Consider the following 66,902-nt stretch of genomic DNA (forward strand, 5'->3'; position numbering starts at 1 on the left):
TTTTTTTATATATAATAAATTGACTCCTCAGCATGCATAAATGACGGTGAAGTGCTCCAATGCATCAAAATAGTGCTCCTCTTCGTGTTCACACTCAGATTAGTAAGCAGTGGCCCCTTACCTTAAGGTAATGGAGTAATAGCATATGACCAGTAAGGGGGATACCATCCTTTGGATTTTCTCCTCTATCAACGCGGTCCTAGTCCTGGAGGCTGATTCCCTTAGAGGGTACAGGGGCACGTGGATAGAAAAAAATGGAAGGACCCAATAGTGTAGTATTTAAGGCTAAAACTGGCTTTTATTAAAAAACACATAGGTACTCACAATATAGCAGTAAAAACGGGGCTGATATCCGACGAACGGCGAGCTCGTATGCCTCAGTCAGTAAGGTGCCTGTCCCGTCCCTACGCGTGACGTCACATCACGTGACTTCATCAGGGGATAAGTGAAGGCACACTCAATGTCTTTAAATAGCGAGCCTAGCTGGACTTTTCATGGCACAGTGGGAGGAAGAAAAAGTTTTTAATAATCGACCAGAAGGACTAGTGATATATAAAAGATACATCGACTACATTTTTATATTATGGGAAGGTGACGATAACGAGCTGATGCATTTTCTTGAAGAATTGAATAGAAATGATAGGAATATTAAACTTTCCTGGGACATCAGTAAAAATAAAGTAATATTCCTGGATCTGGAGATTATACAGGAAAAATCCAGATTTAGTAAAAAAGACGCACTTTAAAAATGTCGACAGGAATAGCTATCTTCCAATAGAAAGTTGTCACCATAAAAACTGTCTTTTTAATGTCCCGAAAGGCCAACTGATGCCCCTTAAGAGAAATTGTACCAATATAGAGATGTTTCTAGAACAGGCTGAGAAGATTGGAAAGAGATTCACTTCTAAAGGTTATGATCGCCGATTTATTAATACTAAGATATTGGAAGTATCAGAAATGAATTGGAAAGAACTAATAGAAGAAAAAATGACACAAAAATGTTCAATGGAAGGGGTACCGCTAATCCTAGACTTTAGTGTACAACATAAGAAAATTGAGAGGATTATTAGACACCACTGGTATATCCTGATGACAGACAAACAGCTATAGGATACTTTACCTGAGAATCATAGATTTATATATAAAAGGGCACCTACGATCCGGGATATTGTCGTGAAAAGTGCCATAGACCCACCAAAGAAGACCTTATCTTTTTTCACTAGAAATGTTTTTTTTCCGTGTAAAAGATGTTTTGCATGCCTGAGAACTAAACGCCCAAATGAAAAAGTATTTAAATTCTCATCCACAAGTACGGGAGATACCTATGAGGTAAAAAAATGTATTTGCTGCAATACTGAAGGGGCAGTATATGCCCTGGAGTGCAGCTGCGGCCTCCAATATATTGGCTGCACTAAGACCCCTCAAGGTGCAAATCAAAGAGCATGTCCAAAATATCTTGAAGGGCTATGATAAGCATAGCGTATCTAAACACTTTCTGCTATGTCACAATAAAGACCCCACTGATCTGAAATTTTGGGGCATCGAACCATATATTAGACACTGGTGGGGGGACGACACAAGCTTAGAACCCTGAGCCAGATGGAATCCAGATGGATTTTTACTTTGGATACATTCTCGCCCCAGGGCTTAAATATTGAATTTGACCTGAATTGTTATCTTAGTGACTTTTAAGTGTCTGTATTAGCTTTTCAATCTGTTTTCCTCATCTAGCCATCAGATATCCTGATCTATATCCTACCTGTCCAATTAAATTTTAGGATTATGTCTTAATATTTAATAATTTTTTAACTTTTTAAATATTCGATACCCATGCCCTAACTGACATATGTCTCTAGGTCTGTAATAGTCAGTAACAAGTAATAAGTTTTTTTTTACGTATGCCAGTGTACATATCTTTTTCATAGATTTCCCTCTGTGTAAACTCTGACTTTTATCTCTATGTATAATATGCCCATATATTTTATATTCCGTTCCTGTCTGTTTTTATGATAGCCAGTTTGGCGCAGAGGTGCTGTTTCACCTCTGTTGTGTTTACCTTGCCGATGTCAGCATGGTGTTTCTCTCTTCCAATTGTTTTTTTTTTTTTAACTTTTCCCTGGAGTATCCCCCCCCCCCCCCCCCCTTTTTTGATAGCCTCTACTTTTAGCTGGATTTTAATATATTTTTCTTTTTATTATTATTATTATTATTAAAATTTGATGTATACCCTGATGGGTATTCTTATTTTGTTTTAACCATTACCTAATTTTAATATTGCCAACTGATGTCCGTGGATACCGGTATACTTGTAATGAGGCAGAGGATGATATTCAATATACTTATCCTTTTGTCCTCCTCTGCTGATAGCTCGGAGTAGCGGACACGTTCCGCTATGCTCATTGGCTCCAAGCGTCAGCCGAGATTACGATACCCCGCCCAGTTTCTCTAATGTTCGCAGAGTAACGTATCTGATAACCTTTACAATGGCCGCTCCCATAGACCCTCGGGAAGATGGCCGCTATAGGTATTCCCTATGGGACTACTAGAAAATGGCCGCGCATTATTGTGTAGATGATCGCTATTTAAAGACATTGAGTGTGCCTTCACTTATCCCCTGATGAAGTCACGTGATGTGACCTCACGCGTAGGGACGGGACAGGCACCTTACTGACTGAGGCATACGAGCTTGCCGCTCGTCGGATATCAGCCCCGTTTTTACTGCTATATTGTGAGTACCTATGTGCTTTTTAATAAAAGCCAGTTTTAGCCTTAAATACTACACTATTGGGTCCTTCCATTTTTTTCTATCCACGTGCCCTTGTACCCTCTGGGGGAATCAGCCTCCAGGACTAGGACCGCGTTGATAGAGGAGAAAATCCAAAGGATGGTATCCCCCTTACTGGTCATATGTTGTTACCCCATTACCTTAAGGTAAGGGGCCACTGCTTACTAATCTGAGTGTGAACACGAAGAGGAGCACTATTTTGATGTATTGGAGCACTTCACCGTCATTTATGCATGCTGAGGAGTCAGTTTATTATATATAAAAAAAAGTTCTGGAGGAGGACGGCTCTCTTTGCCTTAGCACCTTGTTTGAATTCAAGCCTTTGTAGTCACGTGGACTTTTATTGCACAAGTCATCTTATGTTTACTGCATGTATATCACATAGTGGAATATATTGTTGCATTGATTTATTTGCACTATTTATGGGAGGATTGACTCCTATAATTGGTTGTTGCACAATTTTTTAAACCTTATAGTTACAATATGGTTACGAATATTCACTGAAAGTTATTATTTCAGATCACGTTGGCACATTGCACTTTTACCTATCTTTTGTGATTTGTTCCCACAGAGGAGTGATCATATATTATTTATAATTGCTTAATATTTATATGATATTCAGTTCACTAGGAGATTTGTTTATTTTTGTTTTTGGGTTTTTGCCAGGATTAGCGCAGCACCATTTTTTTTATTGAAAACATTAAATTAAACTTCAGCAGCAGGAGGTGAGGGGGGCTGGCACTGACACAGGAACAGACAGGCAGGGATGGAGGGGGAAGGTGGAGGACAGGAGAGCTGCGGATGATGGAGGTATGTAAACTGACCACGGTGTCAGGGCTCAGCAGCCATGATACACTGTGGTCAGTTTACAAAGGGGAGGACATAGCCAGGCAGGATCAGCCAGGTTTTTTAGGTGATACAAAGTGGCCAAATTACACAGCACTGTGCTGTATAACATACTTTAAAGGGAACAGGATCAATTGTTTTTTTTAAGTTAACAAGCGCTTTAAACTTTACAAGTAGTCCCTCTGCATTGTACTCTAATGCTCTGGAATGCCGGGTCAGCAAGCCCAGACCGTGATCTACCAGTCACCTGTCCGTGATCTACTGGTAGATTATGATCTACAGGTTGCTGACCCCTGCCATAAACACACTTCTAAACATTGTGGACAGCATTCTCAGAAGAGTTGAAGCTGTTATAGCTGCAAAGGGTGGGCCAACTCAATATTGAACCCTATGGACTAAGACTGGGATGACATTAACCGCTTAAAGACCGCCCCACATACATATACTGCTGCAGGGCGGCCCTTATGCACAAAATCACTTACCTGTACTTTCTTTGGCTCTGGGGCGCACGCGCCGGGGCCCGCCGATCATTCTGAGGACAGGCAGAACGGCGGTCTGCCTATGTAAACAGAAACACGGATCTCTGTTTTCCCTTAGTGCAGGCACATCCCCCAGGGTTAGCAGGCACCCCCTAGGGACACACTTAACCCTTTGATCGCCCCTATTAACCCCTTCCCTGTGTCATTAACAGTGCATATTTTTAGCACTTATCATAATGTCACGGGTCCCCAAAAAGCGTCAAAAGTGTCAGTTGGGTGTCAAATCTTTCCGCCGCAATGTTGAAGTGCCGCTAAAAATTGCTGATCGCCGCCATTACTAGTAAAAAAATTTTAAAAAATAAAAATGCCATAAAAATATCCCCTAGTTTGTAGGCATGATAACTTTTGCGCAAACCAATCAATATACGCTTATTGGGATTTTTTTTACCAAAGAATATGTAACAGAATACACATTAACCTAAACTGATGAAGAAATTTTATATTTTTTTATTGGATATGTTTTATAGCAGAAAGTAAAAAAAAAATATATTTTTTTTCAAAATTGTCGGTCTCTTTTTGTTTATAGCGCAACAAATAAAAACCGCAGAGGTGGTCAAATACCATCAAATGAAAGCTCTATTTGTGGGGAAAAAAAAAGACATCACTTGTATTTGGGAACAGCGTTGCACGTCTGTGAAATTGTTGGTTAAAGCAATGCAGTGCTATATCGCAAAAAATGGCGTGGTCATGAAGGGGGGGGGGGGGGGTAAACCTTCCGGAGCTGAAGTGGTTAAAGTTGATGTGCGTGTACTGTAGAGGCAGGCGTCCCAATACTTTTGGTAACATATGGGGTTTATTTACTGAAGGCAAATCCACTGTACACTACAAGTGCCCTTGGAAGTGCAGTCGAAGTAGATCTAAAATGACGGGAAGCTCTGCTGAATTTTATCATCCAATCATGTACAAGCAAAAATCCTGTTTTTAATTTTCCTTGCATGTCCCCCCAGATTTACAGCGACTGCAATTCCAAGAGTACTTGTAGTGCACAGTGGACAGTGTGTGTAGTGGGCGTGTACATGGCGCTCACATGGCTCTGTTCTGCTGATCACACAAGCTCCCACTACAGTCACATGACGAAGCACATCTCCCAGTAGCAGAGCAGTGCTCAGTGACAGATCCCGCCCCCTGTGTCCCGGGCCCGCCCCCTGTGTGTAGACGTGCTGCAGGTCACAGTCGGTGTCCCGGTCACGTGTACATATACCGGGTTCGGTGCGGGCGGTGCTCCCAGTGATGTCCGTACAGATGGCGGCGAGGTTGGGCCGGGCGCTCCGGGGGAAGTGGCCGCTTCCCTCTCTAGGTGTCCGGGCTCTCCACACACCGGCGATCCGCTCCCGGGGCAGAGCCGGCTCCTCGGTCCTGCTGGGAGCGGCGGTGGTGGCCGGACTGGCGGCGGGTTTCTCCCGGTTACAGCGGGCTGAGATGGCGGCCTTGGTGTCGGAGGAGGAAGAGGTGGCCCGGCGGTGTCAGACGTTCATGGCGGCCCCGGTGACTCCAATACAGGAGCTGAAGGAGAAGAGCCGGGAGACCAGGACCAGCATGGAGCTCCTCATCATGGAGACTCAGGCCGAGGTGTGCCGGGCCCTGGAGAGGGCGGACGGGGGCGCCACCTTCACTGTGGACCGCTGGGAGAGGAACGAAGGTGAGAACCGGGGGGGTCCACTCACCCCTCTATTATCATGATCAGTGTCCGGTGATCACTGTCATCTGACTGTCTTCTACTGTCAGTGGGGTGTAGATCAATTACCTCTGCTTATACTGTCATCAGATCATTATCCTGTGCCTGCAATGTAATGATTACTGACTGCAAGTGCTGATCGCTGACTGTCCCCCGCTTGTCCCGCCTGTGGGGCGCTGACCTCCCCCCGCTTGTCCCGCCTGTGGGGCGCTGACCTCCCCCCGCTTGTCCCGCCTGTGGGGCGCTGACCTCCCCCCGCTTGTCCCGCCTGTGGGGCGCTGACCTCCCCCCGCTTGTCCCGCCTGTGGGGCGCTGACCTCCCCCCGCTTGTCCCGCCTGTGGGGCGCTGACCTCCCCCCGCTTGTCCCGCCTGTGGGGCGCTGACCTCCCCCCGCTTGTCCCGCCTGTGGGGCGCTGACCTCCCCCCGCTTGTCCCGCCTGTGGGGCGCTGACCTCCCCCCGCTTGTCCCGCCTGTGGGGCGCTGACCTCCCCCCGCTTGTCCCGCCTGTGGGGCGCTGACCTCCCCCCGCTTGTCCCGCCTGTGGGGCGCTGACCTCCCCCCGCTTGTCCCGCCTGTGGGGCGCTGACCTCCCCCCGCCTGTGGGGCGCTGTCCTCCCCCCGCCTGTGGGGCGCTGTCCTCCCCCCGCCTGTGGGGCGCTGTCCTCCCCCCGCCTGTGGGGCGCTGTCCTCCCCCCGCCTGTGGGGCGCTGACCTCCCCCCGCTTGTCCCGCCTGTGGGGCGCTGATCGCGACCTCCCCCCGCTCGTCCCGCCTGAGTCTTGCAAGCTTTATACAAGTGTTCCTGCATGTGCTTCAGGGGATAGTTTTCTAGTTCTGGGGGGGGGGGAGGGATTGAGGGGTTCTATGGGAAAGAAGTTCTATGGAGGGGTTTTAGGGGGCAGAGGCTTTAGAGTGGGGTGGGGGAAGAGTAGTTGTTCAGGTGAAAAATGCATATAAACACATGTATGGTAAGTTTATGGATGCACCTATTGGAGAAAATCGGGCCAAAAACACCTAAAACTGATAAAAACCCACCTCATACATGTTGGGTCACCCTACACTCAAAGTCCAAGTATGAAGAGGGAGAAAGAGAAGTAATGGGACTCTACACTCTGGGTGTAGTCGGGTGTGAATGGGGGCTGGTCCTCCATCAGTGAACCCCCCCCCCCCCCAGTGTGTTTTTATTAATGATGTAGAAGGCCCCCCATCACATTTATTAATGGGGCCATTTGCAATTATCTGTGAATGATTGGCCCCTGGATATGGAGCTGTGGCCGTGTCCTAATGGTTTTTAGTGGGGCTTTCATCCCTTGCTGATCGCAGGGACCCCCCCACTGGGCCTTCCACATTCACATTTATTTCTAAATGGGGCCCCATTCTAAAAATCAGGTACTTAGTACTTACCAGTCCTTGGAGTCCAGCACTGTCCTCTCACAGACAGTTCTTCTCCGCTCCTGGAATCCTGGCACTACCTTTCATAGGTGAGGTTTGAAGAGGCGGGTATAGATGATAAAATGGTACTCTATTCCCCCCTCCCAGGAAAAAAAAAAAAAAATCCTGCATCAGACTGGTTTAGAGTAGTACCTCTTATTCAGTGAAATTCCACTATAAAGCGGTATTTATACCCACAAGCAAACATTTATAATATTGCAGCTTACAAATGTGTAGATGTGATCTACACATCTAATTATTGGTAAGCTGCAATTAGTTTTTATTTTTTTAGGCTTTCTTCCATTTTTCATCTGGTGATCCAGCCAGCAAGTCTGTTGCTTTTTTCAAAAGCTCAAGCTCTCCAGCAGAATGTATCAGTTTACATAGATAAGGAAAACCACTTAACGCTGGCAGGGGTGATTAAAATGATCCAAGTTTATTTATTCATACAAAACCTTCATCCCAAAAAGAGAAATAAAACAGCTGTAAGTTATTATAAAATGTAAGCTGGAGTTTGGCTTTTGCATCTAAATCTGCTAATACACCCCCCCCCAACTGACATTGCTGCTGTGTGCCGTGCTTCCTGTGGTCATTCATCCAGAGTGGAGGCACTCTAATACAGGAGGTGTGTTACTATCCAGATCACCAGGTGAAAAACAGGTAAAAAGCCTACAAAAGAAAACTAATGCAGCCACCACATCTAGTTATTGGTAAGCTGCAATACATTGCGTTTTGGGTTTAATTCTGCTTTAAGTGTTTAGAGAATGTATTATTATAATACAGGATTTCTATGAGCCCTTGTAGGTGAGTGTGGATGACATATCTGGGGTGGTGAGATGTATGTAGTCCTCCTGGAGACCATAGTTCTGTCATCATTCCGCTCCCTTGTATCCTCGGGGCTTTCAATCCCATGGATCGCTGACTTGGAGAACTCAGACTTGGGGCTTTTCTGGGTCTTCGTGTTCTCTGTCAGGGACTGATTTTATGAGTTATTCATCCAAATGTAATTGGATCTGAGCTTCTTAAAGTGCTTATGAATGAAGGGAGTGCATTGTAAGAAGGGCTTGCCAAGTGGAATTTATTAAAAAAATTATTTCAACCCTCCTTTTTTTTTTTTTTTTTTTTTTTTTTTTTTCTATGTATTAATTTCAGGGATAGAACAAAAGATCTGCACTATAATTGGTACATATAAATTTAACTGATTCTTGGTACTTGGATATATCTGATTCTACCTTCAGTTATCTCCTATATAGAATACAAATCTATTGTTCTCCGTTCCTTTCCATGTCCACATTGAATATTTCTATCATTAAAGCTCCCCCCGTTCTTCTTGCAGGTGGTGGAGGTATCAGCTGTGTTCTCCAGGATGGGAAGGTGTTTGAGAAGGCGGGAGTCAATGTGTCTGTGGTCCATGGATACCTATCACAAGAAGCCATCCAGCAGATGAAGAGTAGAGGAAAGAACCTTCAAACCAAAGATGGTAGGAGGTCTTCCATGGTGTGTACCTGTGTTCTGACAATATACTGTTCTCATGGCACAGTTGGATTTCTATTCACAGAATAAGTGGAAATGACCTCCCCACCCATTATGACCTTCATCGCCTTCCTGTACACACTTTTGAGTGACAATAGCTAAGAATTGCATTGTTCACATCTTGGGCCTAGGAGGGGGTACAGCATATGATGACGTTTGTATTGGTTGGGGCTATATTTAGAGCTATTCTTTAGGCACAACTCAGGGCTTTACAAATACCCCCCCCTCCCCTCGGTGCTTGCTTCATTCTACAGCTAATCTATTCTTTTCCTTGAAGGGGGATGACACAGCAAGCCAAGGTGTTGCAACAGTGCTACGATCGCATCCATCTTCCTCCTCCAGGTTATTTAAATAGCAGAGCCTGGGGCTATGTGTTAGGTGAATGGCCGGGGACAAAGATGCGTTCATCGTGTTAAGCTGACAATACACAAATCAAAATTCAATCAGTTCATCTGGGACCAGACAAATTTCAACCAATATGTGGGCTTCCCTAACTAGACAGAAGTTAATTGTTCAACTGACTGGATGGATGGATGGAGTAATCTGACACACACACAGGTCCCAAAACATGCAGCGTTTAAATCCAAGAGGGAACAGAAGTACAGCAGGGGCTATAAATGCCACCTCGGCCCACCAATATACCCTAAAGGATATATTCACCTTTTTAGTTGCATCCATATATAGGGTGTAACATATTACTAACTGAGCAGCCCCCGATCCCCCATTGTGACAGCGGGCCAGGATACTTCTCACTAGGTACTTCATTGATCCTTCCTGTCATTCAGTAACTGCCCGAAAAAGTATGAAAAACCGCTATTGTGGGATTTTCAAGGCAATGAAAAAAATAAATTTTTGAAAAAATTCATTTATAATATAGATAGAAAAAATTGCACAAAAATCGCAAACATATTACATACGAATATTAAAACATTGTACATTGAAAGAGGAGATGAAGTGATACTTTAATCCAACATGTTTCAATGGGTAATGGTTATTAAAATCTTCATCAGGGATATTGTATCACTACCTACAGAAAATCAAAAATACAGCATTTTAGAATTGCATGTAAGAATCACATTCAATACACATAGATGTCATCCATAAGTATACAAAAATGATAACTTACTTTCCCCCCTCACCTTCCAGGACAGCTACTTGAGAGATGATCGTCTCCGCCCTCTACAGGAAACACAAATCAGATAGAATTTAAAAGGCCCCTCCCTTTCCTCTGACCCTCAGTTGTTTTGTGTTTCCAGTCCCTCCAGGAGCAACAACACGTTTTGTTCTTTTCTTATGGTCTGGTAACTGTGGTTGGTGGACCCCCCTTCTCTGGTTTCATCCAGGACTAGTTGTGGCCAAGCCCTGGATGATGGTCTGTACCAGAAGGGTTTCCTATTTCTAAGGGTTGCTTGCCTTTGTAAAATGGTGGCAACTCCCTTCCTTTCCCCAGCGCTGCTGTGTGGAACTGTGTCCTCCTAATTGCTTCATTCCGGTGTACCAAGATGGCGTCAGGAGGACTTCCGGTGATGCAGCAAGATGGCGCCGGAACCGGTAGTCACATGACGCCATTCTAGGCACAGTTTTTGCGGTACAGCTGCAGTCTTCTCTTCGACCGTTCTCCGCTTGCTTCATGAAGCCTGAGGACAGGTCTGAGGATGGAACGTCCGCTCGTATTGAACCAGCGGCAGCATCCGGGTCCCATACTGCCCCCAAGGCCAAACCGGTGAAGAAGAAATGTGGGAACTGTAGAGCCAGGCTCTCTGATAGTTATAAAAAGCTATTTTGTGTGGATTGTATCCCACCCAGAGCTAGTTCAGAGTCTTCCTCCTTTAGGGAGTTAATGACTTCGATGAAGGGGGTAGTGGATTCTTTTTCGGTTACTAGTATAGGCCCTCCCTCTTCTAGACCCATAGCTCAAGATCCTTCAACCTCTGCCAAGTCCCTTCCCTTATTAGTATCTTAGACTATTAGTTCACGCAATACCTCTGATCTGGAGGAGGGTGAGAATTCAGTCTCTTCATCTGATGAAAAGTCTGCATCAGAGGAAGATACAGGTAGCTCATCCAAGTATCTCTTTCCAGTTGAGCATATTGAAATATGAACTATTAAAAGCAATTTATACCTCAGAGCAGATTGAGATGCCACAGCATGCTCAATCTGTACAGGATAAAATGTATACGGGCCTTTAGGGACGGAAATCTAGAACTTTTCCGGTACATCAGTCTCTTAGAGACATGATTCTATCTGAATGGAAAGAACCTGAAAAAGGTTGTTCCAATCCAGAGGACACAAAAGAAGATTTCCTTTTCATCCTGACTTTGAGGAGGTTTTCTTTAAGTGTCCTAGATTAGATGCTTCTATGTCGCAGGTATCCAAAAGATCAGATCTTTCTTTTGAGGATTCTGGGGTCCTTAAGGATCAAATGGATAGGAAGGCCGACTCATTGCTGCATAGGGCCTGGAATGCTTCAGCTTTTTCTTTAGGCCCAGCGGTAGCATCTACCTGTGTGGCCAGAAATTTAGATGTATGGGTTCAGCGTCTAGAAGATCTTCTGGCATCTGACACCCCCAAGGAAGAGATTAGAGAATCCCTCCCACTCATTGCCAAGTCAGTCGCCTTCTTAGCTGATGCAGCAGCAGATTCAGTGAAATCCGTAGCTAGGGCTTCGGCTCTCATTAATTCAGCTAGGCGAGCTATCTGGTTTAAATCTTGGGAAGGTGACCTTATCTCCAAAAAATAAGCTCTGTGGCATTCCTTTAAACTGTTTGGTTCTTCCTTAGAAGAAGTCTTATCTCGTTCCTCTGAGAAAGGTAGTCGAATCCCTTCTTTCCAAAGGAATAAGCCGCAGAATAAAAGGCCTTTGCGTGGCTTCCAAAACAAGGCTAATTTTAAAGCCAACAGGCAACAGGCTAAAAAGAAATGGTCCTTTAACAAAGGCAAACTCGAGGAGGAACTCCCTTTGCTCCTTCAGCCCCTTCCGAGAATACCCAGTGACGCCAGGTTAGGGGTAGGGGGAAGATTGTGCCATTTCATCAAGGAATGGGCAGAGATTTCCACCAATCCCTTCATCCTTCAAACTCTGGTAAAGGGTTACAGATTGGAGTTCAAAAATTCAATTTAGGTAACAGCGATCACAGGTCAATTTAGTTTCAGTATAAATCACACAAATAGGAGACATGAAGGGAACACAAAGACACTGAATTTCAAAAGAGCCAACTTCCCTAAACTACAAACCTTGCTAAAAGGCATAAATTGGGATAAAATATTAGGAACAAAGAATACGGAGGAGAGATGGGTTTGCTTTAAGAGCATATTAAATAAGGGCATTAGCCAATGTATCCCATTGGGTAATAAATTTAAAAGAGCGAACAAACCTTCTGGATGGCTTAACTCCAATGTAAAAATGCATATAAAAGCAAAGGAGAAGGCCTTCAAAAAATACAGGGTTGAGGGATCATCCACAGCATTCAGAATTTATAAAGAATGCAATAAGAAATGTAAGGGTGCAATTAGGATGGCTAAGATAGAACATGAAAGACACATAGCGGAGGAGAGCAAAAAAAATCCCAAGAAATTTTTTAAGTATGTAAACAGTAAAAAAGGGAGGACAGACCATATTGGCCCCATAAAGAATGAGGAAGGACATCTGGTTACAAAGGATGGGGAGATGGCAAAGGTATTGAATTTATTCTTCTCCTCAGTCTTCACGAGTGAATCGGGCGGCTTCAGTAACCAAAACTGCAGTGTTTATCCTCATGACACAACACAGGAAGCACCTACATGGTTAACAGAGGACGGAATTAAAATTAGACTTGAGAAACTTAACATTAATAAATCACCGGGACCAGATGGCTTGCATCCGAGGGTACTTAGGGAACTCAGTCAGGTGATTGCCAGACCGTTGTTCCTAATTTTTACAGACAGTCTATTGACTGGAATGGTACCAGCTGATTGGAGAAAAGCCAATGTAGCACCAATATTTAAAAAGGGCCCAAAAAACATCCCTGGGAATTACAGACCAGTTAGCCTAACATCAATAGTATGTAAACTCTTGGAGGGGATGATAAGGGACTATATACAAGATTTTAGTAATAAGAATGATATCATTAGCAGTAATCAGCATGGATTCATGAAGAATCGTTCTTGCCAAACCAATCTATTAACCTTCTATGAGGAGGTGAGTTGCCATCTAGATAAAGGAAGGCCCGTAGACGTGGTGTATCTGGATTTTGCAAAAGCATTTGACACAGTTCCCCATAAACGTTTACTGTACAAAATAAGGTGCGTTGGCATGGACCATAGGGTGAGTACATGGATTGAAAACTGGCTACAAGGGCGTGTTCAGAGGGTGGTGATAAATGGGGAGTACTCAGAATGGTCAGGGGTGGGTAGTGGGGTTCCCCAGGGTTCTGTGCTGGGACCAATCCTATTTAATTTGTTCATAAACGACCTGGAGGATGGGATAAACAGTTCAATCTCTGTATTTGCAGACGATACTAAGCTAAGCAGGGCAATAACTTCTCCGCAGGATGTGGAAATCTTGCAAAAAGACCTGAACAAATTAATGGGGTGGGCGACTACATGGCAAATGAGGTTCAATGTAGAAAAATGTAAAATAATGCATTTGGGTGGCAAAAATATGAATGCAATCTATACACTGGGGGGAGAACCTCTGGGGGAATCTAGGATGGAAAAGGACCTGGGGGTCCTAGTGGATGATAGGCTCAGTAATGGCATGCAATGCCAAGCTGCTGCTAATAAAGCAAACAGAATATTGGCATGCATTAAAAGGGGGATCAACTGCAGAGATAAAACGATAATTCTCCCGCTCTACAAGACTCTGGTCCGCCCGCACCTGGAGTATGCTGTCCAGTTCTGGGCACCAGTCCTCAGGAGGGACGTACTGGAAATGGAGCGAGTACAAAGAAGGGCAACAAAGCTAATAAAGGGTCTGGAGGATCTTAGTTATGAGGAAAGGTTGCGAGCACTGAACTTATTCTCTCTGGAGAAGAGACGCTTGAGAGGGGATATGATTTCAATTTACAAATACTGTACTGGTGACCCCACAATAGGGATAAAACTTTTTCGCAGAAGAGAGTTTAATAAGACTCGTGGCCACTCATTACAATTAGAAGAAAAGAGGTTTAACCTTAAACTACGTAGAGGGTTCTTTACTGTAAGAGCGGCAAGGATGTGGAATTCCCTTCCACAGGCGGTGGTCTCAGCGGGGAGCATTGATAGCTTCAAGAAACTATTAGATAATCACCTGAATGACCGCAATATACAGGGATATGTAATGTAATACTGACACATAATCACACACATAGGTTGGACTTGTGTCTTTTTTTTCAACCTCACCTACTATGTAACTATATAAGGAGTCCCTTATTCAAGACCTACAGTTGGTTTTGCGGACCTTTCAAAATTAGGGTGGAAAGTCAACCAACAGAAGTCTTGCCTAGTACCCTCACAGAGCATACTTTTTCTGGGTTATCTAATAGACTCTGCTGCCCTAAAGATTTTTCTTCCCGAAGAGAAAATTGTGAAAATTCTTCTCTCTGTGCAGACCTTCAAACTGCTCCCTCAGACCTCCCTTTGGCGAATCATGCAGTTGCTGGGCCTAATGACTGCAGCCATTCCAAGGGTGCCTTGGGCTCAATTGCATTCCAGACCCCTTCAGGCTTTTCTTTTGCTCCATTGGGATCACAGGAAAAATTCTCTGGATCAGCTGGTAAAACTACCAGAAGGGAATTTTCTAGATCTCGCCTGGTGGGAGCAGCGAGAACATCTGCAGAGGGGGAAGGATTGGGCACAACATTGCCCGATCAAGATTACCACAGACGCCAGTCTGTGGGGTTGGGGTGCTCACTCACAGGGTTGGCAGGCTCAAGGAGCCTGGTTGTCAGAGGAAGCAGGTCGCTCCTCGAATTTCAGAGAACTTCTGGCTGTGAGGAAAGCACTTATGTCTCTGGGAGAGAGGGTCTATTCAAAAGACCTTTTAATATTTTCAGACAATGCCACAACAGTGGCGTACTTGAACAAGCAAGGGGGCACTCACTCGGAATCACTTCTGTCATTAACGCAGCAGATTCTGTCCTGGGCAGAGATCTGTGGCTTTTCAGTAAGGGCAGTTCACACCAAGGTGTCAGAAAATGTGCTGGCGGACTTTCTGAGCAGAGTGAGCATCAGTTCCAGCAGTTGGGAACTACATCAAGGCACGTTCCAGGAGGTGGTGCTAAGATGGGGTCTCCCCACAGTGGATCTTTTTGCCTCCAGTCTCAACAAGAAACTACCGGCGTTCTTCTCTCTGGAGAGAGAAACAGAGTCCTTGGGGACGGATGCACTGTCCTTCCCTTGGGACTTCAGCCTGGCCTATGCCTTCCCTCCTTTTCCCCTTTTGCCCCTAGTGTTTTGGAAAATTATTCAGGACAGAGCAGAAGTCGTTCTGATTGCCCCCTGGTGGCCCAGGAGGAGTTGGTTCTCCTCTCTGAAGGCCCTATCTGTGTATCCTCCCTGGCCCCTTCCAGTTCGAAAGGATCTACTCCATCAGGGACCGGTATTGCATCCAAACCCTCAGACCTTTCATTTGACGGCCTGGAGGCTGAGCGGCGCATCCTACAGTTAAATGGATGTTCAGAGAGGGTTATTCATTCTGGACAGCCGTAAATTGGTCACAAGAAGAATCTATGGGAAAGTTTGGAAAACTTTTATTTCCTGGCAAAGGAAATCTGGTTTAGATTCTTTTTCCATTCCCTGCATTTTAGATTTTCTACAGGAGGGATTGAAAAGGGGTCTCTGTCAACACCCTTAGGGTTCAGGTTGCTGCCCTATCTTTATTTTCAGAGAGAAGACTAGCGGTAGATTCCTTAGTCAGGAGGTTCCTTTTAGCCAGATCTAGGTATACTCCCAGGATCCGTAAACATGTTCCTCCCTGGGATCTGTCGTTGGTATTAAATGCACTAACAAGGGCTCCTTTTGAGCCTTTGCATGAGGCTTCCCTGGAAATGATTTCTTTGAAATTGTCCTTCCTTTTGGCTATTACGTCAGGGCGAAAGATTCCGGATCTAGAGTCTCTTTCCTGTAAAGATCCCTTCCTGAGGATTTTAGAGGACAGGGTGGTGATTAAACCCGATCCACTCTATTTACCCAAAGTTTCTTCCAACTTTCATAGGTCCCAGGAGGTAGTTCTCCCTAGTTTCTGCACCTCTCCCAAAAATGCGGAAGAGGAAAGGTTTGGTCTTTTAGACGTTAAGAGGTGTCTTCTACTTTATCTAGAAAAGACCAGTGGGTTTAGGATTTCCTCCCAACTGTTAGTTTTGTTCAGTGGCCCCAAGAAGGGGTCCAATGAATCTAAAAGTTCTATTGCTAGGTGGATTAGGGGAGCTATCTGTGAGGCATATAAAGCGTCAGGTCGCACCCCTCCTTCTAGAATTAGGGCCCATTCAACGAGATCCATGGCCACATCATGGGCAGAAAGAGCGGGAGCTTCATGGGAAGATTTCTCTAAAGCTGCCGTCTGGTCCTCCTCTCATGCATTTGTCAAGCATTATAGAGTTCAGATGCTTTCCAGCCAGGACCTTTCCTTTGGTAGGAAAGTGCTTCAGGCTGTCGTCCCTCCCTAAGGTATTAAATCTTGCTTATCATCAAGTAGCTGTCCTGGAAGGTGAGGGGGGGAAAACCCCCGTTAGACTTACCGGTAACGGTATTTCCAGGAACCTTCCAGGACAGCGTCTATATTCCCACCCTATTCTATTTTTTCACTGGTCAACCATGTTTTCCTGATGGTGGTGTGTTTTATGTTTTCTATTTTTTTTTTCCTCTGCCGAGTGCACCTTCGTTGGAGGTTACTTGATCTTCTAAACAACTGAGGGTCAGAGGAAAGGGAGGGGCCTTTTAAATTCTGATTTGTGTTTCCTGTAGAGGGCGGAGTCGATCATCTCTCAAGTAGCTGTCCTGGAAGGTTCCTGGAAATACCGTTACCGGTAAGTCTAACGGGGGTTTTTCAATACATAATTAATCAAATGGCAGGTGCCCCATGATATCAGCAAAGGAGGTCCAAAAATCACACAGTATACCCTAGTTTTCTACAGGACGGCCGGGTACAAAAATCCAAAAATTTTGGGGCACTTAAACAAAAATTTTTGATAACTTACTTTTCAATACATAATTATTTTTGTATACTTATGGATGACATCTATGTGTATTGAATGTGATTCTTGCATGCAATTCTAAAATGCTGTATTTTTGATTTTCTGTAGATGGTGATACAATATCCCTGATGAAGATTTTAATAACCATTACCTATTGAAACACGTTAGATTAAAGTATCACTTCATCTCCTCTTTCAATATATAATGTTTTAATATTCGTATGTAATATGTTTGAGATTTTTATGGAATTTTTTTTTCTATCTATAAAATGAATTTTTTCAAAAATATATTTTTTTTCATTGCCTTGAAAATCCCACAATAGAGGTTTTTCATACTTTTTCAAGTTGCAAGGGATGATGGCAATTACATGCCCAATCACATGAGTCGCTTTGAATTTTTAGATTCAGTAATTGCCCTCCCATACAAAGTACCAGAAGACAGCTATACTGACAGTCTGCAGGAGCTTGAGATTGCACCTGTGATTTGCTGATCATGGGGGAATACTTTACAGGCTCCAAATAATAAATGCACGCTTTTTTTACCTGCAAAAAGATGTGCGTTTATTTTGAAAAAGGTGAACTTATCCTTTTAAAGTCACACCGCTCAGTTACTGTTTATGCAGCATCGCTGCCATACTGTATTTGCCATATAGTTAATAATTTTACCTACCAAAGCTTGTTTGGTCGTTCTGGTGATGTACAGTTGTGCAAGTCAGAAACAGAAGCCTGCACTAGTCATGGTTTGCCCTTCATGCCCTAAGGCCTCATTCACATGGGCGTATGGATTCATACACCCGTGTCAAGGGCCTTCTTCAGCTACCCGGGATGCACAGGAGTTCCATGAAGGCAGCCTGTCCTGCATCAGTGAGAGGTGATCGGCTGTACAGATTTCCTCACCCATCCCGGAGTGCAAATCAGTATGGGTCCGGTGCACAGATCATGCTCTAGACCTGCACAGATGTACACTCCCTGTATGTGTGATCTGTACAGCCAGCTGCCTGTCATTGATTTAAACAGGCTGCCTGCATGGAATACCTGTGCATCTTGAGCTGCTGAAGGCAGCCCTTCATATGGATAAGGGTGCCTGTGTGAATGTGGCCTAATTAGGCGCACTGGATGGAGGTAATGATGCTGATTCACTATGCAATGTGCAGGTTGGAGGATAAGATGGAAGCTGATTTCCTTTTAGAGCAAAGTAGTTGATTTTTCTGATTTAGCTAATTGGGGAAATGTTTGTAAACCACAAGGTTGGCTGTACAGAATTATAAATTCTTTGAATGGTAAATGTGTATATCAATGGTAAATGGAGATTTCTTCTTTTTCTTTTTTTTTTTTTTCCCCCTTCTGTCTGTCCTTCAGGGAAGCTGCCTTTCTCTGCAATGGGAGTGAGTTCGGTTATCCACCCCAAGAATCCCCATGTCCCAACCATCCACTTCAACTACAGATACTTTGAAATTGAGGAGGCTGATGGTAAGAATTTGAAAATGTCAGCTGTGCTTGAAAAGTATGTTCTGTATTCTATTTATAACCTGTGTTGGACCTTTTAGATTTTAGTTATCTAATGTGTTAAAACTGTCGTGTACAGTAAACTGAGAACCCAGAGAATTCAAATGGAATATGTTAAGAAAATACATCATCAGCGTTTCCCCTCAATTGTATCCAGTGTTGAAGGCCACTGAAGCTATATGCACCAGTACCTTGCTGTCTCCCACCTCTGGAAGCATGCTTTTGCTTTAAAGGGACCTTTACCAAAAGCTATCTATGCAGGTAAGGGATGTCTGTAGATAAAAACAAACTGTGTAGCTTTGCCTAATAATGCCCTTGCTATTGGTGTAGGTAATTTATGTACCTCCTGGAGCCTGGCTGAAAAAAACAGAGATAGTATAATCCTGTTTTGCCTTGTTGCTAGGACCTTGCTAAGAAACACTTGGCCAATTTTTTTTTTTTTTTAATCTCTATATCTATATCTCTATCATCGATTTGCTGTGATTGTGTTTTGGCAGGATGGGATAATGCCATCTCTGGGAGTTTTTCAGCCAGGCTTTAGAAGGTATGCAAATGGCCTATAGCAAGGAAGGGCATTATTTACCTTTAGTCAAAGCTGCCCAGGTTATTTTATTTACAGGTGCAGTGCCCTTTATCTGCATAAGCAGTTTGTTTTGTGTTTTTGTACAAACCCTTTACTCACATTTTAGACCTATCTTCTAATATGAATACAGCACACCCTCACAGGACTTGCAATGCCTTTTTCAAAAGGATAGACTGTTCTTTCTATTCTCTTTAATTGTACATCACGGGACACAGAGCCATAGTAATCACTATGTGGGTTATAGGCCTCCTTCAGGTGCTGGACACTGGCACACCCTAAACAGGAAGTTGCCTCCCTATATAACCCCTCCCATACCAGGAGTACCTCCAGTTTTTTCGCTAGTGTCTAAGGTGTTGGTCACGAGTAAAGATGTTCTGTGCTGAGCTCCACCGGAGCAATCCTTGCTGGGGTCAGCTATGCAGCCGGATCCATTCAAAGTGTCTTTTAGGCCGAATTGAATGGTACCCGGGCCTCGTGTCCGAAGAAACGAGGTTTTGCTTGTAACGCTTCTCTATTTGGAGTGCTGGACCCCGGGTCCAGTACTTTGGTATTTTCAGCCATAAACTTTAACTGGCGGGTTGCTATTACAGGTCCAGGATTGTGGGTTCTCCGAGGGTCCCCAGTTCCTGAAGGTTTGTTAACAGAACCCACCGTGAAGGGTGAAGATTGGGTCTGTTGGTTTTACCACAGAAAACCCTGCGGCGGGAATGGTAAGTGGAGTTTTTCTAAGGAATTTAAATTTTCTTATGAAATGTCTCCCTTTTTAAAAAAAAAAAAAAAGTAAATGTCATGCCTAAGAGTCACCACTGGGGGCTGTCTGGAGCACGTACCTTCTCATGCTTTCCTCAGAGATCACGCTGTGTCAGGAAGCAACAGGCATTTTCCTCTGGCTAGCAGGCAGACCTCTGGTAAGGGGGGTTTTTTCTTCCACAAGACACCCCCCCCCCTTGACAAAGCTCTCCCCCCTCTGCCTGGGAAGGGAAAAGCTAAAAACGATTGGCATGCCGCTCTGCTTTCATACCGCCCCTGCACGGCAGATTGTCTAGGTCTCCTCCTCGCCATCTCTCCCTCACACACAAGCCAATACAGTCGGATCGGAGGCTCACGCGGGAAATCTCTCTTTTGAAAAAAAAAAAGGATGGGGGGGTGCGATGTAAAAGAGGGGGCGGGACTTAGCGCGGCGTTGGCGTCCTCCAACGTCTGGCGCGGGAGTGGGTTTTAAATGCTCCATTCTTGCTGCTGCAAGTTGTCAGAGGGACACAAGAGCAAAGAGGGGCATGTAAATGGTTTGGTGGCACGGGCATTCCTATTGACACATTTACTATTAGCATCAGGCTGAGCGTTAATAGCAGCGGCAGTTGCTGGACTATTTGCTCAAGCAGTTGATGCGATCCTTCTAGTAGTACCTCTGCTTTTGTGCATCGGGCTATGGTTGGAAGGGGGTAAACGCTCCAAAAGAGGGCTAAAGGGATCTCCCTCAAGCTCTGAAAGCCTAAAACTCATCTCTACAATGGCATCCTCCCCTGAGAGGGGGTGGCTGGTCAGAGTGAGCCTTCAGGGGCCATGGAATGTTTACAACACTGCAGCCCCTGCCTATATTTCTAAAAAGGTTTTTCCTCAGCCTTGATAAGATGGGGGGAAAAAGGTTAGCGGCTTTAATTGCATCCCAGATTGGGCTAAAATGTGACAGATTCCATTCCATTACCCAAGTACCCTCAAACTGAGGATATGGGGGCGGGAGAAGATGTTTTCTCCCAGGGGATCGTGAAGAGGCTGATGACTCCTCTTCTGAGCCTCCTCAAAGCTGTGCATGCCTTTCCTGTACATTTTATTGTTGGGAAAGTTTATGTATTCTGAGTGGGATCACCCAGATAAGCATTTTTTCCCTCCTAAACTTTTTCACACTTTATTCTATGGAGGTAAAAAACTTACTAAAGATGCCAGCAATTGACGCTGCTATATGTTCTGATTTTAAAGTTTGAAAAAAAAACAAAAAAAAAATATATTGTTTTCCTGACAGCTTGAGTGTCTCAGCCTGTGCTGACAGTAATTGGTATATATCAAATCCTTGAGGGATCAGTTTAAACAGGTGCTCAAGGTTATCCCTGTTCAGCAGGCCCAGGATCTGGCAAGCTCCTAGTAGCTTTATGTTGGCAATAGACGCTATGAGAGATTCTATCTTCAGGCCTCACGCCTTTCACTGGGCTGGTACATATGTATAGAATACTATGGTTGAAAATTTGGTCAGCCGAAGCATCATGGGGAAAAAAAAACAAACTCCTGGCTGGTTTTCCTTTTTGCGGTGAACGGCTGTTTGGGATATCTTGGAAAATTCATCCAAAGAGTTTCTAGTGGAAAGGTACCCCCTTTGCCATTTAAGAAAAGAAGTGAATGTATTTCATTTAAACAAGCTCCTTCTCCAGGGGCATCAGCCTTCAGGCAGCCACGACGGCTTCCGCTGTCAAGTTCAAGAGGTAATCCTCAGGGTCAAGCCCAGGGATAAAAGAAACCTACACACAAGATACTAAAGCCTCCTTATAAGGGGGTGCCCCTTCTCGCTTGGGGGGGGGGGCGGATTTCTGCAGTTCTCAAGGGTCTGGCAAAAAGAATGTCGAGACAGACGGGTGGCTTCTTCAATAGCTCTAGAGTACAATCTGGGGTTTCAAGAGTTCCCATCTCCTTGTATTCTCAGATCAAACGTTCCAGAGAAAAGAATATCTTTCTAGCATTGGACCATCCTTTGGCAAAGAGTGGTCATGCTGGTCCACATGAAAGAGCTGGGTTGAGGTTTTGTTTAACCACTTCAGCCCCGGAAGGATTTACCCCCTTCCTGACCAGAGCACTTTTTACAATTCGGCACTGCGTCGCTTTAACTGCTAATTGCGCGGTCATGCAATGCTGTACCCAAACAAAATTTGCGTCCTTTTCTTCCCACAAATAGAGCTTTCTTTTGATGGTATTTGATCACCTCTGCCGTTTTTTATTTTTTGCGCTATAAACGGAAAAAGACTGAAAATTTTGAAAAAAAATGATATTTTCTACTTTTTGTTATAAAAAAAATCCAATAAACTAAATTTTAGTCATACATTTAGGCCAAAATGTATTCGGCCACATGTCTTTGGTAAAAAAAAATGTCAATAAGCGTATATTTATTGGTTTGCGCAAAAGTTATAGCGTCTACAAACTAGGGTACATTTTCTGGAATTTACACAGCTTTTAGTTTATGACTGCCTATGTCATTTCTTGAGGTGCTAAAATGGCAGGGCAGTACAAACCCCCCCCAAATGACCCCATTTTGGAAAGTAGACACCCCAAGGAAATTGCTGAGAGGCATGTTGAGCCCATTGAATATTTATTTATTTTTTTTTTGTCCCAAGTGATTGACAAAAAAAAAAAAAAAATTTACAAAAAGTTGTCACTAAATGATATATTGCTCACACAGGCCATGGGCATATGTGGAATTGCACCCCAAAATACATTCAGCTGCTTCTCCTGAGTATGGGGATACCACATGTGTGGCACTTTTTGGGAGCCTAGCCGCGTACGGGGCCCCGAAAACCCAGCACCACCTTCAGGATTTCTAAGGGCATACATTTTTGATTTCACTCCTCACTACCTATCACAGTTTTGAAGGCCATAAAATGCCAAGATGGCACAACCCCCCCCCAAATGACCCCATTTTGGAAAGTAGACACCCCAAGCTATTTGCTGAGAGGCATGGTGAGTATTTTGCAGCTCTCATTTGTTTTTGAAAATGAAGAAAGACCAGAAAAAATATATATTTTTTTTTTTCAATTTTCAAAACTTTGTGACAAAAAGTGAGGTCTGCAAAATACTTACTATACCTCTCAGCAAATAGCTTGGGGTGTCTACTTTCCAAAATGGGGTCATTTGGGGGGGTTTTGTGCCACCTGGGCATTCCATGGCCTCCGAAACTGTGATAGGCAGTGAAGAGTGAAATCAAAAATTTACGGCCTTAGAAAGCCTGAAGGCGGTGCTTGGTTTTCGGGGTCCCGTGCGCGGCTAGGCTCCCAAAAAGTCTCACACATGTGGTATCCCCGTACTCAGGAGAAGCAACAGAATTTATTTTGGGGTGTAATTTCACAAATCCCCATGGCATGTTTGAGCAATATAACATTTAGTGACAACTTTGTGCAAAAAAAAAAAAAATTTGTCTCTTTCCCGCAACTTGTGTCACAATATAAAATACTCCATGGACTCGACATGCCTCTCAGCAAATAGCTTGGGGTGTCTACTTTCCAAAATGGGGTCATTTGGGGGGGGTTTGAACTGTCCTGGCATTTTATGCACAACATTTAGAAGCTTATGTCACACATCACCCACTCTTCTAACCACTTGAAGACAAAGCCCTTTCTGACACTTTTTGATTACATGAAAAAATTATTTTTTTTTGCAAGAAAATTACTTTGAACCCCCAAACATTATATATTATTTTAAAGCAAATGCCCTACAGATTAAAATGGTGGGTGTTTAATTTTTTTTTTCACACAGTAATTGCGCAGCGATTTTTCAAACGCATTTTTTGTGGAAAAAACACACTTTTTTAAATTTTAATGCACTAAAACACACTATATTGCCCAAATGTTTGATGAAATAAAAAAGATGATCTTAGGCCGAGTACATGGATACCAAACATGACATGCTTTAAAATTGCGCACAAACGTGCAGTGGCAACAAAATTAATACATTTTTAAAAGCCTTTACAGGTTACCACTTTAGATTTACAGAGGAGGTCTACTGCAAAAATTACTGCCCTCGATCTGACCTTCGCGGTGATACCTCACATGCATGGTGCAATTGCTGTTTACATTTGACACCAGACCGACGCTTGCGTTCGCCTTAGCGCGAGAGCAGGGGGGACAGGGGTGCTTTTTTTTTTTTTTTTTTTTTTTTTTTCTTTATTATTTTTTTGCTTTTTTATCTTATTTTTAAACTGTTCCTTTCATTTTTTTTTTTTTTTAAATCATTTTTATTGTTATCTCAGGGAATGTAAATATCCCCTATGATAGCAATAGGTAGTGACAGGTACTCTTTTTTTGAAAAAATTGGGGTCTATTAGACCCTAGATCTCTCCTCTGCCCTCAAAGCATCTGACCACACCAAGATCGGTGTGATAAAATGCTTCCCCAATTTCCCAATGGCGCTGTTTACATCCGGCGAAATTTAAGTCATAAAATGCTCGTAGCTTCCGGTTTCTTAGGCCATAGAGATGTTTGGAGCCACTCTGGTCTCTGATCAGCTCTATGGTCAGCTGGCTGAATCACCGGCTGCATTCTCAGGTTCCCTGTTGAGACAGGAGAGCCAGAGAAAAACACGGAAGACGGTGGGGGGGGGCATTCCCTCCCACTGCTTGTAAAAGCAGTCTAGAGGCTAATTAGCCGCTAGGATTGCTTTTACATGAAAGCCGACCGCTGGCTAAAAAGAATGATACCAAGATGATACCTAAACCTGCAGGCATCATTCTGGTATAACCACTCAAAGTCGTGAATGGCGTACCTGAAGACAAAAAAATGGTTAACAATAAAGCACAGTAAACGGTAAAGTATAAAAAATTGCATACCTGAAAAGCAAACATGATAAAACATAATAACAATAAAACATTGCAGAATAGAATACAGTAAAAAAGAGCAGAACAATAGAGAGAGAGAGAACAATGAAACGACAACTATTTTTTTTTATTTTTGTTTGTTTGTGTTTTTTTTTTTTTTTTACACTTTTTTTTTGTAACTGTAACTTTTATAACTGTAACCGGTTCCAGGTTCGGGTCTCTCAAAATGCGATGGCATCTTGGGAGACCCTGTGAAAGTGTGCCTAGTCTGTGCAATGCTGTACCCTACGCTAATACTCAACTAGTGAATGGTAGCGTTCAAAACATTCACCAATGCAAAAACCAGGATTGTCAGGACAGGAGGGACAATAATAGCGGGTGTCATGCCTATATCCGCGCTTGCTGCAGACACAACATCTTTTTTGGGGGGGGTTCGTTGGGTAGGGGTACTCGGGAGGACATAAAGAAAATGCCTCTCATGCAGCCGACTGCATTTGGTTGGGGATGTGAATGGGGGAAGTACGGGCGCTGCAGAAGCGGTGGGTTCCCAATTAGGATTGGCGAATGCAGCAGGAAGGGCATTATGGGCACGACGGGCCTGTGTTTGTCTTTTTGGTGGCAGCGGGACACTACTTGTGCTTTCCACCTCACCAGCTTGAACTGCACTTATGGGACTCGCCACGTCACCAAGTGTTACTGCAGTGCTGGTATGACCACGACCGGGGTGTACTAGGCCGCTGGTGCTTGCCAGTTCACCAAAACGCTACAAAAAAAAGTGACAGTGATCGATCGATACTGCACTTGGGTGGGCTGGGCTGGGCCGGGCGGAGGGGCAAAACGCAGGTGCTAGCAGGTATCTGGGCTGATCCCACTAACACTGCGTTTTTGGGAACCCTAAACTGCTGGGGACGCTAGTATAGATCTGATCTGATCGGATCAGATATTGATCCGATCAGATACTATACCACTAAGGGAGGTGTATGCTGCGTGTGTGGGTGTTAGCGGTACTGGCGCTAATCTGACGCTGCCTGGGGCTGGTGCTTGCCAGTTCACCAAAATGCTATCAAAAAAACTGTTAGCGATCGCAGGGATCAGGCCTGACTCTGCGAACGCTGCAGTTATGCGTTTAGTGTTTTGTAAGTGACAGTGACCGATCGATACTGCACTTGGGTGGGCTGGGCTGGGCCGGGCCGGGCGGAGGGGAAAAATGCAGGTGCTAGCAGGTATCTGGGCTGATCCCGCTAACACTGCGTTTTTGGGAACCCTAAACTGTTGGGAACGCTAGTATAGATCTGATCGGATCAGATATTGATCCGTTCAGATACTATACCACTAAGGGAGGCGTATGCTGCGTGCGTGGGTGTTCGCGGTACTGGCACTAATCTGACGCTGCCTGGGGCGACGCATATCACCGCCGGGCGATCAGGGGGCTAAACCTTTATTCGGTAATAAACGGCGGGTGCCCTGACACTATAAAAAATAAACGAACTAACCAGCGTCACCCGTAACAGTTATACCGTGATCAGTGGTGAAAGGGTTAACTAGGGGGCAATCAAGGGGTTAAAACATTTATTAGGTAGTATATGGGGGTCCCTGTCGCTATAAAACGCTGACAGCGAACCTAAATATTTACGTTCCTAACTAGCGTCACCAGTGGCACTAATACAGCGATCAGAAAAATGATCGCTTAGCGACACTGGCTACAGGGGTTGATCAAGGGGTTAAAACTTTATTAGGGGGGGTTAGGGGGGTACCCTAGACCTACAGGGGGATAACACTCACTGTCCTACCACTAACTGTCACAAACTGACACTATGCAGTAATCAGGAAAAAAAAAAAAAAAAAAAACCTGCTTGGTGTCAGTTTGTGACTGGGGGGGGATCGGGGGGCGATCGGGGGGGGATCGGGGGTGTTTAGTGTGCCTGGCATGTTCTACTGTGTTGTGTGTGTGAGTGTTGGTGCACTTACATGTCTTCTCTCCTCGGCGCTGGAACGGAAACTGCCGAGCCGAGGAGAGATGACATCACATCCTCTGCCTCTGTGTACTATACAGAGGCAGGGGATGTTTCTCATTGGCTGGGAGCGATCGCGAGGGGGGGGCCACGATCGGATGGTCTCCCCCTCGTCTCTCATCGCTCCCAACCAAATGCCGACCGCCGATGGCACCGGGGGGGGTCCGATCGGACCCCCCGCCCGCGGGAAGGCAATCACGTACCAGGTACGTGATTTTGCCTGCCTGTGCCGCTCTGCTCACGTATATAGGCGTGAGGCGGTCGGCAAGTGGTTAAACCCTTTTCACGGCAAAATCGAATGAGATGTCAAACCCATTCTGGATCTCAAGAATCTAAACTGATTTCTGAATATCCACTCTTTTTTTCGCATGGAGTCAATCCAATCAGTTGTCTCCATCCTACAAGGAGGAGAACTTTTGACGTCAAGGGTGCATACCTCCGTGGGCATATTTCCCCGCTCACCAGTAATATCTACTTTAAGGTAGAAAATCTTCATTTCTAAATGGATTCGACAAATGATCGTTCAAGCTTATGATTTAAAGAAGTAGTTTCTACCCTCTCAAATCAAAACTCACTCCTCTAGGGCTGTTAGTGCTCCGTGGGCAGTGCATCACTAAGCCTCCATGGCTCAAATCTGCAAGGCCGCAACTTGGTCTTCTATCCATACATTTACCAGATTCTATCAGGTGGGCACAGTGTACTGCAGGCAGCAGTATAACTCCTAGTCTCATGTTGCCCTAATTCTGTTGTCTCCCTCCCCTCAGTTGGTCTGGGACATCCCACATAGTGATTACTATGGCTCTGTGTCCCGTGATATACGGTTAAAGAAAATAGGATTTTTATAACGGCTTACCTGTAAAATCCTTTTCTTTTGAAGTACATCAGGGGGCACAGAGGTCCCGCCCCTCTTTCTAGTATACACGTGTATTGCTTTTCTACAAAACTAAGGTATTCCCGGTATGGGAGGGGTTATGTAGGGAGGCAACTTCCTGTTTAGGGTGTGCCAGTGTCAATCACCTGAAGGTGGCCTATAACCCACATAGTGATTACTATGGCTCTGTGTCCCGTGATGTACTTCAAAAGAAAAGGATTTTATAGGTAAACTGTTATAAAAATCATATTTTTTTTTTTTCTTTTACCTAGTTTGTCTATAGCCAGACATTACTGAATATCCAAAAAATGCCTGCTTCTTATTGGATGCAGTCACTGTTTGGCCAACAATTTCCCACTTGGCTCCTTTGACAAAAAGTAGATTAAAAAATTGACCTGTCGAGCCAAGTGGTGCTGACAGAGCTGCCTACAGCTTGAATTTCCATGGATTCATCAGGAGTCAAGTGAAATTTAAACCTTGTATGGCTTGCTTGGGAAAGGGTTTCTGACTTTGGTGTCCTTATCTCCTATTGTCTCATTGGGACAGAAAGTGACATGCAATATCCAGAGATGGACACAGACTTCAAAAAATACACCGACCTGGATCTTGGCCCTTCCCTGCTTTGTCCAAAACAAGAGTTTTGTGATTGCATAACCTTTTAACTTCCTCCAATTCTTGCCTTAAAAAGTGTGTTTTTTTTGTTTTTCCCATTGCTCATCACTCCTCATACTGTCTTCCTCAGGCACCAAGCAGTGGTGGTTTGGAGGTGGAACAGACCTGACCCCAACTTACCTGAACAAGGAGGATGTGCTGCATTTCCATCAGACTCTGAAGGAAGCCTGTGATAAACACAGCCCTGATTTCTATCCTAAGTTTAAGAAGTGGTATGTCTCTGGGTTTTTTTTTCCCCCGATTTGGAGAAATGCATATTGAGTGTCTAGATCTATATATTTCTTCTGATCAGGAATTCAACAAGAACATTTTTATATAAAAAAAGAGATGGATAGAGAGAGAGGAAAGGATGGATGGGGGGGGGGGGGGGAGATATCAATCTATATCTCTATATCCTGAATTATTCAGGATTAAAGGATTCCTTTTATTTTTATTATTTTTCTCAACACAACTTTGACCCAAAATTCTCATCTATTATTTATTTATTTATTTATTTATTTATTTAATATTGGTTGCAGTTGTAAAAATGTGTGAATCCATTTCTTTACAACCCAAAATAAGTGTGAATTTTGCTGGAGTGACATTTTATAAATAGGACCCCACAGTGTGCAGACATTATTTATGTGGGAATATAATCGGTTTCTGTCTGTAGTCCAGGGGTGCCCAGGCAACGTGTGGCCCACAACCTCAAACCAGGGAAGAGCATGCCCGGGGTCAGCAACCTGTTGACGATCTGGGTTTGCCGATCTGCCTCCCAGAGTGCAGGTGGCTTCAGAGGGAGCAGGAGCAGCATAAGCTCATGCTTCCTCTGTAGTGCTGGTTCCTGTCCAAAGCTGAGTAATGCCAAGTGCACTTTACCTCTAATCCTTACTGGCAGCCTAGAGAGGGATGGCAGCAGATGTAAGAGGAAAAGAAGGTCCGTATATTAACCGCATACGCTGGGCATATTGACACTTATAAAAGGGTTAACAACCAATAGGCTGCTTTCACACTGATTCACGGGTGCAGCACTGTGCATCTACAGCTTTTTTGCTGGTTAGCTGCTCTGAGCCCTAGACTTCTATTATATCCTGCATGTCAGAAAGTGCACCACACCTGCAAGATGTAATAGTAGGTAAACATCCAACAGTGATTGGACCCATGGAAATATGATGCTGATTGTTTGTTTAAAATCTTTATTATGCTACTCCAAAATTAAAAAAAAATCTAAATTCTGAATCATTTAATTTTATTGTGGCCCGCAACCCCTTTACCAAATTGCTTAAGTGGCCCTCGCTCTTCAAAAGATTGAGCACCCTTGGTGTAGTCGCTTCAGGGCAGGAACAAATTGCATCATGGGTAGCCACTTGGGATCTGCGTGCATCAGACTGAGTTTGTTTTGCCGAGCGTTTAGCCCGGTCACACCAGTGCGACTTGTCATCTGATATGATGGTTTCAATTTGCATGATAAGTCGCACCCTATTGTCCACAATGGAAGGGGTCGAATTGGCGCGACTCCGAATCCATCAGTGTTGCACCGATTAAAAAAAAAATAGTTCCTACACTACTTTTTTGCAAGTTCAGGTGTGACTTGCATAGACATCTGTGCATGAAGTCACACAGATGTCTTCCAAGTAGCACCTGTAGTCGCACTGACGTTCGGCTTTGAAATCGTGCAGGTGAAGTCGCACAATTTCAAATCCGCTTTTGGTGTGACTGAGCTCTCAAGGACAAAAGCACCCATTGGGCTGCTGCTTGTAGTATTCATCAATAAGCCCAATAAGCATCAGTTGTTGTGGGGTGGCCATGCTGAGCCTAATCTGATGCAGGTGAGGTTCTTAGTCATCTGGCTCTTAGGCTCCATTCACACTAGCGCGTTTTTTGATGCATTTTGCATTTTGCAGAAATGCACGGGAATTTTTTAACATGGGTTCCTATGGAACATGTTCACATCAATGCTTTTTTGTTTCTCTGCATTTTTGGAAAGGGTCAGGGACTTTTTTTCATGCAAAATGCAGCGTTTTGCATGTAATAGAATTCAATGGACAAGCATCAAAAACGCAAGTGCGCCGTTTTTGCGCCGTTTTTGCGCCGTTTTTGCGCCGTTTTTGCGCCGTTTTTGCGCCGTTTTTGCGCCGTTTTTGCCGGGTTTTTTTTAGATTGAAAAAAAAAAAAAACGCAAATCGTGGCAAAAACGCTGCTCAAAAACGTGGCAAGCATGAAAAAAAAACCTCAAAAAACGCTCAAAAGCAACATGCATAGGTGTGAATCGAGCCTTAAGTGGCCATTTTGACTGCTGTGATCTGTCATTTCTGCAGCACTTCAAAAATGAAATGAATGGAACAAGTCATGTGGCTTACCAACTTCCACTTTGCAACCATAGACATAACTTCATTCATTCCAGCCAAATCTCCTTTCTATGATAAACATCTTGTATGTGGTGTCTTAACTGTGTATAACACACATGCTGGAGCTCTTAGATAAAGAGGGTGCGTTGGTGCGGTCTGATCTGACAGGGGGCATTCTTCCACTATCAGCAAACACACAGTGTGCTCACGAGTGCATTTCTATCCATTCTGCTTACCTGGGTAACTTTTAGCTATTTTTTTTTTTTTACAACTGCCAGGACGATCGAAAAAAAACACTTTGAATTGTTTACCATTGGATTTGGCTTATGTTTTACAATTTTTTTTATATGAAGAACTCTGTCCTGTACAGTGCCTAAAGTCTTCTTTTTTTCTTCTCCTTTCTTCTTAGTCTTCTTTCTTCTTTCTTATTTTTTCTTTCTTTTCCTTTTTTTTTTTTTTTTTTTTTTTTTTCTTTCTTCCTCTTTCTCAAATTTTCAGGATTTTTTTTTTTTTTTTTTTTTTTTATAATACTCCTACTTACCTAGGTGGATGCTGCATCTGTCCCCACCTCCGTCACCTCCTAAGACTGAGAACCGAGCGATCTAACACCGGCGATCGCTTGTTTTATAGAACTCCCCAAGTAGAGAGCCAGTGACAGTCATTCACTGGCTCTCTGCTCCTGCGCTCACTGGAGGGTTGTGGAGGGACAGGAGTGGCCAGTTAAAGTGGAGGGCCACCCTAAAATAAAAAATTGCATCAAAAATCTTAAAATGTAAAAAAAAAAAAAAAAACCATTTGAAAAAAAAAATTTTTTTTTTTAAGTTACCTAAAACCCTTGTTGATAGGCATCTTCCTATGCCGCGGCGCTTCCTCTTCTTCGGCGAGCGGCCCCGTTGCCTTCTGGGAACTGTGTCCTCCAGAAAACAACGGGGCCATTCACAAAGCGCCGCGCGACTCGCGCATGCGCAGTAGGAAACGGGCAGTGAGGCCGCACTGCCTGTTTCCCTTCGTTAAGATGGAGGCCCCGGCGGCCGATCCGATGGACGGATCGGCCTCGGGGGGCCGACATCGTGGGCTCGCTGGACAGGTAAGTTTCCTTATTAGAAGTCAGCAGCATTGTTTGTAGCTGCTGACTTAAAAAAAAAAAATATTGCGACCGGAACCCCCCTTTAAGGCTCTCAGTAGCTTGCCAAGTATGTGGGAAGTGAGAGGACAACTTTCCAATGTGAGGTAGAGAATGTAATCTGCCGTCTCTATATACCCATTGAGTAGCTGACTCAATTGAACCTTTTAGGGGTTAAACAAAAATTGAGATTACATATTGCGCACACACACATCTGTGATTCTCCTACCTTTAATTTTTGAACTATTGAATCATCATTCTGGCTCTGGTGTGACTATCCACAATATTTTTATTTTTGCCAAGAGCTGCACCCACCCCGAATCCCCCCCCCCACATAACTCTCTTTTAATATTTGTAGACTCAGTAAAAGTGCCTGGTGTTTTAACACACATGTCCTTGTAGGTGTGATGACTATTTCTTCATCCAGCACCGTGGAGAACGCAGAGGAGTTGGAGGAATCTTCTTCGATGATCTGGACTCTCCATCTAGGGGGGAACTCCTCCAGTTTGTAGAGAGCTGTGCCAAAGCTGTAGTGCCGTGTTATGTCCCTATAGTGATGAAGCACAAGAATGACCCCTTCACCCCAGAGGAGAAACAGTGGCAGCAGCTGAGAAGGGGACGGTAAGTAAACTTATACCTAATTGCACTAAACTAAACTTTCTTGTTAATAATTTGCTTAGAGGAGTTTTCTGATTCTGCCAAATATATTTAACAAAAAACTGACTTCAAGTACAGCGACGAGGAAAAAAAAGAAGTATTTGATCCCCTGCTGATTTTGTATGTTTGCCCACTGACAAAGAAATGATCAGTCTATAATTTTAATGGTCGGTTTATTTTAACAGTGAGAGAATAACAAAAATATCCAGAAAAACACATTTCAAAAAAGGTTATTTGATTTGCATTTTAATGAGTGAAATACATATTTAATTCCCTATCAATCAGCAAGTTTTCTGGCTCCCAGGTGTCTTCTATACAGGTAACGAGCTGATATTAGGAGTACTCTCTTAAAGGGAGTGCTCCTAATCTCAGCTTGTTACCTGTATAAAAGGCACCTGTCCGCAAAAGCAATCAGATTCCAATCTCTCCACCATGGCCAAGACCAAAGAGCTACCAAGGATGTCAGGGACAAGATTGTAGACCTACACAAGGCTGGAATGGTCTACAAGACCATCGCCAAGCAGCTTGGTGAAAGGGTGACAGCAGTTGGTGCGATTATTTGCAAATGGATGAAACGCAAAATAACTGTCATTCTCCCTCAGTCTGGGGCACCATGCAAGATCTCACCTCGTGGATTTTCAATGATCATGAGAATGGTGAGGAATCGGCCCAGAACTACACTGGAGAATCTTGTCAATGATCTCAAGGCAGCTGGGACCATGGTCACCAAGAAAACAATTGATAAATCACTATGCTGTGACTGAAATCCTGCAGCGCCGGCAAGGTCCCCCTGCTCAAGAAAGCACACATACAGGCCCGTCTGAAGTTTGCTAATGAATATCTGAATGATTCAGAGGAGAACTGGGTGAAAGTCTTGTGGTCAGATGATGCCAAAAGAGCTTGATTTTAGTCTCAACTCAACACGCCGTGTTGTCGAGGAGGAGGAGGAATGCTGCCTATGACCCCAAGAACACCATCCCCACCATCAAACATGCAGGTGGAAACATTTATGCTTTGGGGGTGTTTTTCTGTTAAGAGGACAGGACAACTTCACATCAAAGGGACGATGGACGGGGCCATGTACCGTCAAATCCTGAGTGACCATCTCCGTCCCTCAGCCAGGGCATTGAAAAGGTCTTGGATTGGTATTCCAGCATTACAATGACCCAAAACACATGACCAAGGCAAAAAAGGAGTGGCTCAATAAGAAGCGCATTAAGCTCCTGGAGTGGCCCAGCCAGTCTCCAGATGTTAATCCCATAGAAAATATGTGGAGGGAGCTGAAGGTTCGAGTTGCCAAACGTCAGCCTCAAAACCTTAATGACTTTGAGAGGATCTGCAAAGGAGTGGGACAAAATCCCTCCTGAGATGTGTGCAAACCTGGTGGCCAACTACAAGAAATGTCTTACCTCTGTCAACAAGGGATTTGCCACCAAGTACAAGTCAAGTTTTGCGAAGGGGTTTTTTTTTTTTTTTTTTTTTATGGATATTTTTGTTCTGTCTCTCACTGTTAAAATCTATCATTAAAATGTATAGCCTGATCATTTCTTTGTCAGTGGGTAAACCTACAAAATCAGTAGGGGATCAAATACTTTTTTTTTCCCTTCACTATAAGTTGTAGTGATTTGAAGATTTTTCAGTTTCTTCAGGAAAACTCTTAACTGGAAGAGCAGTCATTGCCCACTGCTATCCTGCCTGATCTGAAGCTAGTTTGTTTGTGCCCCCTATGTTATGACTGCAATGTGCTGAGCTTAAAGCCCAACTCTAGTTAAATCTGCCATTGGCACTTCCAGAACTACAGACAAGAGAATCTGCTAATACGATGTCAGTCTGTCACTTTGCTTCTGTCACTCCACAAGAGGGCATTTTAATGGTTTTCAGTGGCACATGCAGGGGTGCAAATGTGTTATTTGTTTTGTAGGCAGTCACTTGCTTCCATTTTAAAATGTGTGTTCTAGTCGCTTTTAATGATTTAATGGTGATATTTACCATAGATATGTGGAGTTCAATCTCGTCTATGACAGAGGTACCAAGTTTGGCCTTGCAACTCCTGGCTCAAGGATAGAGAGCATTCTGATGTCCCTGCCATTGACTGCCAGGTAAAGATTTTGTATTGTATTACTTTTGTTAAATGGGTAAATCCAATTTCTTGATGTCCTAGATAGAGCTATACCTGATCATCATAACCTCTCGGCAATTAAACTCCACAACAAAAGGCTTCAGTATGACGGTCTAAACAAGTGCCAAATCCTGCTATGTAATGCACGATTTTAGTAAAGTCCACAAAAGTCCTTTACATTCTAAGTGAGCCAAATCCTTTGTGTCTCATGTGCTCTCCCTCCCAGACATTGCAGCTCATGGTGGAAGGGTTTCAGCAACGGGCAGTGCTGCCAATATAGAAAGCTGTAGGAAGGTCTGTGGCCAGGTGTTGACTGTAAGCTACAGGTTTGTGAATTGGCAGTGACCATGCAGATAACTACTCCCCCTGCACTTTTTTTTTTTCCTCCCACTGTTCAAGCAGGCTCAGCCTATATGAGAGTGGCAACTCTGCTGTAAATGCTGGAGCTTTGCAGAATTGTTGCCAGACTATTACAGTAAGCTGCATCAGATGGACTTGACTGACAGGATCAACATTTTATAATGAAGTACTGAAGCACATATATGTGCGGCCATATTTACTTTTTAAAAATGGGGTCTAAAGAGTTACTAATGGATCACTGAAGCATCATTTCAGAATGGCTTTCCAGAGTTTGCACATGCATCACAGTATGTGAAATTCTATTCTTGCTAATTTGGTCTTTCATGTATGGGGGAATGTTGCGCTTTGTTTAGCGCTGAAGGCGATGGTTGGTGCTATGGTGGTCCATACTAGAACACTAATAGCGAATTGTTGCTGAATTTTCTTTTTGGTTCCATTAATACACTTTTTAAAGAAGTCTAGCCGAAGCTATTTTGTCTATACTTCTCCTGTAGGTCAAAGGAGTGTAACTCCTTCTGCACTCCTGTGACCTGTTTCCAGCCGACAACAGTCTACAGTCGACTGTTGTCACTCAGCTGGTTTAGGCTCGAAAGATCCCGACCACATGGTTGGGATCCACCCAGATGCCTAGACTGGCACATAGGTCAGCCTCTCGATCTGCTAAGAGCCTGAGCCAGCTGCTCCTGCCCCCTCTATAGCCGAGCGCTCCAGTAAGCTCTGGAGGGGCAGAGCAAAGAGTCAGTGACTGATAGTCACGGCTCTCTGTTCAAAACGGAGGGGAGAACTAAGCAGTCAGCGGTGTCTGATTGCTCAGTTCCCACTGCAGAGCCGGTGGGGGGGCAGATGCATCATCCACCTAGGTGAATATAAATGTTTAGTCCATACTTCTCTTCTAGCATAACCTAGTCATGAGAGAAAGATGGAGGCTGCCATTTGCTGTTCTTATTCTGAAAATGTTAGTTGCCTGACTATTCTCCTGACCCTCCTGGCATCAATAGTTTCCCTGGCTCATATATGTAGATTAGGAATGTCAGTCTTTATTTGCATACTTGACATCAAAAGTATTGAGGTCCCATGACAGCCTGAGCTGTTCCCTCTGTAAACATTTCCTTTTTAAGGCACGCCATAGAGGATTTGTGTGTATGTCTCCCCCCGAACGCCCCACCCCCATCCCCGCGCCGCGGCTGTCACTGGCCCTTCAATCTCCTGGGACCGGTCACGTGTCCCAGATTGACAAGAGGGAGGGGAGAGAGGCAATCTTCCTTCCTGTGCCGAGGGAATTGACGTCAGGAGCCCAGACACCGAAGGAGGCAGACTACGAGGGACCCCCTAGCAACAGGCATTTAGAGGTGAGTAAAAAAAAAAAAAAATTCTCCAAATGTTTTTTTTTTTTTTTTTTTTTTTTTTTTTTTTTTGGAGTTGGAACTCCACTTTAAGGCTGCATTCGCACCTTGGCGTTTTGAATTGCCACTATTCTGCCCACGATTTCAAAAACGCTCTGGTAAAATGACAAATCGCACAAAGCGAATTTCAGATGCCATTCATTTTAATAGCACCTAAAAACGTGGTTCTGCTGCGATTTGTCTCTCTGCAATCATGGCAAGCGGCAAGGTGTGAAGCTCACCTTTTTAAAAAGCTCCTGATCCTTTTTTGGGTGTCCAAGCTTCGCACAAAGTAGTTTGCCGCGATTGCAGTGCAATTTATTTGTTTATATTTTTTTATTTTTTTCCATTTAAGCAGAGTGTTTTGAAATTGCCGGCAGAATTACGGTGATTCTGCCCGCTATTCAAAAACCCACGTGTGAATGCAGCCTAAAGCTGAAGGGAGTATACTATAAAGCTTCCAATAACTTTTATTTATTTTTTCCATGTAGTAAATTTAATCTGTTTCTTTCCTTAGATGGGAGTACAATCATGTACCACCTCCAGAGTCACGGGAAGCTGAAATCCTTGGTATTCTGCGAGAGCCCAAGGACTGGGTGCATTGATGTCATCAAGAAGATGTTCGCTTATCTCATTCCCTACTTTATTCCACTGGTGCCTTGAAACAGAACTTCTGGCAAACAACTAAATGCAATTTGAATGTAATTTTACTTATAACCTGCCAATTTTTCATTGTGCATAGCCAGTCTTGTACTTTTATAATGTATGTAGCATGGCTGTTCTAGTCTTCAGGGCACCCCTTATCAGTCCTCTGTTTGACCACTGGCATTACAATTAAAAAAAAAAAAAAATCCCTTTTTGTCACCTAAAGCCATGTTTATGTGACGCTCCAATGCAGAGACCTCTCTCTTCGTTTTCCAGGAGGTGGGTTTCCACGTTGCTGCCTACACTTCCTGTTTGCTGTCCAGTGGGGGGAGGGTCCTCCCAGGATTGAGGAGGAGTCTACAGTGGTGTAGGTCAACACAGGACTTTCAGAAACTGTTGCAAGCATATCTGCAGTTACCTTCACCTAGAAAGTGCTGCTGAGTGACCTGGGGATGGAGAGGGATGTAAATTATTGTGCTTTAACTGTGTATTAAGAGGTTTGCCTGGCGTTCAACTTTAAAGTGATCGAGTTTTGCTGCTGGATGAATCCTGCTGCCTTCATCCATACATTCTGTCCCTGGAAGTCTTTACAATTCTGAGCATGGTTTGCGTAATTTGAGGACCTCACATATATTGGGGGGGGGGGGGGGGTTGTTTTTATGACTGCACTATGCGTTATAGACTACAATATTGTAAAATTAGATCAGTTCTTTGTGGTATGCTGTATACATGAAAATATTTTTTATTTATTTTTTTTGTGCATTCACTTTTACATGGGGAGAACTAGCAGTGTCTAGTTTCAGGGCTGCAATTGAATGCAGCAAATTAAGTGGTATTGTCCACAAAATCTTGTGCTGCAGTATACAGATTCTGTATTACATTTTTTCTACAGTAGCTGAACTACTGTACAAAGTGGATAGAAAAACCTGGATAGAAATCTTGTGTTAACCTTATAACCTTATAATGGTTAGATTATTTTTGGGCTATCTTTTTTCGATATGCTTGTATTGTATTAAAAGTTGATGCACAAAAAAAAAAAAAAAAAAATCTGCTGCTTATTAGTAATTTACAGCATGCCAAATTTATCTGGTAGAAATCTGAGCTTTTTATTTTTTTAAACCTCCAAAATACTTGAGTTTCAATTGTATGGTGCCTTTGCATCCACAGTGCGAATGAAGAGCTTGCTGTTTTGTAATGCTTGTTTTTTTTTTTTTTTTTTTTATATTCCCAATAATATTACGATCATGCAAGGGTCATCCCTGGATGTGCATTAGTTCCCTGTGAACTGCTCTTTTACTTGATTGTATTACTATTTTATTTGTGATCAGGAGACTGATTGAAATGTGAAGATTCAATGGATATTTTGTACCTTTTTTGTATTCATAATTACACATGAGGTAGAGCTACAGTGTTCTAAATAAATCACTATTTTCCTGACAAACAAAACTACTTTTCCTTTTACTATGCACTGCAGCCACACTAGTCCCAAATAAAATGTCTTGACACAAGAAATTATTGTTAAAGTGTACATGTGGGCATACTAAAAGATGGGCACACTAATCTGATATGTGGGTTTCATAGAAGGGACCTGTTGGCAACTAGCACACCCCAGCGTGTTACAATTGGATAGTGAAACTGCCAATCAGTGGGTGGGGGGGGCAGGATTTTGGCCAGAACCAGCAACCACAGCTGCTGCTTGTATATCAAAACACCCCAATGTATAGGGCACCTGGGGTGCTTTAGAGGAACCAGTTGCAATCGAGCAGTTTTTTTTTAATGTTCATGTTTAACTCCCAAAGAACCTGTTGGGCATAGCATTTGTCATTTCTGAATATGCAAACCTCCAAGCTGTCATACTGATCACTCCTTAGGTTGTTGGCCTGGAAAAATTGTGTGTGTGTATACAAGTGAGTACGCCACTCATGTTTGTAAATATTTTCTCTTTTCATGTGACAACACAGAAGAAATGACACTTTGCTATAATGTAAAGTAGTGAGTGTACAGCTTGTATAACAGTGTAAATTTGCTGTCCTCTCAAAATAACTTAACACACAGCCATTAATGTCTAAACCGCTGGCAACGAAAGTGAGTACACCCCTAAGTGAAAATGTCCACATTGGGCCCAAAGTGTCAATATTTTGTGTGGCCACCATTATTTTCCAGCACTGCCTTAATCCTCTTGGGCATGGAGTTCACCAGAGCTTCACAAATTGCCACTGGAGTCCTCTTCCACTCCTCCATGAAGACACCACAGAGCTGGTGGATGTTAGAGACCTTGCGCTCCTCCACCTTCCGTTTGAGGATGCCCCACAGATGCTCAATAGGGTTTAGGTCTGGAGATATGCTTGTCCAGTCCATCATATTTACCCTAAGCTTCTTTAGCAAGGCAGTGGTCTTCTTGGAGATGTATTTGGAGCCATTATCATATTGGAATACTGCCCTGCGGCTCAGTCTCTGAAGGTAGGTAATCAGTATGTCACAGTACATGTTGGCATTCATGGTTCCCTCAATGAACTGTAACTCCCCAGTGGCGACAGCACTCATGCAGCCCCAGACCATGACACTCCCACCACCATGCATGACTGTAAGCAAGACACACTTGTCTTTGTACTCACCTGGTTGCTGCCACACACGCTTGACACCATCTGAACCAAATAAGTTTATCTTGGTCTCATCAGACCACAGGACATGGTTCCAGTAATCCCATGTGCTTAGTCTGCCTGTCTTCAGCAAACTGTTTGCAGCCTTTCTTATGCATCATCTTTAGAGGCTTCCTTCTGGGACGACAGCCATGCAGACCAATTTGATGCAGTGTGCGGCATATGGTTTGAGCACTGACGGGTTGACCCCCACCCCTTCAACCTCTGCAGCAATCATACGTCTATTTCCCAAAGATAATCTCCGGATATGATGCTGAGCACATGCACTCATCCTCTTTGGTCGACCATGGCGAGGCCTTTTCGGAGTGGAACCTGTCCTGTTAAACCGCTGCATGGTCTTGGCCATCGTGCTGCAGCTCAGTTTTAGGGTCTTGGAAATCTTCTTATAGCCTAGACCAGGGATATGCAATTAGTGGACCGCCAGCTGTTGCAGAACTACAAATCCCATGAGACATGGCAAGACCCTGACAGCCACAAGCATGGCATCCAGTGACAGAGGCATGATGGGACATGTAGTTTTGCAACAGCTGGAGGTCTGCTAATTGCATATCCCTGGCCTAGACCATCTTTATGTAGAGCAACAATTCTTTTTTTTTTTTTCCCCAGATCCTCATAGAGCACTTTGCCATGAGGTGCCATATTGAACTTCCAGTGACCAGTATGAGAGAGTGAGAGCGATAACACACCTGCTGACCATTCACACCTGAGACCTTGTAACACTAATGAGTCATCTGACGCTGGGGTGGGAAAATGGCTAATTGGGCCCAAATTGGACATTTTCACTTAGGGGTGTACTCACTTTTTTGTTGCCAGCAGTTTAGACATTCACCTGATGTGCTCTGGGCCTTCCACCCGGGAAACCTGCTCCGCTCCCTAACCCATGTGCTGCTCTGGCTCCGCCGCACAAGCGATGCCCACCCCACACCACTCCAAACCAATGCTGCTCATCCCGCTCCCTAGCAGCCATGTACACAGGAGCAGGGGATGACAGATACTGTATGCTGATCTGGAGGCAGAGACTGTACCGTGCCGGCGGTGTATTTTAATGCTGGCTGCCTGTTGTACCCGCCCAGCTGGTGGCTGCAACACTGAGGCTGAGAGGTAATGCCATTACTGGGCACCAGATAGCGATACTTTTCTTCTTATACAGACAGTGGTGTCACCCGGTGTGGTAAAACATGGTGTGTCCCCCCTCTAAGTATAGACAGCCCCCGCCCTCAAGACAAACCACCCCCTCCTCCATCAGTACAGACCCCCCTCAGGATAAATCCCCCCCCCTCTATCGGTACAGACCCCACTCAGGATAAATCCCCCCCCCCCTCCATCATTATAGACTGCCCTCAGGATAAATTCCCCCCCCCCGCCCCCATCAGTACAGACACCCCCTCCTCTCATGCACCTTGGTGGCAGGCTGAGAAAGGATTCAGTGTGCAGCCGCCCGGAGAGTTGCTTGCTCAGACTCTTCAGGCGGCCCGCTTGTGACAGGTCAGGAGGCAGCCGCAGCAGCAGTGAGAATGAGGGAGTCTCATGCAGGGCTAGCATGGCACCAGCACGTTCCAGCTGAAGAGCCCTGCCTGCAGGACCCTTCGCACAATGTCATTATTACGCTCAGAGACTACAGACATGGTACAGGAGATGGTCAGAGACTGGGGATATGGTACAGGAGATGGTCAGAGACTGGGGATATGGTACAGGAGATGGTCAGAGACTGCGGACATGGTACAGGAGATGGTCAGAGACTGCAGACATGGTACAGGAGATGGTCAGAGACTGGGGACATGGTACAGGAGATGGTCAGCGACTGCAGACATGGTACAGGAAGTAGTCAGAGACTGCGGACATGGTACAGGAGATGGTCAGAGACTGCGGACATGGTACAGAAGATGGTCAGAGAATGCAGACATGGTACAGGAAGTAGTCAGAGACTGCAGACATGGTACAGGAGATGGTCAGAGACTATGGACATATGATACAAGAGATGGTCAGAGATTGCAGACATGATACAGGAGATGGTCAGAGACTGAGTTCCCCCGGCCCACTTCACTTGTCAGCTTCAATTTTTACTGTCCTGTCCCTCAGTCACAGTGCCCGGCCCCAACTTGTGTCACCTTCTATTCCAGTTATCCATCTTATTCCATTTCCTCACCTGAGTGGTGGTGGTCCAGGGTCCCTCAACAACAGTCAGGCAGGAGAAGTCGGGCACTGCCGCTGCGGGCACTGGCAGCCGTGGAATCGGATGGATCTCTGAGCTGGGTAGCGTGGCTCTCTCTCTCTCTCTGGCTTCTGCCCAGCACACTCCTCTTTTTTTGTCTTGTAGCACTCCTTCAGCTTTTTTTCCAGGCTGCAGTCTCTCAATCTCCCTCTTGATCGAGCTGTAGCCTCCTTCCTGTAGAAAATGGGACCGCCAATCTTCGGGAGTCGGGACTACATGTCCCATTAAGCACTCCTCTCCTAGTCACCTTTGATTGACCTTCTGTTGTGGCCAAGGGGGAAGAAACGGAGCGGGCGGGAAACATGGTGAAAGCTGCCATATTTTCTCCCTGACAGGAGAAGGGGGGGGGGGCGAGCGGGGGAAACCTCTGACAGCCCACAGCTCGCCTTTCCCCTGTCACAGCGCCGCCAAGTTCTCTGCTGGACTGAGCGGGGAAAAGAGCCCGCAGTCACAGTACACTGATGGGGGGGCTTGATGGTGTCACACCACTGGCGGGTGGCACCCGGGTTCGAGCCCACAGCACCCCCATAGCGATGCCACTGTTGAATGTAACAGTGCTGATCCGATCCCTGATTCCGGGGGGGGGGGGGGGGGGGAATTTGACAGGATTGGGGACATATAGAGGTGGGGGCGGAGCCTATGGATCCACCGGGACCCATGGTAGGGCTGGCCCTGCATATACTGTATATGTGTATAGATAGAAATATAAAAAGTCTAAACACCCATGTTAAAATGTCAGGTTTCTGTGATGTAAAAAAAGAGAAAAAAGAAAAATAATTTCAGAACTTTTTCCACCTTTTAGGCTGGGTTCACACTAGAACACGCAGCGGCTCACAGCAGGAGTCCGGTGCGTGTCTCCATTCACCGTTTCAGGTCTGATTTTAGTCTGAATCTGGACTTGAAACGGTCCAAAAGACGCACAGGACTCCTGTGCAATTCGAACCGGAGCGCTGTGAAGATGTGAGAATCGGCTCCATAGAGGGCCAGTCACAATCTCCTGCTATGTGAATTGCATGCAGTGAAACCCACATCCAATTTGTACTAGTGTGAACCCAGCCTTAATGTGACCTAGAAACTGTACAATTCAGTTGAACAACAAACTGAAATCTTTTAGGTGGAGGGAAGTAAAAATAAACTAAAATAATATGGTTGCATAAGTGTGTGCACCCTTAAACTAATACTTTGTTGAAGCACTTTTTGCTTTTATTACAGCACTCAGTCTATTTGGGTATGAATATATCAGCATGGTACATCTTGACTTGGCAATATTTGCCCACCCTTCTTTGCAAATACACCCCAAATCTGTCAGATTACTGGGGCATCTCCTGTGCACAGCCCTCTTCAGATCACCTCACAAATTTTCAATCAGATTCAGGTCTGGGCTCTGGCTGGGCCATTCCAAAACTTTAATCTTCTTCTGGTGAAGTCATTCCTTTGTTGATTTGGATGTATGCTTTGGGTTGTTGTCATGCTGAAAGATGAAGTTCCTTTTCAAGTTCAGCTTTTTAGCAGAAGCCTGAAGGTTTTGTGCCAATATTGACTGCTATTTGGAACTGTTCATAATTCCCTCTACCTTGACTAAGGCCCCTGTTCCAGCTGAAGAAAAACTGCCCCAAAGCATGATGCTGCCACCACCACCACCATGCTTTACGGTGGGTATGGTGTTCTTTTGGTGATGTGTAGTGTTGTTTTTGTGCCAAACATATCTTTTGGAATTATGGCCAAAAATGTCAACCTTGGTTTCATCAGACCATAACACATTTTCCCACATGCTTTTGGGAAACTTTAGCCAGGCTTGGATTAGGGCTGCGCGATTAATCGTTCAATATCGCGATTCTACCCCCCTCGTAATCTTAACACAGCATTTCAGCCATTCAGAGAGTTCTCTGCTCAAGCCCACAGCTGTCAAAAAAAAAGAAAACAGGCAGCCTGCCAAGTTTATCACAACATCGCTAAGTGCTGGTTCACACAGCGACTTAACTGCCTGACAAGTTGCGTTCCATGCATTGCAATGGAACCATTCTAATAGGAGCTAGTTAAGTCGATCTGACTTAGAAAAAGGTTCCTGTTAAACTTTGAGGTGAATTCGGAGCGGCTTGCATTGACTCCTTTACAGAAGTCATTTTGCAAGCCGCGCTGTATGGAGCAGCACGAGAGTCGGGTGACTTTGAAGCCGCTCCTGTGTGAACCAGCACTTAGGCGGAGATAAACATTGTAACGTTTCGTTCTTTCAGATCAAAGGAATGAACTTCTGTCTGTAAATGAGGGCAGTTTAACCACTTAGACTAAACCTTTTTCTGACATGTTGCTTATAAGTTAGAGGAACTGCAGTCTGCTCACATAATTTGTAGTAAAAACATCTTTGCCATTCTGAAGCTTCCCTCCAACCACTTTGCATATTTTATATACAGTATCTCACAAAAGTGAGTACACCCCTCACATTTTTGTAAATATTATATCTTTTCATGTGACAACACTGAAGAAATTACAGTTTGCTACAATGTAAAGTAGTGAGTGTACAGCTTGTATAACAGTGTAAATTTGCTGTCCACTCAAAATAACTCAACACCCAACCATTAATGTCTAAACTGCTGGCAACAAAAGTGAGTACACCCTTAAAGTGGTTGTAAACCCTGGTAAAAAAAAAAACCCTGCAAGACAAAGGCATAATGAGCTAGTATGCATAGCATACTAGCTCATTATGAATTACTTACCCAAGCACGAAGCCCCCGCAGCCGTCCTCATCTCCCCCTCCGGCCGGCGACATCTCTCCCAGGGGTTACTTCCGGGTATCGCGGCTGCGGCGCTGTGATTGGCCGGAGCTGCGATGACGACGCTCCCACGCATGCGCACGGGAGCAGCCGGTAACAGCACAGAGACTGAAGCCATGGCACATATGCGCCATTGCTTCAGTTGGCCCCAGTGCGCATGTGCCAATGTCATCGACACATGCAGGGGACAGGGGATATATCCTAAACCGTGCAGGTTTAGGAGATATCCTGGGTAGCTACAGGTAAGCCTTATTATAGGCTTACCTGTAGCATAAAGTTGTTGTAATGGGTTTACAACCACTTTAAGTGAAAATGTCCAAATTGAGCCCAATTAGCCATTTTCCCTCCCCAGTGTCATGTGACTCTTTAGTGTTACAAGGTCTCGGGTGTGAATGGGGAGCAGGTGTGTTAAATTTGGTGTTATCACTCTCACTCTCTCATACTGGTCACTGGAAGTTCAACATGGCACCTCATGGCAAAGAGCTCTCTGAGGATCTGAAAAAAAACAATTGTTGCTCTACATAAAGATGGCCTAGGCTATAAGCAGATTGCCCACACCCTGAAACTGAGCTGCAGCACGATGGCCAGGACCATACAGTGGTTTAACAGGACAGGTTCCACTCAGAACAGGCCTCACCATGGTTGACCAAAGAAGTTGAGTGCATGTGCTCAGCGTCATATCCAGAGGTTGTCTTTGGGAAATAGACGAATGTGCGCTGCCAGCATTGCTGCAGAGGTTGAAGGGGTGGGGTTAGCCTATCGGTGCTCAGACCATACACTACACACTGCATCAAATTGGTCTGCATGGCTGTCGTCCCAGAAGGAAGCCTCTTCTAAAGATGATGCACAAGAAAGCCCGCAAACAGTTTGCTGTAGACAAGCAGACTAAGGACGTGGATTACTGAAACCATGTCCTATGGTCGGATGAGACCAAGATAAACTTATTTGGTTCAGATGGTTTCAAGCGTGTGTGGCAGCAACCAGGTGAGGAGTACAAAGACAAGTGTGTCTTGCCTACAGTCAAGCATGGTGGTGGTAGTGTCACGGTCTGGGGCTGCACGAGTGCTGCCGGCACTGGGGAGCTACAGTTCATTGAGGGAACCATGAATGCCAACATGTACTGTGACATACTGAAGCAGAGCATGATCCCCTCCATTTGGAGACTGGGCTGCAGGGCAGTATTCCAACATGATAACGACCCCAAACACACCTCTAAGACGACCACTACCTTGCTAAAGAAGCTGAGGGTAAAGGTGATGGACTGGCCAAGCATGTCTCCAGACCTAAACCCTATTGAGCATCTGTGGGGCATCCTCAAATGAAAGGTGGAGGAGGGCAAGGTCTCTAACATCCACCAGCTCTGTGATGTCGTCATGGAGGAGTGGAAGAGGACTCCAGTGGCAACCTGTGAAGCTCTGGTGAACTCCATGCCCAAGAGGATTAAGGCAGTGCTGGAAAATAATGGTGGCCAGACATAATATTGACACTTGGGCCCAATGTGGACATTTTCACGTAGGGGTGTACACACTTTTGTTGCCAGCGGTTTAGACATTAATGGCTGTGTTGAGTTATTTTTAGGGGACAGCAAATTTACACTGTTATACAAGCTGTACACTCACTACTTTACATTGTAGCAAAGTGTAATTTCTTCAGTGTTGTCACATGAAAAGATATAATAAAATATTTACAAAAATGTGAGGGGTGTACTAACTTTTGTGAGATACTGTATACTGTGATTCTGTACTTGCCAAATATGCTGCAAAAATCTCACTACACTGAGTCTGGCTGCAGCCATTTTAACTGTGGGCAGCTGAAGCTGCTGCCTGTTCACTTCCTAGATTTACACCGAGGCACACCTCCATCTCTGCAGCCCTGCAGCTCTCATTGACCCTCTTATGACTCACCCCCCTCCCTTCCTGCCAAACTCTCACGAGAGAGAGAAAGCTGTGCATGACGTCATAAGCCTAGGCTAAAGACCAGTAAAGAATCAGGAAGTGGGCTGTATAAGGTATTTACTGGCAGAAAAAAAAAATTTACTATACAAAGTTAGAACAACAAGGGCAGAAGATGTAATAGATGGAAAGTTGAAAAAATGACTAAAGGTCTGCTTTAAAATCATTTTTTTTGCTAGAAAATTACTTAGAACCCCCAAACATTCTATGTATATATATTAATATATTTTTTTTTAGCAGAGACCCTAGAGAATAAAATGGCAGTTGTTACAATATTTTATGTCATACTGTATTTGCACAGCGGTGTTTCAAATGCAATATTTTGGAAAAAATACACTTTAATGAAGAAAAAAAAAAAAACGAAACAGTAAAGTTAGCCCAATTTTTGATGTTACGCCGCGAGAATGGTGATCTTTATTCTAAGCAAAAAAATTGTGATTCTCACTTTAGCCAGAATCATGCAGCTCTAGCTTGATGTTTTTCTTAAGAAAAGGCTTCCGTCTTGCCCTTCTACCCCATAGCCCAGACATATGAAGAATATGGTAGATTGTTGTCACATGTACCACACAGCCAGTACTTGCCAAATCTTCCTGCAGCTCCTTTAATGTTGCTGTAGGCCTCTTGGCAGCCTCCCTTACCAGTTTTCTTCTCGTCTTTTCATCAATTTTGGAGGAACGTCCAGTTCTTGGTAATGCCACGGTTGTGCCATATTTTCTCCGCTTGATGATGACTCTCTTCACTGTGTTCCATGGTATATCTAATGCCTTGGAAATTCATTTGTACTCTTCTCCTGACTGATACCTTTTAACAATGAGATCCCTCTGATGCTTTGGAAGCTATCTGCAGACCATGGCTTTTGCTGTAGGATGGGACTAAGAAAATGTCAGGAAAGACCTACTAAGACAGCTGAACTTTATTTGGGGTTAATCAAAGGCACTTTAAATGATGGCAGGTGTGTACTGACTCCTGCTTAACATGAGTTTAAATGTGATTGCCTAGTTCTGAACACAGCTACATCCCCAGTTACTGTATAAGAGGGTGTGCACACTTACGCCACAACATTATTTTAGTTTTTTATTGTTATATATATGTAGCACTAACTCACGGTGGAGCTGCTGGTTTAAGCGGGTCTGTTACCTTCACTCTGCTTCCCTCTGTTTCATAGGCACCGGGTCTAGGGGTTCCGTTGAGTTTACCTCTGGACAACACACGCACCAACACTGGAGTATGTTTTCAATGCTTTATTAAACAAACGACTTAGGAAGTAGCAGGAAAGAGGTAGAAAGGAAACTCGTAGAAGAAATTCAAATATTCTCTGAAAGGGTTCTCTTGGCAAAAGGTCTTGGTATAATTCAAATACTATTTGAAATGCGCTCCCCTCGTGGGACACACTCCTTGCTCGTCTGGATAGGCCTCTCTCACTGGTCTAGCAGCCAGTACGTAGCAAGAATCAAAATCTCTGCCACAGACTTGTTTGGGAAAAAAATCCGTACGATCCTCTGCCACAAGATGTATAGATTTGCTGTAGTGAAAGTCAGTCACAGTGCTTGAACCTTTAAGCCGAGCCGGCAACACTATGCTGTATAGTTACTTTTGGATACGTCCTCCAACCGAGTCACCAGGCCCCTCTATAGACCAGCATACGGCGTGATCTCTCCAAGATGGGTCCTCCCCTGGGATCTCCTCGGTTGTCCAGTGTCGTCACACGGGACTGACAGCTCAGGACCATTCCTCGGCCGCGGTGGCAGGCTCCAGACAAGCCTCTGGACCCACCCCTGCACCGCAGTATCGTGGGCCTCCCGGACGGAGGACCACGAAGTAGCTCCTTAACGCATACCTGTCGGCCAGGAGGGCCAGCAGGTGGCTGTAAAACAAACCCCAAAATATGGCGTCTGTCCCATAAATACCCTTGCCCAGAATGTAACTCGGAGGACCACCGAGCGTGCCTCCGGGACAGAGGAGCATCCATACGCTTCAACACGTTGCCTTTCCAACCCTGACCAGTGGTAACAGCGACACCCACCGGTCAGCATGGAAACACCCACAACGTCAGCCAAGCTGGAACAGAGGCAAACTTTTAACCTTCCTAACACCCAATTTACTAAATTTACCTAATCTGCGGTAGATTGCAAATCTACCAGCGCTACATATAATTTATTTATTGTGACATGTTGGGGTGTGTTTAGCTCCTTGGTAGTGCAAAACAGCGAGTTTACTCCACACCAAAAGTGTCTTCAAGGCATTTTCTGCCCACTTTTATTTAAAAGAAAACAAAGTTCACAAATTAAAAGCATCCCACGCAGGGGTTCTCACCATCTAAATAAAAAACAAACAATATTCAGCCTTGTGGCTCTATTTGCAGCTTTACTGCTCAGGCCATATGCCTTGGTCCTCCTGACCTTCAAACATGCATGCACGGTGTACCTCATCTCTGTGTCTTTTCTACAGCGCCCCAACTTCTCTCCCCCTCTCCCTCCCCTCAGTCTGTCTTGGACAGTACGGTGCAAACGTGCACCCCTCACTGCTCCCTTCACACACTGACCCTCTCGGGAGAGTGGGGCCCTCACCTCTACTCACCTCTAGAAAACCTGGCCCAGACTGCCATATTAAACAGTGGCACAGGCTCGCCCTGCAACTGTGTGTGTATGTGTCTATATATATACAGTGGGGACAGAAAGTATTCAGACCCCCTTAAATTTTTCACTCTTTGTTATATTGCAGCCATTTGCTAAAATCATTTAAGTTCATTTTTTTCCTCATTAATGTACACACAGCTCCCCATATTGACAGAAAAACACAGAATTGTTGACATTTTTACAGATTTATTAAAAAAGAAAAACTGAAATATCACATGGTCCTAAGTATTCAGACCCTTTGATGTGACACTCATATTTAACTCAGATGCTGTCCATTTCTTCTGATCATCCTTGAGATGGTTCTACACCTTCATTTGAGTCCAGCTGTGTTTGATTATACTGACTGGACTTGATTAGGAAAGCCACACACCTGTCTATATAAGACCTTACAGCTCACAGTGCATGTCAGAGCAAATGTGAATCATGAGGTCAAAGGAACTGCCTGAAGAGCTCAGAGACAGAATTGTGTCAAGGCACAGATCTGGCCAAGGTTACCAAAAATTTTCTGCTGCACTTAAGGTTCCTAAGAGCACAGTGGCCTCCATAATCCTTAAATGGAAGACGTTTGGGACGACCAGAACCCTTCCTAGAGCTGGCCGTCCGGCCAAACTGAGCTATCGGGGGAGAAGAGCCTTGGTGAGAGAGGTAAAGAAGAACCCAAAGATCACTGTATGAAGGGTAGTTGGGAAAAATTGGCGCTGCCCTACTAGCAGTACTGAATTAATTAAGGGTATGTAATCCTTTGTGAAAACAAGCATTAAAAAAATAAAAAACTAACTCCTACAAACTTTATGTGAAAGTTAATTATAATCTATGCCAGAGCTGCCATATGCATGGAGATAGAAATAATAATAATAGTGATAAAGAAAGAAGTAGAAAACATCAAACATAAATGAAGCTATATGTTCAATCCTTAAATGTTAAAATGTGAGTAGGTGCCGTTTATAAGTAAGGTCATAAATATATGTGAAAATTTTTTTAAAAATAAATGTGTAGAAGTATGGGCATTAATAACCCCAAAAATCAAAAGTTTTGTGACAGTGTGGCGCCCCCTAGGGGCTAACGCTAGTAATGAGAAATTCTAAATATTAGTGATATAAGGTGCCATTACCACCATATGCAAGACCTCTATACGACCTCTTAATTTTAACCGGTTAGTACCATGACCTATGTGCTAATATATAACATATCACAGTAATGCTCATAAGTTGTATACAGGATTATAACAGCCAGCTTATATATTTATATAGGCAGTTGGTAATACTAAGCAATAATACATTTAAAATGCCCGAGAGTCTCCAGAAAAAATAGAGGTATGTAGCAAAGTCCAGTGAATATGCAATTCATGGATGCCAAGAGCAATAAACAGTGACTTCCGTGCTCTTTAAAGCTGGTGACTTGAATTCCCCCCCCCGTGTTCCCCCACTCACCAGAAACAATCACCCCCACAGGGGTACCGAGCGATAGAGTGGGTGTCTTGGGGTGTTGGAATGCGACCAGGTTAGGCTACCGTTCCTCCAAGCGTGCGTCCCACCTTGCGTTCCCAAACGCGGGGAACGTAAGGTGGGACGCACGCTTGGATCTACTTCCTTAGTCCCATCCTTGCCTGCAGCCGTATCTGTATTGGATCCCTGTTTTTAAATATCTGTATAACGTAAATAAACTGGACATACTACACCACAGAAGCCCCCTGTTTTTTTCTTTTTACCTGATGGAGGATTAAACAGGTTGATGGTGGAAAATAGTGGAGGAGCCTAGTCCTGAAATGCCTGGTAGGAACTGCGATTAACTGGAGGGAGATCACGGAGCAGAGGAACGGTAGCCTAACCTAGTCGCATTCCAACACCCCAAGACACCCACTCTATCGCTCGGTACCCCTGTGGGGGTGATTGTTTCTGGTGAGTGGGGGAACACGGGGGGCCACTTCAAGTCACCAGCTTTAAAGAGCATGGAAGTCACTGTTTATTGCTCCTGGCATCCATGAATTGCATATTCACTGGACTTTGCTACATACCTCTATTTTTTCTGGAGACTCTCGGGCATTTTAAATGTATTATTGCTTAGTATTACCAACTGCCTATATAAATATATAAGCTGGCTGTTATAATCCTGTATACAACTTATGAGCATTACTGTGATATGTTATATATTAGCACATAGGTCATGGTACTAACCGGTTAAAATTAAGAGGTCGTATAGAGGTCTTGCATATGGTGGTAATGGCACCTTATATCACTAATAATTAGAATTTCTCATTACTAGCGTTAGCCCCTAGGGGGCGCCACACTGTCACAAAACTTTTGTTTTTTGGCGTTATTAATGCCCATACTTCTACACATTTATTTTTTAAAAATTTTTCACATATATTTATGACCTTACTTATAAACGGCACCTACTCACATTTTAACATTTAAGGATTGAACATATAGCTTCATTTATGTTTGATGTTTTCTACTTCTTTCTTTATCACTATTATTATTATTTCTATCTCCATGCATATGGCAGCTCTGGCATAGATTATAATTCACTTTCACATAAAGTTTGTAGGAGTTAGTATTTTATTTTTTTAATGCTTGTTTTCACAAAGGATTACATACCCTTAATTAATTCAGTACTGCTAGTAGGGCAGCGCCAATTTTTCCCAACTACCCTTCATACTTACCAATTAGCCCCCTTTTAGGGAACTAATTAGGGACAGGCAGCAGCCCTCTCACTGTCCTAAGCGCGGAATCTTTTATCTATTTTTAACCAAAGATCACTGTGGCTGAGCTCCAGAGATGCAGTCAGGAGATGGGAGAAAGTTGTAGAAAGTCAACCATCACTGCAACCCCCACCAGTCAGAGCTTTATGGCAGAGTGGCCCGACGGAAGCCTCTCCTCAGTGCAAGACACATGAAAGCCCACATGGAGTTTGCTAAAAAACACCTGAAGGACTCCAAGATGGTGAGAAATAAGATTCTCTGGTCTGATGAGACCAAGATAGAAATTTTTGGCCTTAATTCTAAGCGGTATGTGTGAAGAAAACCAGGCACTGCTCATCACCTGTCCAATACAGTCCCAAAAGTGAAGCATGGTGGTGGCAGCATCATGCTGTGGGGGTGTTTTTCAGCTGCAGGGACAGGACGACTGGTTGCAATCGAGGGAAAGATGAATGCGGCCAAGTACATTGTTATACTGGACGAAAACCTTCTCCAGAGTGCTCAGGACCTCAGACTGGGCCGACGGTTTACCTTCCAACAAGACAATGACCCTAAGCACACAGCTAAAATAACGAAGGAGTGGCTTCACAACAACTCCGTGACTGTTCTTGAATGGCCCAGCCAGAGCCCTGACTTAAACCCAATTGAGCATCTCTGGAGAGACCTAAAAATGGCTGTCCACCAACGTTTACCATCCAACCTGACAGAACTGGAGAGAACCTGCAAGGAGGAATGGCAGAGGATCCTCAAATCCAGGTGTGAAAAACTTGTTGCATCTTTCCCAAAAAGACTCATGGCTGTATTCGATCAAAAGGGTACTTTTACTAAATACTGAGCAAAGGGTCTGAATACTTAGGACCATGTGATATTTCAGTTTTTCTTTTTTAATAAATCTGCAGAAATGTCAACAATTCTGTGTTTTTCTGTCAATATGGGGTGCTGTGTGTACATTAATGAAGAAAAAAAAATTAACTTAAATGATTTTAGCAAATGGCTGCAATATAACAAAGAGTGAAAAATTTAAGGGGGTCTGAATACTTTCCAGCCCCACTATATATATATATATATATATATATATATATATATATATATATATATATATATATATATATATACATATATATATATATACTCTGCGCTTAGCATAGACTTTATATTCAGTGTTTACTCTATATTCAGTATATATATATATATATATATATATATATATATAGAGACACACACACACTCTATATATAGTGTTAGGGCACTGGATATTTACATGCTTCGTTCAAGCCAGTGACCGTTTTATGTAATGGAAAGTCTGCATGGGAAAAAAAAAAGATCACCCAAGAGTCCAAGATTCTTTAATAATGTTATATCACATAACAACACAAAGATAAAAAAAAAAGCCAATGCATTTCAAATGTAGCACACTGGTGTTTAGGCAGGGTTGCTAATACATTTCATTTGTCAGGTATTAATCATCCTGGATGATTGTTTGAAGATCCACTGATTCCTCTCTAACTCTGGATTGCTGTACCTTTTCTCTTCTGTCAATAGGTGGCGCTTGCTGGTGGCATTTCAGTGACTAATCTTTTTGGCTCTATACACCACCACAATGAATTTGAAATGAAATGAAGAAGATGTGCTTTAACTGCAGACTTTCAGCTTTAATTTGAGGGTATTTACATCCAAATCAGGTGAACGGTGTAGGAATTACAATGGTTGGCATATGTGCCTTCCACTTTTTAAGGGACCAAAAGTAATGGGACAGTTGGCTGCTCAGCTGTTTCATGGCCAGGTGTGTGTTATTCCCTCATTATCCCATTTACAAGGAGCAGATAAAAGGTTCAGAGTTCATTTCAAGTGTGCTATTTGCATTTGGAATCTGCTGCTGTCAACTCTCAATATGAGATCCAAAGAGCTGTCACTATCAGTGACGCAAGTCATCATTAGGCTGAAAAAACAAAACAAACCCATCAGAGAGATAGCAAAAACATTAGGTGTGGCCAAATCAACTGCTTGGAACATCCTTAAAAAGAAAGAACGCAGCGGTGAACTCAGAAACACCAAAAGACCTGGAAGACCACAGAAAACAATTGTGGTGGATGACCGAAGAGTTCTTTCCCTGGCGAAGAAAACACCCTTCACAACAGTTGGCCAGATCAAGAACACTCTCCAGGAGGTAGGTGTATGTGTGTCAAAGTCAACAATCAAGAGAAGACTTCACCAGAGTGAATACAGAGGGTTCACCACAAGATGTAAACCATTGGTAAGCCTCAAAAACAGGAAGGCCAGATTAGAGTTTGCCAAATAACATCTAACAAAGCCTTCACAGTTCTGGAACAACATCCTATGGACAGATGAGACCAAGATCAACTTGTACCAGAGTGATGGGAAGAGAAGAGTATGGAGAAGGAAAGAAACTGCTCATGATCTAAAGCATACCACCTCATCAGTGAAGCTTGGTGGTGGTAGTGTCATGGCGTGGGCATGTGTGGCTGCCAATGGAACTGGTTCTCTTGTATTTATTGATGATGTGCCTGCTGACAAAAGCAGCAGGATGAATTCTGAATTGTTTCAGGCAATATTATCTGCTCATATTCAGCAAAATGCTTCAGAACTCATTGGACGGCGCTTCACAGTGCAGATGGACAATGACCCGACGCATACTGCGAAAGCAACCAAAGAGTTTTTTTAAGGGAAAGAAGTGGAATGTTATACAATGGCCAACTCAATCACCTGACCTGAATCCGATTGAGCATGCATTTCACGTGCTGAAGATAAAACTGAAGGGAAAATGCCCCAAGAACAAGCAGGAACTGAAGACAGTTGCAGTAGAGGCCTGGCAGAGCATCACCAGGGATGAAACCCAGCGTCTGGTGATGTCTATGCATTCCAGACTGCAGGCTGCAAATTGACTGCAAAGGATTTGTAACCAAGTATTAAAAAGTGAAAGTATGATGGATGATTGTTAATCTGTCCCATTACTTTTGGCCCCTTAAAAAATGGGAGGTACATATACAAACTGTTGTAATTCCTACACTGTTCACCTGATTTGGATGTAAATACCCTCAAATTAATACCCTCAAATTAAAGCTGAAAGTCTGCAGTTAAAGCACATCTTGTTAGTTTCATTTCAAATCCATTGTGGTGGTGTAGAGAGCCAAAAAGATTAGAATTGTGTCGATGTCCCAATATTTATGGACCTGACTGTATGTCCCTCCAGGGGTGCAGCAGGGGCTCCAATCTAGGAATAAATGATAATATATAGTATAGTGTTATATAATCCAAGTGGGGTAAATATGGAAGAGACCCCTGAGCCACATGAAAATGTGATGAAGGGAGTGAGAAAAAAGAGGAAAAGAAGGAAGGGGAAGGCATGTGTGTATAGATACATACACACATACTGGAAGTGTGGGTGAATGAGTGCTGGTGGTAGAAAGAAAGAAAAACCTTAATTACCTGAAAAACTGGGATCACGGTGGTCAATAAAGTAGTGCTCGGTGTATAGAGTAAGCTGTTGATGCAAGAGTGTCGTACCCGGCGTAGCGCAAACAAGACTCAAGCAGCGTCACGCTGGCATGTCATAGAGGGGAGGCGCCAGAGTCAGAGCGTCATGCTGGTGTGCTATAGAGGGGAGGCACCAGAGTCAGAGCTAGTGTAAGAGAAGAACTGTTCTGTATTGTCACTAGCTAGGTACAACTACCATTAGTGAATGTTACAAGATTTGTTGCCATAGGAGACAGCGGTCCTACCTATACAGAAGTGGTGTCTGGCTGGGGGCCTTTCCCTGTATAGCTGTCTACCTATAGAAGTTTTGGAGTATGACAATTATCATTGCACCTACTCAAGGGTGTCCTGGCCCTAACCCTCTCTCCCACAGTTCTGTTAAGAGACAATAAATCTCTTTTGTATTCAAAAAGTGTCTCGCGCCCATCACTTCATCTTGCATCACATCCACAATGTCTTGTAACCCACTCTACAAAGACGGATGTCAGCTATCCCTGACTCTGGAGGTCACCATTAGGCCTTTGTAGGCCTGGGACCTTGCTACACAAAGACCAAAAATCTCCTTTCATTGGGTATTGAATAATATAGCGAAAACAGTGTCAATGGGTTTTGAAAAAAAAGCTTTTGGATATGAATCTCTTGATCGGGAGGAAGAATTAATGTGTCTTGGTGATTCATCACTCAGGCATGAAGGTAGCAGCCTAACATTTAATATGTAAGGGTTTTAAAGCCTGAAGTGATACACAGAGACTAAACCAATCCTCCTCCATAAATTGTACCTGTTTATCCTCAGCCCTCTGCTCTCTAAAGCCTTCCAAAACACCCAGATCAAAGGCAATTTCTCAGCTTCAGCAGGCAGGGGGTTGGGATGTGGCATCACACACTGCACAGCAGTGAAGAGGGAGCAAAGATTTGAGTGGAGGGAATCGATAGACTCTCTATACACAGTCTCATAGGGAAACCTGCACAGCTGGGGCTGTCATTCATCTGTAAGCTGAAGAAGGGGAATGGGGGTGTCTCTCAGGATTCTGTGGTATTGGGATAACCTGTCAGAAGTGACTCATGCAGATAACAGAGGGGAGAGAGAAATAACACTTTATGCTTTTGGCTGAGGCAAGTACACACTATAGAGGGATATGTTCTGTTCATTTTTCATTTCAAAAGTTTACAACCACATGAAATAATGAAGCAACGATAAGTGACAGTCTTGACCCTACCACATTTTCACTAGCAATGCAGATTATTTCATAGTCTTGGGAAATTCTGCTCTGCTTGCCTAGGAGAGCCGAGCAGAAGTGGGAGAGGCTGCATGTCAAAACTAGGTACCTGCTACCCGAAAAAAAAAAGGTTTTTAATGAGGCAAGAGGAGGGAGGGAGAAGGAGGATAAGCAGAACTTCCACATTCCGGTGAAGTTCCGCTTTAACAATTAAGAATAGTTTGATCTTTTGACATAGCTGTTCTATGCCATTCATGGTACTGTGCTGCCATCTAGAGCAGAAATTCTTCAGTTGTAGAATCTGGTATAAGAACTGAAAGAGAGAGAGAGAGATACAAAATGGTTGTACATAGAGACATATGACTAAAATAAACACAAGGCAAACATTTAGACGTTTTTAGACGTTGGTTTCTAGCTGTCAAATTAAATCATTCAGGAGAGGTTAAACAACGTCCCGTGTACATGAAGCCTTAACCTCACAAATTTCAGCCTCTACTGTTTTTTTAGGCATTTATATTAATAAAATTTTACATTGCAATTAATTGTCAGCCAAAGATAATAAATTATTCCCAAATTTTTGAGTGTCTATTCCTATTTTTGACTTGACATATATGAGTTATCATGCCTGTATAGAATTATTACTATCACAATTCAATCAGTGCTTCCATCCGAAGGTTTAGTAATTTTTTCAGGCAGTCCCTTGCCACGTAGGTGAATTTATACAATAGTATCGCTTGATTAATTGTCTGCCGAATAGAAATGGTAGGAGGGTCCAGGGACTACCACCTTACCTAAAACATTATTTTACTTTGCATAGAAGTATAACAAGCAGAGAAGGAGTTTAGAGCATTTAGGTGTATCAGTGTCAATCTATGTAACCCAAAAGGCATATAATAGGATTACATACAGCGAGTAAAATAAGTATTGAACACGTTACCATTTTTCTAGGTAATTTTCACTACATGTCGATAACAACCCATGCAATCCATACACACAAAAAAAAACAAAACAAATAAGTTCATAAATTAGGTTCTGTGTAATAAAATGACATGGAGAAAAAGTATTGAACACAGTAACTGAAAGTATTTAATACTTCATACAAAATCCTTTGTTGGTGATGACAGCTTCAAGACGCCCCCTGTATGGAGAAACTAGTCACATACATTGCTCAGGTGTGATTTTGGCCCATTCTTCCACACAAACCTGGAAATCTTGAAGGTTTCATGGGCCTCTTCTATGAACTCTGATCTTTAGTTCTTTCCATAGATTTTCTATTGGATTCAAGTCAGGTAATTAGCTGGGCCATTCTAGCAGCTTTATTTTCTTTCTTTGAAACCAATTTGGAGATTCCTTGGGTTTGTCTTTGGGATCATTGTCTTGCTGAAATGTCCACCCTCATTTTATCTTCATCATCCTGGTAGATGGCAGTGGATTTTTATTAAGAACGTCTTGGTACATTTTTCCATTCATCCTTCCTTCAATGGTATGAAGTGGTATGAAACAAATAAACATCTGAAAAAAAGCCCCACACCATGATGTTCCCACCTCCAAACTTCAGTGTTGGGATTGTGTTTTTGGGTGATGTGCAGTGCCATTTGACCTCCAAGCATGGTGTGTATTAGGCATTCAAAGAGTTCAATTTTGGTCTCATCTGACCAGACTATATTCTCCCAGTATTTCACAGGCTTGCCTAAATGTGCAGCAAACTTTAAACAAGCTTCAACATGCTTTTTCCTCAACAATGGAGTCTTGCGTGGTGCTTACAGGTCATGGTGGTTGAGGGCTTTACTAATTGTTTTATTTGAAACAATTGTACCTGCTAATTCCAGGTCTTTCTGAAGCTCTCCACAAGTGGTCCTTGGCTCTTGGACGACTCTTCTTAAAATTCTTTTCACTCCTCTGTCAGAAATGTGAGGAGCACCTGGTCGTGGCCGGTTTATGGTGAAACTAGGTTCTTTCCACTTCTGGATCATGGCCCCAATAGTGCTCACTGAATAAGTTTAGAAATCCTTCTGTAACTAATGCTATCAGTATGTTTTGCAACAATAAGGATACAAAGGTCTTGAGAGAGCTCTTTTCTTTTACCCATCATGAGATGTTTCTTGTGTAACACCTTGGTAATGAGACACCTTTTTATAGGCTGAGGTGAGACTGACTCAGATGAGACTGAATCAGCTGATAGTAATTTGCACTGACAAGGCGCAGGATTGCTTTCTATTTCTTTTCTTTCCATGCCTTTTTGCACCTCCCTTTCTTCATGTATTCAATACTTTTTTCCCTGTGTCATTCCATTTTATTAGACATAACTTAATTTCTGAACGTTTTGATTTCTTTGTATGCATGGATTGCATGAGTTGTTACCTACATGTGGTAAAAATTTCATGTAAATAGCACCTTTAGAAATACATTTACCTAGAAAAAAGGTGACGTGTTCAATACTTATTTTACCCGCTGTATATTAGATGAATCCAATAAAAGGGAAAACAATTCTGTTACATCAAACCAGAAAGTTCTTATTTTAGGACATTCCCAACCCATCAGGAACCAATTTTGGTACTACATATAAGCCAGGTGATAAGATAAGAGCTTACCCATCCTAAACAGTCTAGAAGGTCTGAAATAAACCCGATATATAGTAGGTATTTTAGTTGAATCAGTCCACTATCTTTAGTAGAGATAGTCAAAGTATTATGCATATTTGTAGTGTAGCACCCTCTATGCCTTGTATTGTTTTCCCATAGCTGTGTGTGTAGCTTGTATATGTAACACTGTGCAATGTTACTGTTATGCAGAACTGTGTTTTTGCCACAAGATGGCAGTGTCTAGCAACATAGTTAGCACTCAACTCATACAGAAATGCTGGGAACTCTGGGACTTGTATGCTGTATGCAGGACTCTTTCATCCAGATCAGCTGGAGCGTAACTACATCACCCATGAGGATTGGCAAAGGGGTGGGAGCATTTAAAAAGCCCAGGAACATGGGGGCAGATGGGAGAGACAGTGGTGGAGGCCAGACGTGAGAGTGGATCAACACGGGCCCAGGCCAGATTGGGCCAAGTCGAAAAGTTGTAAAAACCACCAGAGAAGCTCATCATCCTGAGGAGACAGGTAGCAGAACCTGCGGGCGGATGGACTGGGCCATCACCACCTTCACAGCCATTCCAGAGGGGGACAAAGGGGGCCCCCCTCCACATTGAAGGTCATCGCTTCACCCTGCTGTGCTGTGGAACCGGATGAGAGGGTTCTTAACCCACAGAACGCTTCCGTTGCACTCAATTCTATTGTTTGCATCCAGTTGCTAGAGTCTACAACAGTTTACGGTACAGGCTTATATCTTTAGGCACATACTCTATAACCCATCCAGTGCTGCAGTCTAACCACCTTACTGCCTTTATCAACACTGCCTGCAGGATACCAGAAATCACCTCATTGCTTCTCTTCTAGGCAGGAATTCTACACACACCCACAAAGACTTGAGCTATCCAAGGAAGAAATGAGCTGGTTTCCATTTAATGGGACATACTCTAGCCAGAATCTGTTTCCTCCTTTTCCTCCCAAAGCAATTGCTGTTACCACCTGACATCCTTAACGTGATACTTCACCTTAATCTGACATCCTTAACCACTTGTCAACCATGCTATACTTGAATGATGGCTACAGTGCAGCCGGCCAGTTCTGGAAGGGTGTCATATGACGTCCTCACGTGATCACAACCGCCTCCGGACAGAGCTGATCACAGATCAGTGTAAAGGGCCAATTGCAGTGCGACTTTACCACGTGATCAGCTGTGTCCAATCACAGCTCATCACGATGTGAACACAAGCCGGTAATCGGCATTCCTTTCCTCACGCTGACACAATTGTGGATGGGACCTCTGAACCCCTCTGGGAGGTGCTCTATGAATGCACACTTGTATATATATAAGAAGCTGAAGGAGATAACACTGCTGGACTTTGAGGAAGAAAGCATCCCTTCGAAACGTGTCAGCCAGCAGTGGCCCTTAAAATCTTCTCTATTACTGTCTGTTGTCGTCAGACCGATTGCCATCATCTGAAGGCTATTTATATTGCAGTTTTCTTTCACACGTTTGTGAGTAGTTTTTAATTTATTCGTTTAATAAAATATATCTAAGGATAATCCACAGGGTTGGTGTGCCCTCTTTTTCCCATTTCTCTTTTGACTACTAGGATACCCCTATCCTTGAGGGCAGCAAGGCTTGAGGCATTGTCCACTACAAACTTTAATCCACCTGGTTAACTCACTTGTGTGCAAGAGTAATTGTTTTCTGCTATCAGAGGAGAGCCGATTACCTGCTTGTGTGGAAGGGACATCTACACTGATAATCAGGGCACTGATTATCAGTGTCCTGATTATCAGAGTAGTCAAAACAGTGCCCACCAGTGCTGCCAATCAGTGCTCATCAGATCCTCCTCATCAGTGTCACCTATCAGTGCTGCCCATCAGTGCCACCTATCAGTGCCGCCTACCAGTGCCCAGCAGTGCTGCCTATCAGTGCCCATCAGTGCCACCTATCAGTGCAGCTTCATCAGTGCCCACCAGTGCCCATCAGTGCAGCCTCATCAGCACACATCAGTTAAGGAGAAATATTATCTGTTTGCAAAATTTTGTAACAACTTATAAAAAAACATTTTATGTAGCAAAAAATAAAAAACCCAGTGGTGATTAAATACCACCAAAAGTTAGCTCTATCTGTCTCTAAAAAATGATAAAAATATCATATGGGTACAGTGTGACATGACCGTGCAAAAGCTGAAATCTGAAAATTGGCCTGGGCAGGAAGGGGGTGAAAGTGCCCAGTAAGCAAGTGGTTAAAGTGATACTTCCCCTTAATCTGACATCCTTAAAATGATACCCCACCCTATCAGTTTTTAATAAAGGGGAACTCTGTTGACATTTTACCATTGTTTGGGCAACTCAGTTTTATTCAAAGAGACTACATCTCTACTGTCTACCAACATAAGGGCCCCAATTATCTGGCAGAAGAGTTCTTCATGTGCTTGGGTATCTGCTAAAATTGTACTTATTCTTATATATCGAAATTCCTGAGAGTTAAACCCTGACTCTTATCACTGAGAACCCGCAAGTAAGCTAGCCCAGTGTTTGTTCTTTCTCATCTTATTTGCTCACTTGGGGAAAATTTCTCAGTTTAGGAGCTGACGTTTAAATCTTCAGTCCTGCAGGATGGGTGGGAGTGGCTTAAAGTGGTACTGTATTGTGTTCTATTGCCTTTTCCTGTTGGTTTTTTGCCATTTGAAAGAATCAGACAATTGTTTTCTTTTGCCTGTTTTGCCATTTCTGTGACACTAATATAAGTTACAAGAACATATTTGGGGGGCACACCATACAATGCATTTAAATTCAAGATGGTGCTGCTATAAGACCTACAAACAGTACAAAATATTTTACAGCGCACACATACAAGAATGACATTTCCTGCAGGGCTAGTTAAAAACACCTGAACACCTGAACATATTCAAAATGGTTGAGACAAAGGATCTTCCATTCTATTACTATTTTTTGAATATGTTCAGGTGTTTTTAACTAGCCCTGCAGGAAATGTCATTCTTGTATGTGTGCGCTGTAAAATATTTTGTACTGTTTGTAGGTCTTATAGCAGCAATATCTTGAATTTAAATGCATTGTATGGTGTGCCCCCCAAATATGTTCTTGTATGTTGTAATAGGCCCTGACCAGGTTTTTCGGCTGGAGCACCCCTCCCCCTCCTCATTACCTCCTATTTAGTGGCCACCAGTGATTAGGATGTATCCCTTTCAGTTCTCCCACATAGAGGAGTTCAGCTCCCATGGTTGAGACAAAGTATCTTCTATTCTATTACTAGTGTAGGACCCACTAATTCGGGGTACTTTGTCGCAGTAAGTGGGCTTAGCACTATATGACCATATAGTGTGACCAAACCCCCGTATTTTTTGAATATGTTCAGGTGTTCAGGTGTTTTTAACTAGCCCTGCAGGAAATGTCATTCTTGTATGTGTGCGCTGTAAAATATTTTGTACTAATACAAGTTAAACATTTATCTCATCAGTGTGTACATGTTTATTCTTTGTGTGACAGCCAGGGAGTCACCTGGTTCAGGTATTTCGATGGTGTCAGCAGTGGCAATACTCTGCTCAGTGCTCAGTTGTGAACAGGGCACCCAAAATATTCTGCGGCTCCTAAGGGGGTAGCACTACATATATGCAGCATTTGTGTTTTGTAAACTGCCAAGAATTATGACAATCAGCTAAAATAAAAGTAAATGCAGGAACTGAGATATTGTTGTACACACAAATTCTTTTTAGACCCTAAACCTGAATAAGAATGTATGACGGAAGCTCAGAATTCACTGGCTGTTTGCTTGTTCCAGGTCAGTGATCCATTAAGTAGAGTCAGGATCAGAATGGCACCTTAAAATGCCAGTAGTAATGTCTGCCATATTTCTACCCTCACAGGTTCACTTAATGTAAATCATTGTTCTCAGTAAATCTCTACCATGTCTGGATTGCACTCTGCGGTGCCCTCTTTTGGTGCTAGTGTGCATGACTCCTCAGTCTTCTACACTTCTGCAAGAAGAAAGGGTAGTAATGATCCGCTGCAACTAGAAAATAGGTTGCTGCATTGCACTTTTTTCCTTCTTTCTGAATAATCATTTTTGTTTGGTTTGGACTAGTTGTGATACATGCACCTGCAGTATATGGTGAGAATCTGATTCTGCTAATTTAAATATGTTGCTTATCTGTATGCATAAGCTTTTCTTAATAAATATTGTCCACTAACATACAGGGTGTGTTTGAAGTGGCACAATGGCAGTCACATCATTCCTGTCCCCCTGTCATGGTAACATCTTGATTTGAGAATAGGGATTTCTGAGATCATCTGTTGCTGCTGCTGCAGGAGATTATGTCTAATCTTGATTTTCTGACTGCACAAGCCCCTAGCATGTAAAACTTCGGCATTTGCTATTTTAGGTATTTACTTCATACAACAGCAGTAACAAAAATGGTAAATGCGGAGCAACAAACCAAGATAGAGGTTAGATCATAGTTAAAGGGATACTCTATATTGAAATAAATCTACAGCGAAAGCACAAGATGATAAATGTAAAATGCTGCCCTTGTGACTTTAGTTTAATTGCTCCTGATCTCTTGGTTCTAGATACTAGCTTGCTATTATAAACAGTGAGAGGAATTTATCAGAACTGGAGCAGACAGAATCTAGAGCAACTGTGCCTGGCCACTAATCATCTACCTTTCATTTTTAAAGCTTAACTGAAAAAGATGAAGAGAGATGCTTATTGGTTACTATGAACAGCTGCTCCAGATATCTCTGCTTCATGTATTTCCATTCATAAGAGAATCAACTCTATCTACTAGGTCCCTTGATTATGCACTTGAATTGACAGATGACCTCCAATGCAGGTACTGCTACACTTTACAAAGATTTGAACAGGAGCTAGACCTCAGCAGTTCTACCACAAAGCAGGGCACCCCTCAACCAGGAGATGGCCTCCACTGAGATACAGTATCTCACAAAAGTGAGTACACCCCTCACATTTTTGTAAATATTTTGTTATATCTTTTCATGTGACAACACTGAAGAAATGACACTTTGCTACAATGTTAAGTAGTGAGTGTATAGCTTGTATAACTGTGTAAATGTTCTGTCCCCCCAAAATAACTCAACACACAGCCATTAATGTCTAAACCCCTGGCAAAAAAAAGTGAGTACACCCTTAAGTGAAAATGTCCAAATTGGGCCCAATTAGCCATTTTCCCTCCTCGGCGTCATGTGACTCGTTAGTGTTACAAGGTCTCAGGTGTGAATGGGGAGCAGGTGTGTTAAATTTGGTGTTATCGCTCTCACTTTCTCATACTGGTCCCTGGAAGTTCAACTGGCACCTCATGGCAAAGAACTCTCTGAGGATCTAGAAAGAATAATTGTTGCTCTACATAAAGATGGCCTAGGCTATAAGCAGATTGTCAAGACCCTGAAACTGAGCTTCAGCATGTTGGTCAAGACCATACAGCGGTTTAACTGGACAGGTTCCACTCAGAACAGGCCTTGCCATGGTCAACCAAACAAGTTGTGTGCACGTGCTCAGTATCATATCCAGAGGTTGTCTTTAGGAAATAGACGTATGAGTGCTGCCAAATTAGTCTGCATGGCTGTCATCCCAGAAGGAAGCCTCTTCTAAAGATGATGCACAAGAAAGCCCGCAAACAGTTTGCTGAAGACAAGCAGACTAAGGACCTGGATTACTGGAACCATGTCCTATGGTCTGATGTGACCAAGATAAACTTGGTTCAGATGGTGTCAAGAATGTGTGGCGGCAACCAGGTGAGGATTACGAACACAAGTGTGTCTTGCCTACAGTCAAGCATGGTGATGGGAGTGTCATGGTCTGGGGCTGCATGAGTGCTGCCGGCACTGGGGAGCTACAGTTCACAGAGGGAACCATGAATGCCAGCTTGTACTGTTACATACTGAAGCAGAGCTTGTTCACCCCCCTTTGGAGACTGGACCGCAGGGCAGTATTCCAACATGATAATGACCCCAAACACACCTCCAAGACGACCACTGCCTTGCTAAAGAAGCTGAGGGTAAAGGTGATGGACTGACCAAGCATGTCTCCAGACCTAAACACTATTGAGCATCTGTGGGGCATCCTCAAACGGAAGGTGGAGGAGCACAAGATCTCCAACATCCACCAGCTCCATGATGTCATCATGGAGGAGTGGAAGAGGACTCCAGTGGCAACCTGTGAAGCTCTGGTGAACTCCATGGCCAAGAGGGTTAAGGCAGTGCTGGAAAATAATGGTGGCCACACAAAATATTGACACTTTGGGACCAATTTGGAAATTTTCACTTAGGGGTGTACTCACTTTTGTTGCCAGCGGTTTAAAATAGAAAGTGGAAGTATAATACTGCGCTGTTCCTTTAAACAATGAACAGCAGCTAGCATGGCAAATAGACAGTTGCAAAAATAACAAAAAAATAACAGTGCTGCACTAGAAACATAACTCAAAATGATCTGAGACAATATGATTAAGTATATTCACAGTAATACTACATCAATATTGAAAAACAAATAAACAGATAAATGTGAAATCCATGAGTGGTAGAAACCAAATGTGTAGTAAGTCCACAAAATAAATGAATAGGAACCAAATGTTCATAACATCCTCTTGACATCAAAAGTGAAAATAACTCATGAGGAGAGTTTACAAGTAGATAATCCACCACCAATTAGATGTAGGCTTACCAGAATGTTTGAACCCAAAAGGGCAAATGCCCAGGGAGTCAAGCAGGCTTGTGGTGGTGTACACCAAAGATGAAGGCTTCAAATCTGGCGACCTTTGATAACTGAATCAAGTAGTCCCACAAGTCTTCAAATGGCTCTCAGGGTAGTAACCTCCAAGGTAGATATTCATGGAGCAAGATGGATAGATTCTCCCATGCATTCATATATATAGTTGGAGAGGAGAACAAAATGCCACATAGCATGAATCCATAAAAAATAATGGATATTTATTAAAGTTAAAAAAAATCACATTTGAGAAGATAAACAGCGCTTTTGGTACATGTATTATGGCAGCAGTGGAGCCCGTTCCGACGCATTTCGTCTAACTAGACATCATCTGGGGTGCTAGCCCACTGCAGCCATTGCATTTATATATGAAGTTTGACCCCAATGATGAGATACAGACCCATGGTGTGTCACCAAATGCAGAAGTGTAATTCAGTGATCGCTTCCTGTAACGCCAAGATGGCAATGCGGCGTGCGTTGCAAGCCTCACTATAGAAAGTGGGTTGCTCCCTGTCATAACCAGAAGACGTAAGAGCGTGACCATCATGCCTCGCTCTGAGGAGAGGATCGTAGACGCACCGCCGACGTCATCCATTCGGCACCTTGTTGACAAAATAAGCCAAGCCTTATTTTCAGATGCCGAGAACGAAGATCTAACCTCATTCTGAATGCACACAAACCACCCTATGGGACCGACCGTGAATGGTAAACAGTCAGTAACCCACAGCAGCACGTCATCAGTCACAAGGGATGGTAGGGCAAAGGTGTGATCTAACGGCAACATCATAATTGGAGGCCAAATAAGCATATGGGACAAAAATCCTATGCTGAGTGAATTCTGAGTGAAGAATTAAACATATTCCAAAACAATCTAATAGGAATGGAAAAAAATAAAAAATGAAAAATGAACTTAATTAATGATAATTTTGAAAATTATTTTGTGAGGGTCCAGCGGGGCTGACACTCGTCTGATAACAAACATAAAGAATTTAATAATTATGATAAAAATAAAAGCAATGGAATTGAAAATAAATAAATTATAAAAACCCAGAATTACAGATAAATTAGTTATCTTATGCCTTATTGATAAAGGTGTTGATATCCTACTCCCCTTTCATCCCGAACAATGAGTGGAACTGCAACTCGTAGA

At 43.6% G+C, this 66,902-nt stretch overlaps 1 protein-coding gene across 1 annotated transcript; it reads left to right on the forward strand.

Annotated features, from left to right (window-relative positions):
* Nucleotides 1–5,226: 5,226 nt before the first annotated feature.
* CPOX (coproporphyrinogen oxidase) lies at nucleotides 5,227–38,011 on the forward strand. Its single transcript, XM_073616980.1, has 7 exons — nucleotides 5,227–5,809; nucleotides 8,614–8,757; nucleotides 18,319–18,429; nucleotides 28,243–28,384; nucleotides 32,025–32,243; nucleotides 34,274–34,378; nucleotides 36,658–38,011. The coding sequence occupies exons 1-7, from the start codon at nucleotides 5,401–5,403 to the stop codon at nucleotides 36,743–36,745; spliced, it is 1,218 nt and encodes a 405-aa protein (XP_073473081.1). The 5' UTR covers nucleotides 5,227–5,400; the 3' UTR covers nucleotides 36,746–38,011.
* Nucleotides 38,012–66,902: the final 28,891 nt, after the last annotated feature.

The sequence above is a fragment of the Aquarana catesbeiana genome, linkage group LG02 (genome assembly GCF_042186555.1).
Source record: "Aquarana catesbeiana isolate 2022-GZ linkage group LG02, ASM4218655v1, whole genome shotgun sequence".
Lineage (NCBI taxonomy): Eukaryota > Metazoa > Chordata > Amphibia > Anura > Ranidae > Aquarana > Aquarana catesbeiana.

What these genes read in the sequence shown, in the direction of transcription:
- CPOX (XM_073616980.1), top strand. Translation starts at nt 5,401, where the DNA reads ATGTCCGTACAGATGGCGGCGAGGTTGGGCCGGGCGCTCCGGGGGAAG. An exon ending in GAACCTTCAAACCAAAGATG is followed by an intron (nt 8,758 to 18,318) that starts GTAGGAGGTCTT and finishes TCTGTCCTTCAG; the next exon opens with GGAAGCTGCCTTTCTCTGCA. An exon ending in TCCCTGCCATTGACTGCCAG is followed by an intron (nt 34,379 to 36,657) that starts GTAAAGATTTTG and finishes TTCTTTCCTTAG; the next exon opens with ATGGGAGTACAATCATGTAC.